Raw genomic sequence first — 72089 nt, 5'->3', positions numbered from 1 at the left:
TGTGTGAAGCACTTACCGCTTTGACAACACCTACAGCCTAAAAGCTTGTTTTGTCCAGTCTTCCTGTGTGAAGCACTTACGACAATAACACCTATAACCTAAAGCTTGTTTTGTCCAGTCTTCCTGTATTGAAGCACTTGCTTTGACAACACCTATAACCTAAAAGCTTGTTTTGTCCAGTCTTCCTGTGTGGAAGCACTTTACTTTGACAACACCTACAGCCTAAAAGCTTGTTTTGTCCAGTCTTCCTGTGTGAAGCACTTACTTTGACAACACCTACAGCCTAAAAGCTTGTTTTTGTCCAGTCTTCCTGTGTGAAGCACTTACTTTGACAACACCTACAGCCTAAAGCTTGTTTTTGTCCAGTCTTCCTGTGTGAAGCACTTACTTTGTAACACCTATAACCTAAAGCTTGTTTTGTCCAGTCTTACTGTGTGAAGCACTTACTTTGACAACACCTACAGCCTAAAGCTTGTTTTGTCCAGTCTTCCTGTGTGAAGCACTTACTTTGACAACACCTATAACCTAAAAGCTTGTTTTGTCCAGTCTTACTGTGTGAAGCACTTACTTTGACAACACCTACAGCCTAAAAGCTTGTTTGTCCAGTCTTCCTGTGTGAAGCACTTGCTTTGGACAACACCTACAGCCTAAAGCTTGTTTTGTCCAGTCTTACTGTGTGAAGCACTTACTTTGACAACACCTACAACCTAAAGTTTGTTTTGTCCAGTCTTCCTGTGTGAAGCACTTTGCTTTGACAACACCTACAGCCTAAAGCTTGTTTTTGTCCAGTCTTACTGTAAGTGACGCGCACCACTTTGACAACACCTACAGCCTAAAAGCTTGTTTTGTCCAGTCTTCCTCTGTATGAAGCACTTACTTTGACAACACCTACAGCCTAAAGCTTGTTTTGTCCAGTCTTACTGTGTGACGCACTTACTTTGACAACACCTACAGCCTAAAGCTTGTTTTGTCCAGTCTTCCTGTGTGAAGCACTTACTTTGACAACACCTACAGCCTAAAGCTTGTTTTGTCCAGTCTTCCTGTGTGAAGCACTTACTTTGACAACACCTATAACCTAAAGCTTGTTTTGTCCAGTCTTCCTGTGTGAAGCACTTACTTTGACAACACCTACAGCCTAAAGCTTGTTTTGTCCAGTCTTACTGTGTGACGCACTTGCTTTGACAACACCTACAGCCTAAAAGCTTGTTTTGTCCAGTCTTCCTGTGTGAAGCACTTGCTTTTGACAACACCTATAACCTAAAAGCTTGTTTTGTCCAGTCTTCCTGTGTGGAAGCACTTACTTTGACAACACCTACAGCTTAAAGCTTGTTTTTTGTCCAGTCTTACTGTGTGACGCACTTACTTTGACAACACCTACAGCCTAAAGCTTGTTTTGTCCAGTCTTCCTGTATGGAAGCACTTACTTTGACAACACCTACAGCCTAAAGCTTGTTTTGTCCAGTCTTACTGTGTGACGCACTTACTTTGACAACACCTATAGCCTAAAGCTTGTTTTGTCCAGTCTTACTGTGTGAAGCACTTACTTTGACAACACCTACAGCCTAAAGCTTGTTTTGTCCAGTCTTACTGTGTGACGCACTTACTTTGACAACACCTACAGCCTAAAAGCTTGTTTTGTCCAGTCTTCCTGTGTGAAGCACTTACTTTTTGACAACACCTACAGCCTAAAGCTTGTTTTGTCCAGTCTTCCTGTGTGAAGCACTTACTTTGACAACACCTACAGCCTAAAAGCTTGTTTTGTCCAGTCTTCCTGTGTGAAGCACTTACTTTGACAACACCTATAACCTAAAGCTTGTTTTGTCCAGTCTTCCTGTGTGAAGCACTTGCTTTGACAACACCTACAGCCTAAAGCTTGTTTTGTCCAGTCTTCCTGTGTGAAGCACTTGCTTTGACAACACCTATAACCTAAAGCTTGTTTTGTCCAGTCTTACTGTGTGAAGCACTTACTTTGACAACACCTATAACCTAAAGCTTGTTTTGTCCAGTCTTCCTGTGTGTTGAAGCACTTACTTTGACAACACCTATAACCTAAAGCTTGTTTTTGTCCAGTCTTACTGTGTGAAGCACTTACTTTGACAACACCTATAACCTAAAGCTTGTTTTGTCCAGTCTTCCTGTGTGAAGCACTTACTTTGACAACACCTACAGCCTAAAAGCTTGTTTTGTCCAGTCTTACTGTGTGACGCACTTACTTTGACAACACCTACAGCCTAAAGCTTGTTTTGTCCAGTCTTACTGTGTGACGCACTTACTTTGACAACACCTATAACCTAAAAGCTTGTTTTGTCCAGTCTTCCTGTGTGAAGCACTTGCTTTGACAACACCTACAGCCTAAAGCTTGTTTTTTGTCCAGTCTTACTGTGTGACGCACTTACTTTGACAACACCTATAACCTAAAGCTTGTTTTGTCCAGTCTTCCTGTGTGAAGCACTTACTTTGACAACACCTATAGCCTAAAGCTTGTTTTGTCCAGTCTTCCTGTGTGAAGCACTTACTTTGACAACACCTATAACCTAAAGCTTGTTTTTGTCCAGTCTTCCTGTGTGGAAACACCCCTTACTTTGACAACACCTATAACCTAAAGCTTGTTTTGTCCAGTCTTCCTGTGTGTGTGACGCACTTACTTTGACAACACCTACAGCCTAAAAGCTTGTTTTGTCCAGTCTTACTGTGTGAAGCACTTACTTTGACAACACCTATAACCTAAAGCTTGTTTTGTCCAGTCTTCCTGTGTGGAAGCACTTACTTTGACAACACCTATAACCTAAAGCTTGTTTTGTCCAGTCTTCCTGTGTGAAGCACTTACTTTGACAACACCTACAGCCTAAAAGCTTGTTTTGTCCAGTCTTCCTGTGTGAAGAAGCACTTGCTTTGACAACACCTACAGCCTAAAGCTTGTTTTGTCCAGTCTTCCTGTGTGAAGCACTTACTTTGACAACACCTACAGCCTAAAGCTTGTTTTGTCCAGTCTTCCTGTGTGAAGCACTTACTTTGACAACACCTATAACCTAAAGCTTGTTTTGTCCAGTCTTACTGTGTGAAGCACTTACTTTGACAACACCTACAGCCTAAAAGCTTGTTTTGTCCAGTCTTCCTGTGTGAAGCACTTACTTTGACAACACCTATAACCTAAAGCTTGTTTTGTCCAGTCTTCCTGTGTGAAGCACTTACTTTGACAACACCTACAGCCTAAAGCTTGTTTTGTCCAGTCTTACTGTGTGAAGCACTTACTTTGACAACACCTACAGCCTAAAGCTTGTTTTGTCCAGTCTTACTGTGTGAAGCACTTACTTTGACAACACCTACAACCTAAAGCTTGTTTTGTCCAGTCTTCCTGTGTGAAGCACTTACTTTGACAACACCTACAGCCTAAAGCTTGTTTTGTCCAGTCTTACTGTGTGACGCACTTACTTTGACAACACCTACAGCCTAAAGCTTGTTTTGTCCAGTCTTCCTGTATGAAGCACTTACTTTGACAACACCTACAGCCTAAAGCTTGTTTTGTCCAGTCTTACTGTGTGACGCACTTGCTTTGACAACACCTACAGCCTAAAAGCTTGTTTTGTCCAGTCTTCCTGTGTGAAGCACTTACTTTGACAACACCTACAGCCTAAAGCTTGTTTTGTCCAGTCTTCCTGTGTGAAGCACTTACTTTGACAACACCTATAACCTAAAGCTTGTTTTGTCCAGTCTTCCTGTGTGAAGCACTTACTTTGACAACACCTACAGCCTAAAGCTTGTTTTGTCCAGTCTTACTGTGTGACGCACTTACTTTGACAACACCTACAGCCTAAAGCTTGTTTTGTCCAGTCTTCCTGTGTGAAGCACTTACTTTGACAACACCTATAACCTAAAGCTTGTTTTGTCCAGTCTTCCTGTGTGAAGCACTTACTTTGACAACACCTACAGCCTAAAGCTTGTTTTGTCCAGTCTTACTGTGTGACGCACTTACTTTGACAACACCTACAGCCTAAAGCTTGTTTTGTCCAGTCTTCCTGTATGAAGCACTTACTTTGACAACACCTACAGCCTAAAGCTTGTTTTGTCCAGTCTTACTGTGTGACGCACTTACTTTGACAACACCTATAGCCTAAAGCTTGTTTTGTCCAGTCTTACTGTGTGAAGCACTTACTTTGACAACACCTACAGCCTAAAGCTTGTTTTGTCCAGTCTCTTACTGTGTGACGCACTTACTTTGACAACACCTACAGCCTAAAGCTTGTTTTGTCCAGTCTTCCTGTGTGAAGCACTTACTTTGACAACACCTACAGCCTAAAGCTTGTTTTGTCCAGTCTTCCTGTGTGAAGCACTTACTTTGACAACACCTATAACCTAAAGCTTGTTTTGTCCAGTCTTACTGTGTGAAGCACTTACTTTGACAACACCTATAACCTAAAGCTTGTTTTGTCCAGTCTTACTGTGTGAAGCACTTACTTTGACAACACCTATAACCTAAAGCTTGTTTTGTCCAGTCTTACTGTGTGAAGCACTTACTTTGACAACACCTATAACCTAAAGCTTGTTTTGTCCAGTCTTCCTGTGTGAAGCACTTACTTTGACAACACCTACAGCCTAAAGCTTGTTTTGTCCAGTCTTACTGTGTGACGCACTTACTTTGACAACACCTACAGCCTAAAGCTTGTTTTGTCCAGTCTTACTGTGTGACGCACTTACTTTGACAACACCTATAACCTAAAGCTTGTTTTGTCCAGTCTTCCTGTGTGAAGCACTTACTTTGACAACACCTACAGCCTAAAGCTTGTTTTGTCCAGTCTTACTGTGTGACGCACTTACTTTGACAACACCTATAACCTAAAGCTTGTTTTGTCCAGTCTTCCTGTGTGAAGCACTTACTTTGACAACACCTATAGCCTAAAGCTTGTTTTGTCCAGTCTTCCTGTGTGAAGCACTTCAACACCTACAGCCTAAAGCTTGAGTCTTCCTGTGTGAACACTTATTTGACAACACCTATAACCTAAAGCTTGTTTTGTCCAGTCTTCCTGTGTGAAGCACTTACTTTGACAACACCTATAACCTAAAGCTTGTTTTGTCCAGTCTTCCTGTGTGAAGCACTTACTTTGACAACACCTACAGCCTAAAGCTTGTTTTGTCCAGTCTTACTGTGTGAAGCACTTACTTTGACAACACCTATAACCTAAAGCTTGTTTTGTCCAGTCTTCCTGTGTGAAGCACTTACTTTGACAACACCTATAACCTAAAGCTTGTTTTGTCCAGTCTTCCTGTGTGAAGCACTTACTTTGACAACACCTACAGCCTAAAGCTTGTTTTGTCCAGTCTTCCTGTGTGAAGCACTTACTTTGACAACACCTACAGCCTAAAAGCTTTGTTTTGTCCAGTCTTCCTGTGTGAAGCACTTACTTTGACAACACCTACAGCCTAAAGCTTGTTTTGTCCAGTCTTCCTGTGTGAAGCACTTACTTTGACAACACCTATAACCTAAAGCTTGTTTTGTCCAGTCTTACTGTGTGAAGCACTTACTTTGACAACACCTACAGCCTAAAGCTTGTTTTGTCCAGTCTTCCTGTGTGAAGCACTTACTTTGACAACACCTATAACCTAAAGCTTGTTTTGTCCAGTCTTACTGTGTGAAGCACTTACTTTGACAACACCTACAGCCTAAAGCTTGTTTTGTCCAGTCTTGCTGTGTGAAGCACTTACTTTGACAACACCTATAACCTAAAGCTTGTTTTGTCCAGTCTTCCTGTGTGAAGCACTTACTTTGACAACACCTACAACCTAAAGCTTGTTTTGTCCAGTCTTCCTGTGTGAAGCACTTACTTTGACAACACCTACAGCCTAAAGCTTGTTTTGTCCAGTCTTCCTGTGTGAAGCACTTACTTTGACAACACCTACAGCCTAAAGCTTGTTTTGTCCAGTCTTCCTGTATGAAACACTTACTTTGATAAACTGATGTTTGTGTTTTGCAGTCTTCATATGTGAATATCTTATTGCCAACACCCACACCATAAAGCTTATTTTATGCAGTCTCCATGCTTGACAAACTGACGTTGACGAGGCAAGGTGTTCTTAACAACTGATATGTTTATTCCATCTAAATCTCCCTTCTACAATGGTAGTCACTATCGTATTCTGGTCAGCATACATTCACTACCGAGAAAGGTTCCCACATTGATATCAGCAATGTAGTCATGGTGGTTGTGAGAGGAAAGAAGGGATTGGATGTAAAGTTCATGTTCATGTTCACTTATATCACAGTATGCTAACTTAGTGTGGAAAGACTGACTGACTGACTGCGTTTGGTTTTACGCCGCTTTTAGCAATATTCCAGCAACATCACGGCGGGGGACACCAGAAATGGGCTTCACACATTGTACCCATGTGGGGATTCGAACTCGGGTCTTCGGCGTGACGAGCCAACGCTTTAACCACTAGGCTACCCCACCGCCCCTTAGTGTGGAAAGAAGGACGTCTGGGTCTTACATATTTTTGTGAAACCCATAAGCATGGGTATATTAGGGACAAACTGAGAATGTTAATATTGGATTCAAACCTACGATTAAAGGAATTGTAGCAACACAGATTAGACACAAAGTTATGTCATAATAACCTGCTATATGTGAGTGAGCTGATAAGATTATGTGTGCACACTGTAGCCTGGCAATACCCTGTAACCTGCCAAGTAATAGATAGAGGACGAGTGTTAGAACACTAGCAAGATCTTAACCTACTGCTACAGGAACAAACAGCAAAGCGAAACGTATAAAGTTCCTTCAGAAGTTCTTTATCTATCTTAGAGTAAAGGCAAATAATCAAATTGCACGAACCAGACACTGCCGATTGCCTCAACACAGCCCGCCAGTTACATTCAAACCAGATTACACGATTTCGTCTATAACTGTATATTATATCTGTAACTCATCACAGCGAGCCAGTTACATTCAAAGCAGATTACACGATGTCATCTATAACTGTATATTATATCTGTAACTCATCACAGCCAGCCAGTTACATTCAAAGCAGATTTCACGATTTCATCTATAACTGTATATTATATCTGTAACAAATCACAGCCAGCCACTTACATTCAAAGCAGATTACAAGATGTCATCTATAACTGTATATTATATCTGTAATTCATCACAGACAACCAGTAACATTCAAAGCAGATTACATGATTTCATCTATTACTGTACATTATATCTGTAACTACTCATCACAGACAACCAGTTACATTCAAAGCAGATTACACGATTTCATCTTTAACTGTGTATTATATCTGTAACTCATGAGGATCTCCTCCCCACTGACTACCTTCATGTTTACTGTGCAGCCAACGAGCGGACTGACAGTAAAAGGGAGAAGATCCTCCTTGAACTTCACATCAACTTTCCCTAAAACAACCGACCTGTCAATAAATCCTATTCTACCCCTCCCTACATCTAACACAACGCCATAGTGGAGGGTGGCCTGTGTGCCGGGTGTGGCATACATTGTGTTTCTGTAACACTTTCCTTCCTCCCCCGCCTGCCACACCCAGGAACAGAGACTCACCCGGTGTATGGCGAATTCATCCAAGAGCAGGTCGAAGAAAAAATGACGCCTACGACAGTGATCCGTACTGGGTCCTGGATCCTGACCTAGGTGAAGGGCAATTTAAAGATCTCGATGGGTCAGAGGTGACGTTTTGGAAAGAGCTGAATGAACAATACCCGTAACCTTTGGGAGAGAATAAAGAACAACAAGACAAGATAAAGAATGATCTGCTGGGGCTACGGGAAAAAACCTGTCTCTTTTTCTTTCTTATCAATGATCTTTTTATCATGTTAATCTTCACACTGCAAATGGTATCAAATTACACACCGAACTTAAAGATCCATTTACCATATACCATGTCCAGATCCCAGAATCCAAGGAGATCAGTTTGAACCAATTTCAATCACCTTCATGCTTGTGTTTGGACTGTTGTTGATCATCCAGTTCCTGTCCATGTTTGTCCATCGCTTGTCCATATCACTCCATATCACGTCCATCACAGACGTCCGGGGCATAGGGAAGACACTGAGGAAGACCAAAGAGAAACTAGTGTCTGACAAGGAGGTGAAGGGTGAGGAGTATGTTGAACTTACAAAGGATCTCCAGCGTTACCAAGAAGATGCAACTGAGCTGGAGATCGAGCAAACTTCCGACCCGTTTGAGAAGAACCAGAAAGTGAAGTGGGCCAAACTACAGAGTAGAAGGCACAGAAGACAGCAGGCAGAAGCAAATACACCAACGACCTTTGATGAAAGGTTCGTTTGAAATTTTGCCAAGCTTGCACAAGATGTTGAACTGTTCGGAGGCACGCTTCCCACAGATAGGCCGAAGACCTTTCGCCGCTATAAGAAAAAATCGGTTAAGGCTATAGCGAATCTAAGTGAATCTAGTCTACATTTCACTAAATCTCTCGTCCGGAAAGCAACACTCATGGCAATGAGAATGAAGGAGGAACAGCACCAGGCTGAACAGGGAGTCCCTGATGTACCAACAAGGAAACGAGCACCTGCTGAAAGGGTGCGGGACAAACACAGGAAGAGACAGGATCAATCCAAGACGGCGGCTGATACCGAAGATGCGGAACTGTATGAAAACGTAAAGGACAAGATGAGATAGAAGTGGACAACATCGGAGACGCAGGACACACCGTCATGTGAGATGCATGGCTCCATTTGAGAAGTATAATGAGACCAAATGTTAAAACATATCTGCTTTCAGTAGTATAAACATGCCAAAAGTGCCATAATTTGTTTCTTAATTTCTTTCCTTAGTATTATCTGAAGCTATTATATTATAAAATATGTACATATGCATAGATAAATGCTGCTACCAATTTTATCATATCATTTGCACAAAGAATGAAAGATATCTATTTCCAGTCTTGGTCGGAATCACTACTTCTATCCACAAAATGTTTATACTATAATCAATGGAAATCGGACATACGTTTTGAAGACTATTTAGCAAAAATCGGCGTAAAGAAGTTCCGTATAGCTCTATCTCGTTTTCGTTGCTCTTCCCATGAATTATTTATTGAAACTGGCAGGTATGCAGGTATACAAAGAGAAAACAGAATATGTCACTTATGTCATATGAGTACTGTTGAGGATGAACTACATTTCCTTCTAATCTGTCCTGTTTATACGACTCTACGAACGAACTACTTAAAGCCATACTATTATAAGCATCCAAGTGTAAGAACATTAATTTCACTATTAACAGATACTACCACATCAATATTACAGAATCTGGCAATGTACATCTATTTCGCTATGAGATTAAGAAAAAGTATTGTTGCAGAAAAGAATTTATAAATGACTTCTATCTACTCATGTAAACTCTAAATGTACTACAGGCCTGTGGCCTTTTTAAGTACTGAAATAAAGATTGATTGATTGAAATGTTGCTTTATCTATACTGAACAGCAAAAGAAACGTAAGTCTGGCTTTTTGTCACTTTACCATAAACATGAACGCTAACTTTTATGAGATTTCATTTTTTGAAACTTGCATTTCTTTTGCTGTTCAGTAACGTTGTGTATTAACATTAACGAAGCATACAATTTGGACAAATGGTGCATTTCTAATTACAGACAATATAAATTAATCATGTTTAAGGTCTCAAATTCAAAGGCATTCAGAGTAGCGATTGCAAAGGCAACTAGCATCTTCAATACCTTTTTGATGAACTTTTACAAACAATTGAACACTTGGTCCTCGGATGTCAAATGCTCTGTTGGAATTTAATCATTAATTATGTCAATGCTTTGACTCAAGGATGACATCTCTTTCCTTGGAATAGAGCTGTGTACAATATTGTATTCCTGTTATGCTGTACAGTTCTATGGTAATAAATATACCCTTTATACAACGTGATATTTGAGTTGAACTATCAACACGCCTATAGAGAAATAGACCTGTATTGCATTCATTCTGATTACAACCGAATCTATAGATAGCAACTTGACACAACTGGCCTAAGGGGCTAACGTTATCTTAGTTTTTTACACCGTCAGAGGGTAATCGTGGTCGTGGTCATTGAACTAGATTTCACAGCAACTGTTCTCTATTCTCTATGTGATTACATCACGTTTATGAGGTTGTAACACTGACTGACTGAGTTTAGTTTTACGCCGCGTTTAGCAATATTTCAGCAATATCACGGCGGTGGAAACCAGAAATGGGCTTCACACATTGTGCCCATGTGGGGAATCGAACCTGGGTCTTCGGCGTGACAAGCCAACGCTTTAACCACTAGGCTACCCCACCGCCCTGCGGCTGTATACACATTTCGTGCTCACATAAGTGTTGGGTCGATGTGATAGCCTAATGATTAGAGAGTCAGCTCGTCACGCTGATGTCCCAGGTTCGAATACCCACATAGGTATAATCTGTGAAGCCCATTTCTGGTGTCCCCCGCCATGATATTGCAACATCCTCAGAGTCAGGCACCTATCCCGCTGAGCCCCCTCGACTTCCACTAGTGGCTGAGCGGGTTAGGCGGCTGACTTTGTGTGCTAGCGATTAGATGCCTGACTCTGATGGTGTGGGTTCGAATCCCGGGCGGGACTCAACCCAACAAAACGTACTAGAATCTGTACTTTACTGAGAATCTGTAATCCCAATATCTAAGTCTGGACCAGGCGCTCCACTGATCAACAGCATGAGCATCGATCTACGCAACCGGGATACGATGACATGCGTTAACCAAGTCAGCAAGTCTGACCACCCGATCCCGTCAGTCACCTCTTCCGATAAGCGTGATTTACTGAAGACAAATATAAATTCTAACCGGGATCTTCACGGGATTCGTGGAGGTCAAATACATAACTTACTGAAAATATTTCAGCGTTGAAGAAGTTTGCTGCAGATGTTACTCACCCTCAGATGGGAACGACAATTAAGACATTTTGACACCGTCACTCCGTCGTTCAAATGACGTCAGGGACCGCAAGGTAGCCTGGTAGTAAAAGCATGTGCTCGTCATGCCGAATACATGGGTTCGATAGCGAAATTTTGTGAAGACCGTGTCTAATGTTCCCTGTCGTTGTAAGTCATGAGACCGCCTCCGAGGTGTAGTGGTTAGAGCGTCTGCCCGGAGAGCGGAAGGTCGCGGGTTCGATCCCCGACCGCGTCATACCAAAAGACGTTAAAATATGGTACTTGTTGGTCCCTGCCTGGCGCTTGGCATTAATGGGTACAACAAGGACTGGTCGGCTCGGAGTCAGTAGAATGTGTCTGAGTGGGGTATTCATGCTTCACTGCGGCATGGTATCTCAGTGGGCTAGCACTATAAAACCAGCTTAAGTCTGGGCTAGTACAAGCAGGCGCACATACACATACACACGCATGCACGTCGTCATATGAGCGAAATATTCTCAAGCACGACGTTAAACCTACTTTCAACTCACCTCACCTATAAGTCATGAATATTGCCAGAAGCGGTGTGAAAACAAACTCGCTCACTTTAATGGCGTTACGCTATGGCATTTTGCCGTCACTGACGTTGAGTGACGTTGTTTCATCTTATTCTCTACTGTTTCAGGTGAGCAGTGAAATACTGTGAAATGAGTATCCTGTAATCCCACTTGTGTAATATCCATCAATGAATTAAACATATTGTTAAGGTACTACTTTATTGAATTACTTTGGATTTACCCCACTTTTGTTAACATACCAGCAATATCACGTTGGGGGGACTCCAGAATGGGCTTCACACATTGTACCTATGTGGGGAATCGATCCTGGGTCTTTAGTTGCTAGGCTACCCCCACCGCACCCTTACACACTCATGTGTGGGTGGGGTGGGGGTGGGATAATATTTATCAGTATTTATCTATAACAATGTGTCATGTATTCAAGTTTCAATTCCTAAATGCCTTTCAAGGGAGAACATGTTTCTCTTTTATCCAATTAGCCAATGATTTATATCAATAATTTATATCTGTATCAAAACATTCCTGTGAACATTTTCCAATTATTCAGTTTATAAACAGTGTCACACCGAGAACTGGGTTATAAAACGACGCAATCTAATTAACACAAAAATTAACGAAAAACATTTTCAATCCCCTGGATTGCATGACGTCTAAACCATAAGACGGTAATGTCACTTTTTCCATTGAACTTCCGTTAACGATGAGGATCGATAATTGTGTCTGGTATATCAGAGTCCAAAATTATTAAAGTATAATCCTTTGTTTGCTATGGCAAACGAACTCATTTAACACGAGTCATAAAGAAATGCAATTAGCAAAATGAAGTGTTAAAAGGCGATTTATCTGCTGTCAACACACAAACCAACTCCAAGGGCTTAATCAACCGTGGGTAGCTAATTGCTTCCACAGTTTTATGTCATCGTCTACACTCATCAGGAGTGCTTCAGATACAAGCACAAACTACTCACGTGAATGAGGTTCTTCATCTATTTTATATTACGCGCAGAGACATCATGTTGCCTCCAACAGTGGCGCTGAGAGTTATGGTTTTGGCTTTTTCACTGATTGGTAATTTCACACCGTTTGTAGTTTTGTCCATGACGTCATATACATGTGAATCTGTAAGTATGGGAATGATGGTAGATGGTTGACTACACGGAATATGTCTTTGATTATCATTATTAATATTATTTTTTCAATGGGTAAAATCGTCTGACTCAGACCCTGTATTCGTGAAGATCCGGGTTAGAATTGATCTTCAGCAACCCATGTTTGTATCCCCGGAAGATCCCGATCCATGACGGAAGATTAGAATTTGTTTTCACCGACCCATGCGTCCCCAGAAGATCCGGGTTATTTGTTTTCACCGATCCATGTGTGTGTCCACGGATGATCCGGGTTACACCGATCCATGTGTGTGTCGACGGAAGATCCGGGTTAGAATTTGTTTTCACCGACCCATGCGTGGGTCCCCAGAAGATCCGGGTTAGAATTTGTTTTCACCGATCCATGTGTGTGTCCACGGATGATCCGGGTTAGAATTTGTTTTCACCGACCCATGTGTGTGTCCACGGAAGATCTGGGTTAGAATTTGTTTTCACCGATCCATGTGTGTGTCCAGAATTTGTTTTCACCACCGATCCATGTGTGTGTCCCCGGAAGATCCATGGTTAGATTTTGTTTTCACCGACCCATGCGTGTGTCACCGGAAGATCCGGGTTAGATTTTGTTTTCACCGAGTTTCCCCGGAAGAATTTGTTTTCACCGATCCATGCGTGGGTCCCCGGAAGATCCGGATTAGATTTTGTTTTCACCGATCCATGCGTGGGTCCCCGGAAGATCCAGTTTAGATTTTAGATTTTGTTTTCACCGATCCATGCGTGTGTCCCCGGAAGATCCGGTTTAGATTTTGTCTTCACCGATCCATGCGTGTGTCCCCGGAAGATCCGGTTTAGATTTTGTCTTCACCGATCCATGCGTGTGTCCCCGGAAGATCCGGTTTAGATTTTGTCTTCACCGATCCATGCGTGTGTCCCCGGAAGATCGGGATTAGAATTTGTTTTCACCGATCCATGCGTGGGTCCCCGGAAGATCCGGATTAGATTTTGTTTTCACCGATCCATGCGTGGGTCCCCGGAAGATCCGGATTAGATTTTGTCTTCACCGATCCAAGCGTGGGTCCCCGGAAGATCCGGTTTAGATTTTGTCTTCACCGATCAACGCTTGTGTCCCCGGAAGATCCGGTTTAGATTTTGTCTTCACCGATCCAAGCGTGTGTCCTCGGAAGATCCGGGTTAGAATTTGTCTTCAGCAACCCTATGAGACGACTAACGGGATCGGGTGGTCAGACTCGCTGACTTGGTTGACACATGTCATCCTATTCCAATTGCGTAGATCGATGCTCATGATGTTGATGGCTGGAGCGTCTGGCCCAAACTTGATTATTTACAGACCGTCGCCATATAGCTGGAATATTGCTGAGTACGGCGTAAAACTAAACTCACTCACTAGTGCTGAGGTCGTTTTGCGGAAGTTCTCAGTCCCAAAGGATTATTGTATTGACCGTCTATGTTATATCAAATGTACACTACTATTTCTGTGGCAAAAATGTGTTCATTTGTTGTACCGGACGACATACTTAATCAGCATCCGCCAGATTAATGAGGTTTTTAGGTTTAGCTTTTAAAAGTTCAAAAGGTAAGCTAATTGTTTACAGGAATTAATCTTAGGTTATTTTCGCGCAGTACAAACCCCCTTTCAATTATGCATATTCTTTATAAAGGCTTTGATTATTTTGAACCCATGTTTACCTCCGAATTGCAATTATCTTCATACAGGTATTCATCTAATAACGATGATGTTAAAACACTTCCGGATGAGTTTCAGAAAGGTGACAATTTTTTTTTTTAGCCGAGACGTTTCAGAAGGTGAACTGAAGTAGCATCCCATCAAACCTCTTCCTTCACCACCCCTTGACTCCACGAACTTCCGAAGTACCTGTTGTGAACAGTGTTGACATCCTCTGACAATCAGTCAATCTGTAGCTGTCGATATTTGCAAACCTTGTGTTTCCAGACCGAGTCGATAATGGTAATTTTGTTTACAGCCAGGATCGAAGTAGACGCGGAACTACATGGCGCGACTTTAAGCAGGAATGTACTAAAACCTCACAGTCGCGCTTTGGTAGCATATTCATTTGTGAGTTGAATTATCTCGTTATTTCAGTTATTTGTTATTTTTTTCAATATTGACAGTTTTTCTTCGTTGATTTTATTATATTTCCGTAATTTTGATAGTGTTTTCCATGTTTGAATTTAATTTGATTAAACTTGAAATAAAGTGAAAATACTCGTAGTAACGAAGGAAAACATTTAAGCGCCGCTGAGCAGCAAAAGGTTGAAGGAAGTCGTTATATAAAGCAGTAATTATCATTATTATTATTATTTATTTTTATTGGGACTTGCAGTGCCTTTGCTGCCAGCCTGGGCCCTCGCTGGGATTACATCACACTCTCAGGAGCTGGCGATGTTTTAGCAAATTAGTCATGTATTAAAATAACCAGCTATGTCTTGCGTGACTGTATTGATTTTTCCATTACAAGGGATGGACATTCCACAGTTACTACTAGACATAGCTGGTGATAGAGAAGTAATATGTGATCCGCTTGGATGTGTTCGGACGACTTGCTTTACCTCATCTACGCCTGAACTGTCTCTCCCCTCTACGTCTGAACTCCCCTGATCTATCTATGTCCCCTAACCTGATCTATGTCTGAACTGGATCTCCCCCTAACCTGATCTATGTCTGAACTGTCTCTCCCCTAACCTGATCTATGTCTGAACTGGATCTCCCCTAACCTGATCTATGTCTGAAATAGATCTCCCCTAACCTGATCTATGTCTGAACTGGATCTCCCCTAACCTGATCTATGTCTGAACTAGATCTCCCCTAACCTGATCTATGTCTGAACTGGATCTCCCTAACCTGATCTATGTCTGAACTAGATCTCGCCTAACCTGATCTATGTCTGAACTGTTTCTCCCCTAACCTGATCTATGTCTGAACTGTATCTCCCCTAACCTGATCTATGTCTGAACTGGATCTCCCCTTACCTGATCTATGTCTGAACTGTATCTCCCCTAACCTGATCTATGTCTGAACTGTATCTCCCCTAACCTGATCTATGTCTGAACTGTATCTCCACTAACCTGATCTACGCCTGAACTGGATCTCCCCTAACCTGATCTATGTCTGAACTGTCTCTCCCCTAACCTGATCTATGTCTGAACTGTTTCTCCACTAACCTGATCTATGTCTCAACTGGATCTCCCCTAACCTCGTCTGTGTCTGAACTGGATTTCCCTGAATCCATCTGTGTCTGAACGCGATCTCCCCTGACATCACCTATATCTCAACTGGACCTCATAACCTCATCTATGTCTGAACTGGATTTCCCCTGAATCCGTCTATGTCTGAACGCGATCTCCCCTGAGCTCACCTTTGTCTCAACTGGACCTCCATAACCTCATCTATGTCTGAACTCGATCTCTCCTTAATGCAAGGGGTCGGTTGGCTTTCCTGACGGAAAAATACTATGGTACCTGAAACCATAGATGCAATATTGCTGAGTGCGGCGTTAAACAAACAACAAACAAAACAATTGAAGCCGAGGTACCATCTTCCAACATCTCATCTGTCTGTATTAATATCTTGGTGTGACGCAACTGGGAATTTACTCACGACCCTTTGATCCTTAGCTCATGCTGTTGATCACTGGATTGTCTTGACCAGACTGGATTATTTACAGACTGCCGCCATATCGGAATATCGTTGAGTGAGGCGTTAAGCAACCAACGAAACAATTGATACCGAGATCCAGGAAGGGTAACAACAGGCACACAGGCACACAGGCACACACACACACACACACACACACACACACACACACACACACACACACACACACACACACACACACTGTATCTGTATTAATATCTTAGCTTGACGTTGCTTGGGATTCAATCACGACCTTTGCTCCATAGGCAGACGCTTTATCCACTAAGCCACGGCGGCGGTTGAAGGATGTGTATTTGACGATTAATGTAAATGTGTGTCCCAGGTTGGAAATTCTGCGCTAATTTGATTTCAGTACACGAGACAACGCTAACATACTGAACAGCAAAAGAAACGCAAATCTGGCCTTTTGTCAAGTTTTTAAATAGAAGACATAAACATGAACGCTTACTTTTATGAGATTTCAATTTTTCGAAACTTGCGTATCTTTCGCTGTTCAATATATATCCAACTGAAATCGAGCACTAATTTTTGTTCGTTAAAACCGTAGTACACTCATTTCGACTAAACGTTAAAGTAAGTGCCCAGACCCCTCAAAATAGTTCGTTATATCCATCAGGTCGGTATATGCGTGTTCGTTATAAACAGTCGTGGATGTTGTTGATAGTGCTTCAACCGCAACCAGCCACAATGTTAGTAGAAGAACGCTCCGTCATCACAGTGAGTGAGTTTAGTTTTACGTCGCACTCAGCAATATTCCAGCTTTATGGTGGCTGTCTGTAAATAATCGAGTCTGGACCAGACAATCCAGTGATCAACAGCATGAGCATCGATCTGCAACACGGCACCGTGAAGGTCAAGTTCAAGGGGAAGCCTAACTGTAACCTCTGGTAACCGCCACCTTGGTGTATTGGACAGAACGCATGCCCCTATTGCACCTCACCTGTCTGAGATCAAATATAACGTTGCATTTAGCGTTCTTGCCCTCAGTCAATAGATTGTCTGATACTGGAGTGTTTAGTTTGGTCTGGTTTGTTGTTTAACACGGCACTCAGCAATATTCAAGTTATATGGCGGCAGTCTGTAAATAACTGAGTCTTTGCCAGACAACAACATGAGCATCGATCTACGCAATTGGGAACCGATGACATGTGTCCTGCAAGTCAGCGAGCCTGACCAGCCGATCCCGTTAGTCGCCTCTTACGACAAGCATAGGTTACTGAAGACCAATTCTAACCCGAATCTTCACGGGTACCGTCATCACAGACAGACAGTGCGTGTCACTGCACCATCACCACCCCTGGTGTTGATCGGTGCTCATTATATCGATCACTGGTTTGTCTAGTCCAAACTCAGGTATTCACAGGTTGTCATCATACAATCGAGTTATCAAATAACAAACAAACAATTCACATTTATTTGATTTATTGTAGTAAAATTAACAAATAAAGCATTCATGACGTCTTGTCAGTAGAAAACATATATGATGGATGACAGTATATCATATTAAAACGCATTAAACAATATTCCACCAATAGCAAGGCTGGTGATACCAAACAGTTGCGAAAATGCTTGCATCGTATAACAGCAGAGTTGCTGGGTCCAGTGGCTTGACTTGAGTTGTTGGGCTGATTCCCTCCGTCCAAAGGTACAATCCACCCAGTTGTTGTGCTGACTCCCTCCGTCCAAAGGTACAATCCACCCAGTTGTTGAACTGATTTCGTCGGTTCAATGTTATAACCTGCCCACCTGTTGGACTGGTACTCACGGTTCAATGGCATGACTTGAGTTGTTGAGCTGATTCCCACCGTCCAAAGGTGTGATCCACACAGATGTTGAACTGATTTCATCGGTTCAGTATTATAACCTAACCGACCGTACGACTCATTCAGTCCGTTCAGTGTTATAACCTAACCGACCGTGGGACTGATTCTCTCGATTCAATGCTATAACCTAACCGACTGTAGGACTGATTCTCTCGGTTCAATGTTATAACCTAACCGACCGTAGGACTGATTCTCTCGGTTCATTGTATAACCTAACCGACTGTAGGACCGATTCTCTCGGTTCAATGTTATAACCTAACCGACTGTAGGACTGATTCTCTTGGTTCAATGTTATAACCTAAGCGACTGTAGGACTTATTCTCTCTGTTCAACGTTATAACCTAACCGACCGTAGGACTGATTCTCTCTGTTCAATGTTATAACCTAACCGACCATAGGGCTGATTCTCTCCGTTTAATGTTATAATATCACCGACTGTAGGACTGATTCTCTCGGTTCAATGTTATAACCTAACCGACCTTAAAACTGAGTCTCTCGGTTAAGTATTTTAACCTAACCGACTGTTGGACTGATTCCCTCGGTAAAAAATATCATAACCTCACTGCCTGTAGGACTGATTCCTGGGTTCAATGTTACAATCTAGCCGACCATAGGAATGATTCTCTCGTTTCAATGATATAACCTAACCGACTGTAGGACTGATTCTCCGTGTTCAATGTTATAACCTTACCGACCATACGACTGGGTCTCTCTGTTCAATGTTATAACTTAACCGACAGTAGGACTGATTCTGTCGGTTCAATGTTATCACCTAAGCGACCGTAGGACTGATTCTGTCGGTTCAATCTTATAACCTAACCGACTAGGACTGTTTCTGTCTGTTCAATGTTATAACCTAACCGACTGTAGGACCGATTCTCTTGGTTCAATGTTATAATATAACGACCATAGGACAGATTATGTCGTTCAATGTTATAACCTAACCGACTGTAGGACTGATTCTCTCCGTTCAATGTTATAACCTAACCTACTGTAGGACTGATTCCCTCGGTTCAATGTTATAACCTAACCGACCGTGGGACTGAAACTTCGGTTCAATGTTACAATCTAGCCGACCATAGGAATGATTCTCCGTGTTCAATGTTATAACCTAACCGACCATACGACTGAGTCTCTCTGTTCAATGTTATAACCTCACCGACCATACGACTGATTCCCTCGGTTCAATGTTATCACTTAACCGACCGTAGGACTGATTCTCTCGGTTCAATCTTATAACCTAACCGACTAGGACTGATTCTGTCAGTTCAATGTTATAACCCCCGACTGTAGGACCGATTCTCTCAGTTCAATGTTATAATATAACCAACCATAGGACAGATTCTGTCGTTCAATGTTATAACCTAACCGACCGTAGGACTGATTCTCTCGGTTCAATGTTATAACCTAACCGACCGTAGGACTGATTCGCTCCGTTCAATGTTATAACCTCAACGACTGTAGGACTGATTCTCTCGTTCAATGTTATAACCTAACCTACTGTAGGACTGATTCTCTCGGTTCAATGTTATTACCTAACCTACTGTAGGACTGATTCTCTTGGTTCAATGTTATAACCTAACCGACCATAGGAGTGATTCTCCCGGATCAATGTTATTACCTAACCGACTGAAGGAGGGATTCACTCGGTTCAATGTTATAACCTAACCTACTGTAGGACCGATTCTCTCTGTTCAATCTTATAACCTAACCGACCGTAGGACTGATTCTCTCGGTTCGATATTATAACCTAACCGACTGTAGGACTGATTCCCTACGTTCAATGTTATAACCTAACCGACCGTAGGACTGATTCTCTCTGTTCAATCTTATAACCTAATCGACTGTAGCACTGATTCTCTTGGTTCAATGTTATAACCTATTAGACTGTAGGACTGATTCTCTCTGTTCAATGTTATAACCTAACCGACTGTAGGACTGATTCTCTCGGTTCGATGTTATAACCTAACCGACTGTAGGACTGATTCTCTCGGTTCAATGTTATAACCTAACCGACCATAGGACTGATTCTCTCTGTTCAATCTTATAACCTAATCGACCGTAGGACTGATTCTCTCTGTTCAATCTTATAACCTAACCGACCGTAGCACTGATTCTCTCTGTTCAATGTTATAACCTAACCGACCGTAGGACTGATTCCTCTGTTCAATGTTACAATCTAGCCGACCATAGGATTGATTCTCCCGTTTCAATGATATAACCTAACCGACTGTAGGACTGACTCTCCGTGTTCAATTTTATAACCTAACCGGCCATACGACTGAGTCTCTCGGTTCAATCTTATAACCTAACCGACTGTAGGACTGATTCTGTCGGTTCAATCTTATAACCAAACCGACAATAGTACTGATTCTCTCGGTTCAATCTTATAACCTAACCGACTAGGACTGATTCTGTCGGTTCAATGTTATAACCTCAACGACTGTAGGACTGATTCTCTCGGTTCAATGTTATAACCTCAACGACTGTAGGACTGATTCTCTCCGTTCAATGTTATAACCTAACAGACTAGGACTGATTCTCTCCGTTCAATGTTATAACCTCAACGACTGTAGGACTGATTCTCTCGGTTCAATGTTATTACCTAACCTACTGTAGGACTGATTCTCTTGGTTCAATGTTATAACCTAACCGACTGTAGCACTGATTCTCTCGGTTCAATGTTCTAACCTAACCTGACTGTAGGACTGATTCTCTTGGTTCAATGTTATAACCTAACCGACCATAGGACTGATTCTCTCGGTTCAATGTTATAACCTAACCGACTGTAGGACTGATTCTCTCTGTTCAATGTTATAACCTAACCGACCATAGGACTGATTCTCTCGGTTCAATGTTATAACCTAACCGACCGTAGGACTGATTCTCTCCGTTCAATGTTATAACCTCAACGACTGTAGGACTGATTCTCTCGTTCAATGTTATAACCTAACCTACTGTAGGACTGATTCTCTCGGTTCAATGTTATTACCTAACCTACTGTAGGACTGATTCTCTTGGTTCAATGTTATAACCTAACCGACCATAGGAGTGATTCTCCCGGATCAATGTTATTACCTAACCGACTGAAGGAGGGATTCACTCGGTTCAATGTTATAACCTAACCTACTGTAGGACCGATTCTCTCTGTTCAATCTTATAACCTAATCGACTGTAGCACTGATTCTCTCGGTTCAATGTTATAACATAACCTACTGTAGGACTGATTCTCTCCGTTCAATGTTATAACCTAACCGACCATAGGACTGATTCTCTCGGTTCAATGTTATAACTTAACCTACTGTAGGACTGATTCTCTCTGTTCAATCTTATAACCTAACCGACCGTAGGACTGATTCTCTCGGTTCGATATTATAACCTAACCGACTGTAGGACTGATTCCCTCGGTTCAATGTTATAACCTAACCGACCGTAGGACTGATTCTCTCTGTTCAATCTTATAACCTAATCGACTGTAGCACTGATTCTCTTGGTTCAATGTTATAACATGTATTAGACTGTAGGACTGATTCTCTCTGTTCAATGTTATAACCTAACCGACCGTAGGACTGATTCTCTCGGTTCGATGTTATAACCTAAGCGACTGTAGGACTGATTCTCTCGGTTCAATGTTATAACCTAACCGACCGTAGGACTGATTCTCTCTGTTCAATCTTATAACCCTAATCGACCGTAGGACTGATTCTCTCTGTTCAATCTTATAACCTAACCGACCGTAGCGCTGATTCTCTCTGTTCAATGTTACAATCTAGCCGACCATAGGATTGATTCTCCCGTTTCAATGATATAACCTAACCGACTGTAGGACTGACTCTCCGTGTTCAATGTTATAACCTAACCGGCCATACGACTGAGTCTCTCCGTTCAATGTTATAACCTAACCGACTGTAGGACTGATTCTGTCGGTTCAATCTTATAACCAAACCGACAATAGTACTGATTCTCTCGGTTCAATCTTATAACCTAACCGACTAGGACTGATTCTGTCGGTTCAATGTTATAACCTCAACGACTGTAGGACTGATTCTCTCGGTTCAATGTTATAACCTCAACGACTGTAGGACTGATTCTCTCCGTTCAATGTTATAACCTAACAGACTAGGACTGATTCTCTCCGTTCAATGTTATAACCTCAACGACTGTAGGACTGATTCTCTCGGTTCAATGTTATAACCTAACCGACCATAGGAGTGATTCTCCCGGATCAATGTTATAACTTACCCAATGACTGTAGGACTGATTCTCTCTGTTCAATGTTATAACCTAACCGACCATAGGAGTGATTCACTCGGTTTAATGTAATAACTTAACCGACCGTAGGACTGATTCTCTCTGTTCAATGTTATAACCTAACCGACCGTAGGACTGATTCCCTCGGTTCGATGTTAAAACCCTTACCGACTGTAGGACTGATTCTCTCGGCTCAATGTTATAACCTAACCGACCGTAGGACTGATTCTCTCTGTTCAATGTTATAACCTAACCTACTGTAGGACTGATTCTCTTGGTTCAATGTTATAACCCTAACCGACCATAGGAGTGATTCTCCCGGATCAATGTTATTACCTAACCGACTGAAGGGAGGGATTCACTCGGTTCAATGTTATAATCTAACCTACTGTAGGACCGATTCTCTCTGTTCAATCTTATAACCTAACCTACTGTAGGACTGATTCTCTCCGTTCAATGTTATAACCTAACCGACCATAGGACTGATTCTCTCGGTTCGATATTATAACCTAACCGACTGTAGGACTGATTCCCTCGGTTCAATGTTATAACCTAACCGACCGTAGGACTGATTCTCCCTGTTCAATCTTATAACCTAATCGACTGTAGCACTGATTCTCTCGGTTCAATGTTATACCCTAACCTACTGTAGGACTGATTCTCTTGGTTCAATGTTATAACCTATCCGACCGTAGGACTGATTCACTCGGTTCAATGTTATAACCTAACCTACTGTAGGACCGATTCTCTCTGTTCAATCTTATAACCTAACCGACCGTAGGACTGATTCTCTCGGTTCGATTTTATAACCTAAGCGACTGTAGGACTGATTCTCTCGGTTCAATGTTATAACCTAACCGACCGTAGGACTGATTCTCTCTGTTCAATCTTATAACCTAATCGACCGTAGGACTGATTCTCTCTGTTCAATCTTATAACCTAACCGACCGTAGCACTGATTCTCTCTGTTCAATCTTATAACCTAACCGACCGTAGGACTGATTCTCTCTGTTCAATCTTATAACCTAACCGACCGTAGCACTGATTCTCTCTGTTCAATCTTATAACCCTAACCGACTGTAGGACTGATTCCTCTGTTCAATGTTACAATCTAGCCGACCATAGGATTGATTCTCCCGTTTCAATGATATAACCTAACCGACTGTAGGACTGACTCTCCGTGTTCAATGTTATAACCTAACCGGCCATACGACTGAGTCTCTCGGTTCAATGTTATAACCTAACCGACTGTAGGACTGATTCTGTCGGTTCAATCTTATAACCAAACCGACAATAGTACTGATTCTGTCGGTTCAATGTTATAACCTCAACGACTGTAGGACTGATTCTCTCGGTTCAATGTTATAACCTCAACGACTGTAGGACTGATTCTCTCCGTTCAATGTTATAACCTAACAGACTAGGACTGATTCTCTCCGTTCAATGTTATAACCTCAACGACTGTAGGACTGATTCTCTCGGTTCAATGTTATTACCTAACCTACTGTAGGACTGATTCTCTTGGTTCAATGTTATAACCTAACCGACCATTGGAGTGATTCTCCCGGATCAATGTTATAACTTACCCGACTGTAGGACTGATTCTCTCTGTTCAATGTTATAACCTAACCGACCATAGGAGTGATTCACTCTGTTTAATGTTATAACCTAACCGACCGTAGGACTGATTCTCTCTGTTCAATGTTATAACCTAACCGACCGTAGGACTGATTCCCTCGGTTCGATGTTATAACCTAACCGACAGTAGGACTGATTCTCTCGGCTCAATGTTATAACCTAACCGACCGTAGGACTGATTCTCTCTGTTCAATCTTATAACCTAATCGACCGTAGGACTGATTCTCTCGGTTCAATGTTATAACCTAACCGACCGTAGGAATGATTTTCTCGGTTCAATGTTATAACCTAACCAACTGTAGGACTGATTCTCTCGGTTCAGTGTCACCTGCCGACCCCGCCCTGTTGTAAGTGCAACATGATAGATCTTGGCACAAGTTGTTACTCGTTTGTCATATTGAAAAGCATCATTAGGAAAAATATATACAGCGTTTGCTCTGTCCGTGTCAAGTGTACTAAAGAACAGTTTTCCTTCAAGTGTCATAGTTAAAGCACGAGCACGCTTGAGATCACGGAAAGGTAACTGAACAGCTTCGTGACCACTTGTAACTACTCGCCTCTTTCCGTGACCTACAAGAAGACGCCATCCGGCTTGCCGGAATGACACGAGTAGCTACGAATGCTTCGTGTGGTCAACCAAGGGTACATTTTTGCAGTATAAAGATCAGGCAAGAGCGTTTGATCTCTAGCAGCGTCTCAGAAGGATAAATAAATCACTTGACGAACAATATTAATTTTATAGACCTGCCATTATACTGTTAATGACACAAACAATACCATATTTTGGTAACATTAATGGACTGTGACGTCATGGAACACAAGTCGGTATGTAGAAGTCATGATCTCCAGATTCGGTCAACATGTCTGTATCCGTGCATGTCAGCAATTGGCAATTGTTCAAGATGTCTGCTTCCCGCGCCATATTGAAATTCGTGCATCCTTCAGTCGAACGGCAGTGAACAGCGCAAACAATAGGTGACTCCGCAAAGGTTGTCATGACGACGGGGCACCCACTGATTCGATAAGACTGTCGCTCGTAAAGATTCATGGGACACTCCTTCCTAGGGGCTGTAACTTTTAAATAGAATAAAATAAATCAGAATTTAGACCTGAAAGCGCAGTTTTATAAAAGTGGTAAATCAGTGATACAAATCATGAAAATATAGTAACACTGAAGTAAGTTTATATTGGATTAAATATAGTGTTTGAGATCAGGCTAGCTTATTAAGATATTTCCATCTTTATACCAGGGTATTCCCCCCGATAATGGTCCTGGATATTACAGTACTATTCCATAATTGGGTACATCCCGCTGAAACTGTTGCTGGTCGCAAAAGGCGATCAGTGGATCACTGTTCGGGCCCCGAGACTTTGCTGACTCTATGTTCGAATCCTCACGTTTGGTATTTACAGGTCAAAATATACTAGGCGTCAGTAATAAAGGGTCAAATGGTCTACAGCACATGTAAAGAAAAGTTTCTCAGAAATAATAGAACTAAAAGTGTCATCATAATGTTTAATGTGTGGACAAACGTGACACACCGTGACATGCAGACAAAAAGTTCAAACATTACTAGCAAACATCAGTTGTATAGACCAAATGAAAATGGCAAACATGAAGCTCTCGAACATGAAGCAAAGATTCAAAATCTTGTGTACCCTCCTCGCGGGTCCAAGACACAGGTGCACCGTGTTCTCATGCTCCTAATCAAGTTTATAAAGAAAGCTTGCGGAATCGCATTCCATTCTTCTACTAGAGCTCTACGGAGTAATGGAGAGATCCACTGGTGCTGGGTGACGTGTCTCTACATCCTGCTGCCTAAGGAATTTCGTGACAATCCTGGCCCTATTAGGCCAAGCGTTCTCGCCTTGCGGTAAAGAGGGTCGACCATAAAAACCATGCATAGCTTGCAGGAATGGTATTGCTATAGGAACCAGAAACTCGTCCCAATAGCACTGAACGGTACGATTACCATCGACCACGTGCAGTGGAGTACGTCCAGTAGGAGTTATCCCTGGCCAAACCGTGACCGATCGGTTATGCATAAATCTGTTATGCATGGCGACAGTTGCATCTGTAATTCGCTCTCCATTGCGACGATAAATCCTCTGCCGACCATCATGGAAGGACAAATAGAATCTACTTCCATCTGTGAAGAGCACACGAGCCCAGTGACGTTGATTCTAGCGGCTATGATGTCTACTCCATCTTAAACGCTCCTGCTTGTGACGTGGTGTTGGACGAACTGCAGGCTGGATATCATTACATTGTTAACATTAAAAGGTTTTGTCTTTATAAGTTGAATTTGCATTTTTGACAATTTGTTTCGGTATGTCCATACCGAAAGGTATCAGAATCTGCAAAGGTGTGTTTTACGTTGCATGTGACCTTTAAAGAACGTAATAATGACATTTCAACAGCCTGATGTGTTTTTTTTCCATACTGTTAACTTTGTAAAAGATTCAGCTGTGTATATTTCAAACAAAATGAAGATTTTAAGAAATATTGTTACCAATAGTTTGACCCTTCATTAATGACGCCGAGTATACATATATGCAGCAAAGGCGTTCGGACACGAGTGAGTGAGTTCAGTTTTACGCTGCTTTTAGCAATATTCCAGCAATATCACGGTGGGGAACACAAGAAATGGGCGTCACGGATTGTACCCATTTGGGAATCTAATCCGGGTCTTCGGCGTGACGAACGAACGCTTTAACCACTAGACTACCCCACCGTCCCGTGGCCGGACACAGTCAGGCTGGTAAGGTTCATCATCAGCTCAGGCCACACGCGGACCAGACTGGGAATGGGACTTCTCACAGGAAGCGCTACCTGGTCGAACCCACCTAGACATTTACGGAGAATATGGAGATTGTTATGGTTATTATCATTATCATTCTTACCCTGTGGGGTTTGATCGATGCACGTGTTCGTCGATAGGTCACAGATCTGACTCCCCTGACATGGCGTCATGCTACACTTGTCACCTGGAAATACAACACTTGACTATGAACTTTTGTTTCTCGAAAAGAAATGCCCAAGCAGATCTCGTATTCATTGGTCTTCAAATTAAACTTAACTAAATAATTCTGTGTGAATATCTAATATAAACTTAATGACCGTTAACAACAAAAACGTTAACTCTCATGTGACGCTCTCATAATCCGCCAAAGAGAAGCCTTGAACTCCACTTTCACCATCTGACATCTGTTGATCGCATATACAGAGCTTCGCCTCACACCTGAGAGCGCGAGTGCGTGAGTGCGTGCGATTCAACGCCGCTTTTAGTAATATTCCAGCAATGTCACAGGGGGACACAAACATTTTACGCATGTGGGAATCTAACCCGGCATGACGAATGCTGTAAGCAAGAGGCTACCCCACCACCCCATATGTTATAAGTGTCATGTGTATTAAATGAGTGAGTAATAGACCACTAAACATCAAACTGGAGCCCTACACATCGAGAGTGAGTGAGTGGGTTTAGTTTTACGCCGCACTCAGCAATATTCCAGCTATATTGCGGCGGTTTGTAAATAATCGAGTCTGGACCAGACAATCCAGTGATCAACAGCTGCGCAATTGGGAGCCGATGACATGTGTCAACCAAGTCAGCGAGCCAGACCACCAGATCCCGTTAGTCGCCTCTTAAGACAGGCATATGTTACTGAAGGTTCATTCTTACGCGGACCTTCACGGGTATACACATCGAGAGTTTGGCAACTTAAAAAAACTGAAGTATGACATTTTGACGTACATGCAATCTGTGCAAGTTCCGGAACCAGGGTCCCAAGGTCGGAATAAGTGTCAGAGAAGAACACGTGATCGGATGATGGAAGGCTTGCAAACTGATTCAGCTGAGAAACATTCGCATTCTTCACTCCGAGACAAAACCATTCCACCTTCTTGTCCTCTTTCAAATCGTTGCTTTTCGAAACATCCTCATCCGTTACGTACAGCTCATTGCCGGCGAATAGAAGAACCACATTAGACGCATCAGCTCGATCTCCTCCTCCAAACACATAAAATCTTGCCATATCAATTGCATTCTTTGGGGATAAGGGAGGATTTTGTGATTTTAGGGCAAGATTCAAAATACCTTGCTTTAATTCTGATTTGTTATTCAGGTACGAAGTCCATAGGAGGAATACTACGTCAGGATACGTGGTAACACTAACCCGGAAGTTATCGGGGCTGATCGTGAAGGTATCAACTATATCAGCCAACGCCTGTTTCAAGAGGGCGAACTCCGATCTGTTCATGCTTGTATTGTCGACCATGAAAAGGACATCCCGCTTATGAGATCCACAATCTGGAATTAGAACCGTCATAGTTCAACAACTGAAACATATTTTGAAGGCCACAGCGGCATGCACAAAGGGAAAAACGTTCGATTGAAGCAATTAACTTCACAGGTTTTTAACACTGCCTGTCTTCGTCTACCGTGAATACACATTGTAGCAATTTTAACCAGTAGATGGTTCCATCGCGCGAAAAACCAAGAGGACATTTGTATCCCCTAGAGGACTATATTTCTCATACATTACGTGCCAGCGTTGTGGTTTCTACTCAACAATTGACTCCCTATCCAGCAGCATGGACTTGGCATAGATTTGACGCCTTCAGAAACGGAGTCATTTCACTGGGTGACGAACACTAGATACACTTCACTCTAACACGCTATTCATACCCAGTACGTTTGTTTGCTTGTTGTTTAACGCCGCACTCAGCAATATTCCAGCTGTATGGCGGCGGTCTGTAAATAATTGAGTCTCGACCAGACAATCTAGGGATCAACAGCATGAACTTCGATCTACGTAATTGGGATACGATGACATGTGTCAACCAGGCCAGCGAGCCTTACCACCCGATCCCGTTAGTTGCAAGGAAGCAACATTATTTAAGACAGAATCCCCAGGCGGGTGTCAACAATGAACGTTGCAATGTTGTGCAGGACACGTACCTGTGGCCGCCCCCGCCATCAACGTTCTTCCTGTCATGGAGCTGAGGAATGAAAGAAGCAGAGGTAAAGTATTTGAATATCATGAACTCCAAAGTACTGGTGGTGCTTGAGTACTAGAATGAATTACAACAGTGAGTTAACAATGTTTGATGCTGTTTTGACCAATGTTTGACTATAATATAAAGCGTCTTAGGTTGGTGTGGGAGAGAAAACTCTAAGCGATGCAGGCCTTAGACGTTTATAAGTTTGGCGAAAGCTAGGAGCACGCATATGTGAGTGAGTGTAGTTTTAAGTCACTTTTCAATATTCTCGCAGTATTACGGCAGGAGTACACGGCTTCACATGGGAATCGAATCCGAGTGTGCGTCGTTACGAGCAAACACCTTAACCACTCCCTCCCTCCCTACCTCCCTCCCTCCCTCCCTACCTACCTACCCTCCCTACCCCCTCCCTACCTGCCTACCTACCTACCTGCCTCCGTCCCTCCCTCTCCTCCCTACCCCTCCCTACCTACCTACCTACCTCCCTCCCTCCCTCCCTGCCTGCCTGCCTGCCTGCCTACATCCATCCATCCATCCATCCATCCATCCATACATACATACATACATACATACATACATACATACATACATACATACATACATACATACATACATACATACATACATACATACATACATACATACATACATACATACATACATACATACATACATACATACATACATACATACATACATACATACATAAAAATACATACGGACTAAGATCCACACCATCGGTTAACAGTGATCGGAAATATATCACATCTTACCTTAGAAAAAACGACGCTGCCAACAATGGAATCATGGTGCCAATAATGGTTTGGAAGCTCGTCCACTGTAGAACTTCACATGCTGGTTGTCAATGTCGTATTGCCTGGCTGGGGACAGGCCTTGAATTATAAACCCAGCTTTGATGATTGCACAATCAATGTTACTGCCGTGGCGGTCTCCTTCTGGTTGTATAACAATCAATATCTGTGGATGTCCAATGATCATCGCGTGACCAATATTTCCTGCATAGTGATGTAACTGATGCGAGTGTCCATGTTTGATGAAGTTTGCTTTAGAAAGTGTTATTCATCCTGCAATTATATACTTATACTTACTGTCATCTTTTGTGCATTTACGGACTTTGAGAAAACTTTTGATAATGTTTGGTGATTTGGATTGTAAACAAACTCACTGAAGTTGACAATTAGTGGTAAATGTTACAGGATTATTCAATCTTTGTATAACAGCATCAAATCAAAGGCTATGCCCCACAATATATCTATTATCTTAAAGGTGTAAGACAAGGAGATAATATATCCCCGCTACTTTTTCTATATTTCTTAATGATCTTGAATGATATTTTACATGTGAAGGAGTGATTGTAAATGATGAAGAGTTATGTATGTATTTGAATTTATTTGCATTATCACACACCCTCACATTAGCTACAAGTAAAGATGATCTACAGAAACACTTCGGTGAATATTGAAGTCATGGAAAAATAGTATAAATGTTGAAAACTGTAGTTTCTTATATTTAATGTACATGTACAAGAATAAAGATTTGTAGCCTCAGTTATACATGTCTCTACATCTCTACAATCCAAGATGGCGGTCAAATGTGAATAACGAACAACGGATATAGCGAACTAAATTTCTTGGTCCCTTGGAGTTCGTTATATCCGTGTTCTACTGTATATCAATATATCAATGAACAGGTATCATATTTAGTAGGAGTCTCAAAGCAAATAATTTTATCCGAACAATTTCCTGTCAACCGAACTATTTGATGCAATTGTTAACCCATTTGTAAAGTATGGCTCTGAAATATATTGCTTTTTATACTTTTAAAACCATAAAAGCATAATTCCAAATATGTATCTAACGTTCCTAAGGAAATTGATCCATGTTACACCATTCTATATATTCTGTCAGCTGAGACTGGACATAAATTTCTTTGTGTTGATGTGTATTTAAATGATGTTTCAGCTGTTGTTTTGTTTGTTTCATTGATCATCAGTAACCCTTGCTTGTTGTAAAAGGCGACTAACGGGATCGGGTGGTCAGGCTCTCTGACTTGGTTGACACACGTCACAGTATCCCAATTGTGTAGATTGATGATCATGCTGTTGATCACTGGATTGTCTGGTCCAGATTCGGTTATTCACAGACCGCAGCCAGATAGCTGGAATATCGTTGTGTGGCATAAAACTAAACTCACTAACTCACTCACTCCAGCATTATCACGGATGAGAAACCAGAAATAGGCTTCACATAGTGTATATTGTGGGGAGTCGAACCTGGGTCTTCGCCGTGACAAGCGAACGCTTTAACCACTATGCTACCCCACCGCCCCTGAAAACAGAGAATTTAGAGATTTACGGTAATGTTAAGTATAGTATTAATGATCATTCGTCTGCTGGTGGATATTTTGTACCCGAGACTTATCCCGAACTTGGTAACATTGTACAAAAAAATGTTGACTAAACAAACCAGAAACTGTTTGGGCCGAGGCAGAAAACATCGTGTCATACAAAAAACGTTATTGTGAATTGATTAATGTTGGAAGGACAAAAACAGAAACTACTAGTATCCACACGAACCAGTCAGCAAAGATCAGGCTTCAATAGAAATGTTTCCAATTGTGTCTACCAACAATTATATTCTTTACACTGTTATTCAAACTCATTCATGTTACGTTGTGTGCTTCTTCAGTCACATATTCTTTCACGTCCATGTTAGTCTCTCGTTATCCAAGAAGATAATAATGATTCAATTTGCTATCCACTGTTTAATGATGTATTTGATTTGCTCTGTAATGACTTTGATGCAATTAGTGACACGTCTTGTATGTAATTAGCCATTAACAGAAAGTGGTTGTGTTTGCCTACACTGAGGCATACCTCCTGTGGCATCAGTGTCGCAGGGTTATACTCACACTTTACTATATTGTTGAAAATTGCAACATGATTACTTTATCATTACTTCACTGGTAATTAGGCATTTTGTGTTAGCATAACTGTCGCATTCTGTTACACTATTCTGATATTTACATCATCAGAAGAGATGCATCCAGTTAGTGCCAGGTGCTTGAATCGAGGAATGGTTGAATGCCCATACCTTCAATGAGTAGTCATTAGGAGGATATGTGGAGGGGTGTGTTATGAATATGAGAAATGAGTTTATTTACCATAATTATTTGCCAACAATCGCCAGCATCTAAAGGGATGGCGTAGACCATGCTCGAGAACCTTGCAGACTGCAGAGGTACTGGCGTCCCCAAATATATGTCATCTGTCTTTCAGATGTTGTATTTGGGAATTATGGGGAAAAACAACATTTGTATCCCCTGAAACGCGCTTTGCGACGGGTATTATTTTGGAGCGTCCGTGCGTCCGTCCGTCCGAGCAAATTCGTCTTTTTAGGAGCAGAACATAAAAACCGTTAAATATTTCTTCACCAAACTTGCACATAACAGGGTCCACTGGGGAACTGGTGTCTTTTGGTATTTTGAATTTCTGAATAAAATATTTTTTGCTTTGACTGAAGTTGGTGGTAGTGCTCCTTTACTGGGTCTACATTTTCGAAGCTCTCTTATCGCTAAGACAGTCGTAAGTTACTGTTAATGTATGGCATTTATGACAATCTTAGCGGTAAGAGAGCTTCGAAAATCTAGGCCTAGAATTTAAAAAACTTTCAATACTCTAATTTCACTTTTAATACTCTAATTCAAGAACATAATGTCATAGTCATAATTAGTTGACATAGTCATGAAGAGTATTTTACCACTGCAGGGGATATTGTTGACTTTGTCTTCTTGTTAATTCCGAAAATCGCTCCTCCATCCCGTGTATGACAATTGGGATATTAGGAAAAATATACCACCATTCTAATAGCCTTCAATGCAGTCAATCTTTTGAACTAATGGGATCGGGTGGTCAGGCTCGCTGACTTGGTTGACACATGTCATGGTATCGATGTTCATGTTGTTGATCACTGGATTGTCTTGACCAGACTCGATTATTTTCAGACTGCCGCCATAGAGCCGGAATATTGTTGAGTGAGGCGTTAAACAAGGAACGGACGAAACAATTGATACCGAGATCCAGGAAGGGTAACAACCTACCTAACAACAGGCACCCCACCACCAAACCACCAAACCACCGGGTCACGGGCAAACTTGGAAGGATACCCTAGTCGCCTGGACAAAATCTCCAGAAAGGCTCAACCATCACATTCCTCAAGTCAATACAAATGTCCACTGAATACAAATTGAAACAATTTGCAGCCGGAGGCAAACCACCCTCAAAGAGAAGGAATACGTCCGATTGGGATGAGACCCTTTTAGCCCTGAAACGGCGTCTACAGAATGACGAAATCACCCTCATTGACCATTCAGATTCTGCTTTCAACCTTACGTTGTGCTTGCTTCCATTTGCTATGTAACATCTGAATTGCACAGAGATGTATATATGTAAATAAATGTATAAAAATATATATCTCTATATTAAACCGTAGTACATTACACTCATTTCGACTAAAAGATACAGTAAGTGCCCGGACCCCTCAAAACAGATCGTTACATCCATCAGGTCGGTATAAACGTGTTCGTTATTAACAGTCGTGGATGTTGTTGGTAGTGCTTCAACCACAACCAGCCACAATGTTAGTAGAAGAACGCTTCGTCATCACAGTAAGTGAGTGAGTTTAGTTTTACGTCGCACTCAGCAATATTCCAGCTATATGGTGACGGTCTGGAAATAATCGAGTCTGGATCAGACAATCCAGGGATCAACAGCATGAACATCGATCTACGATGACATGTGTCCACCAAGCCAGCGAGCCTGACCACCTGATCCCGTTAGTCGCCTCTTACACCAAGCATAGGTTGATGAAGACCAATTCTAACCCGAATCTTCACGGGTACCGTCATCACAGACAGACAGTGCGTGTCATTGCACCATCACCACCCCTGGTGTTGATCGATGCTCATTATATCGATCACTGGTTTGTCTGCTACAAACTCAGGTATTTACAGATTGTCATCATACAGTTCACATTTATTTGATTTATTGTAGCAAAAGTAACCAAAGAAACAATCATGACGTATTGTCAGTAGAAAACATATATGATGGATGACAGTATATCATTTTAAAACACAGTAAACAATAATCCACCAATAACAAGGCTGGTGATACCAAACATTTGCTAAAATGCTTGCATCATATAACGGCACAGTTGCTGGGTCAAGTGGTATGACTTGAGTTGTTGGACTCATTCCCTCCGTCCAAAGGTATCACCCACCCACTTGTTGAACTGATTTCGTTCGTTCAATGGTATAACATGCACATCTGTTCGACTGGTAATTGCAGTTCAGTGGCATGACTTGTTCAGTGGTTGGGCTGATTCCCTCCGTCCAAAGGTATCATCCACCCAGTTGTTAAACTGATTTCGTTGGCTCAATGTTAATACCTGTCCACCTGTTGAACTGGTACTCGCAGTCCAATGGCATGACTCCAGTTGTTGAGCTGACTCTCACCGTCCAAAGGTGTGATCAATCCAGATGTTGAGCTGATTTCGTCGGTTAAATATCATAACCTAACCGAGTTTAGGACTGATTCTCTCGGTTCAATGTCACCTACCGATGCTGCCCTGATGTTAGTGCGACATAATAGTTCTTGGCACAAGCTGTTACTCGTTTGTCATATTGAAAAGCATCTGATTCATATGGAGAAAATCTATATCAGACAGACAGACAGACAGGTTTATTTCATAGATGTGGCCATGAGGCCAATAGTACAAAATGACAACTTAGATTAAATTTTACAGAGCGCATGGACATGATTTTGTTTACAAAAATTGCTAGACGGAGTATTATGTTATGGTTCTTAGTATTTAGAAGATGTACAAAGTTTTGTTTATTTGGGTTCAAAATATAGATACTTGGTATGTAGTGAGTTCTTACCGCTGCATATAAAGGACATTTCATTAACACATGATACTCATCTTCCGGTACATTTTTACAATGATCATACATAGCTACACTAATGTCATTGTCTTTAGATCTTCTATACGAAACTATTTTTAAATTGGTGGAGCCGCATCTGAATTTTGTTAAGACTCAGCGCAGATGTAACGAAGAGAGTTCGATCAAATACAATTCCGGAACAATATCAGATTTAAAGGCAGAATACATATGCAGTGATTTTGAGTTACTTATATCTTGTGTCCATTCTTGATAGTACATGTCTTTACAACGTTGTTTGAAAAGATTTAAAAACAATTCCCAGTTTCCAACATTTTGATATATCCATACATAAGCAAATCCATGTTGAAATAATATTGATCGTACTGCCGAAGTTAATATCTCCATTGTCGTCTAAACGTTTCAACATATCATAGGAGCGACGTGGGTAACGTGTGTCTGGTTGCCGAAGCAGACGTCTCCAGAACGAAACAACTCGTGTCATATAATTTACATGTAAAGGGTATCTTCCATATTCGGCTAAAACTGCCTTGTTCGATGTGCGATAGCCAACGTTTAGAACGTTTTTACAAAATTTCTATTCCATGGCGGATAACATATCCCCAAATTTCTTCTCCATATAATAATATAGGTTGGATTTTACAGTCAAAGATTTTGAAAAATATATCGAACGGAATTGTTTTATATCTGTACATGAATTTCTTAATGGGAAATATGGCTTTCTCTGCTTGCTTACACAAAACACCACAAGCTTTTGTGAATACATTTCTACAAGATAACGTTAATCCCAGATACTTATAACAGGAGACAGTTTCTAGTTTCTCTGTTCCAAATGACCATTTTTCTCTTTCTGCTATTCTACCATCTTTTATAAAAACTATGACCTTTGTCTTATTTGTATTTATTGACAATCCCAATTTCGTACAATACTGTTCTAAGATATCTATCTTTTTCTGTGGGTTCACAACGTTCCCCTATAGCGACATCATCCGCAAACAGAAGAATTGACAGTGCATTTATAGTCTCATAATAAAATCTATATCATGTCCGTATGAAGTGTACTAAAGTATAGTTTTCCCCTGAACTAATATAGTTAAAGCATGAGGACGCTTGAAGATCACGGGAAGGTAATTGAGCAGCTTCGTGACGTCAACCAATTAGGACGTAACTACAAAAAGGGTACATTTTTTTAAGTATAAAGTACAGACAGAGCGTTTGATCTTTACCGAAGCATCTCAGAAGGATAAATAAATCACTTGACGAACAATATTAATTTTATAGACCTGCCATTATACTGTTAATGACACAAACAATACCATATTTTAGTAACATTAATGTGACGTGACTGTGACGTTATGGAACACAAGTTGGTGTGTAGAAGTCATGATGTTCAGATTCCGACAACATGTCTGTATCCGTGCATGTCAGCAATTGGCAATTGTTCAAGATGTCTGCTTCCCGCGCCATATTGAAATTCGTACATCCTTCAGTCGAACAGCAGTGAACAGCGCAAACAATAGGTGACTCCGCAAAGGTTGTCATGACGATGGGGCACCCACTGATTCGATAAGACTGTCGCTCGTAAAGATTCATGGGACACTCCTTCCTAGGGGCTGTAACTTTTAAATAGAACAAAATAAAGCAGAATTTAGACCTATTAAAACAAAGTTTTACAATTCGTGGTAAATCAGTGATACAAATTATGAATATATAATAACACTGAAGTAAGTTGATATTGGATTAAATATAGTGTTTGAGATCAGGCTAGCTTATTAAAATATTTCCATCTTTATTCCAGGGGTCCCTATAAATAATATTCGATTCCAATATTCGCCTCGATAATAGTCCTGAATTTGACAGTACTATTCCCGAACTGGTACATCCCGCTGAAACTGTTGCTGGTCACATGAGGCGGTCAGTGGATCACTGTTCGGGCCCCGAGACTTAGTGGACTCCTCACGAGTGGTATTTACAGGTTCAAATACATAAATGCAGCGAAGGGTGGTCGGACACGAACGGCGAGGGAGTACGGTTTTAAGCCGCTTTTAGCAATATTCCAGCAATACCACGGCGGGGGACACCAGAAATGGACGTCACGCATTGTACCCATGTGGGGAATCTAACCCGGGTCTTCGGCGTGACGAGCGAACGCTTTACCTCTAGGCTACCCCACCGGCCCCTGGTCGGACAAAGTCAGGCTGGTAAGGCTCATCATCAGCTCAGGTACTCTTACCCCTACACGCAGGCCAGACTGGGAATGGGACTTCTCACAGGAAGCGCTACCTGGTCGAACCCACCAGGAAATTTACGGATGATATGGAAATCGTTATGGTTATTATTATCATTCTTACCCAGTGGGGTTTGATCAATGCACGTGTTCGTCGATAGGTCACAGATCTGACTCCCCTGACATGGCGTCATGCTACAGTTGGCACCTGGAAGTACAATAATCTGTCTCATATTTCTACGTGACTGTGAACTTTTGATTATCGAGAGGACATACCGAAGGAGATCTCGTATTCACTGGTATTGTAATTAAACTTAACTGAAATAATTCTATGTGAATATGTAATATAAACTTAATGACCGTTAACAACAAAAACGTTAACTCTCAGGCGACGCCTCAGGGCGTTCTTTTAGTCTCTGTAGTTATAATCCGACAAAAACAAGCCATGGACTCCACTTTCACCATCTGACATCTGTTGATCGCATATACAGAGCTTCGCCACACCACGCATGTGGGAATCGAACCCGGGTCTTCTGCATGACGAATGCTGTAAGCAAGAGGCTACCCCGCCACCCCATATGTTATAAGTGTCATGTGTATTAAATGAGTGAGTAATAGGCCACTAAACAACAAACAAATAGGTTAATTAGTCAAAATGGAGCCCTACACATCGGGAGTTTAGCAACTTAAAACAACTGAAGTATGACATTTTGACGTACATGCAATCTGTGCAAGTTCCGGAACCAAGGTCGCAAGGTTGGAATAAGTGTCAGAGAAGAACACGTGATCGGATGATGGAAGGCTTGCAAATTGATTCAGCTGAGAAACATATGCATTCTTCACTCCAAGACAAAACAATTCCACCTTCTTGTTCTCTTTCAAATGGTCGCTTTTCGAGACATCCTCTTCCGTTAAGTACAGCTTACTGCCGGCGAATAGAAGAGCAACATTAGACGCATCAGCCCGATCTCCTCCTCCAAACGCATTATATCTTCCCACATCAATTGCTTTCGTAGGGGATAAGGGTTGATTTTTGGAGTTTGGGTCAAGGTTCAAAATTCTGTCTTTTAATCTTGATTTGTCAGTCTGGAACGAAAGCCATAGGAGCATCACTACGTCAGGGTACGTGGTTACAGTAACCTGGATGTTATCGGGGCTGATCGTGAAGGTATCAACTATATCAACCAACGCCTGTTTCAGGATGGCGAACTCCGATCTGTTCATGCTTGTATTGTCGACCATGAAAAGGACATCCCTCTTATGAGATCCACAATCTGGAATTAGAACCGACACAGTTCAATATCTAAAAACATTTTAAGGCCACAACATAGGGGAAAGAACATAGGGAAAATCGTTCGATCTGCAGAGCAATTAAAAATGGGGTTTCTGCTACCCTGGGCTGTAGCCCCAGTTTTTAACAGGGGTTTCTGAAATAAAAAGATAATTAAAAATACAAAACTTTACGGGTTTGTAACACTGCTTCCGTGATATATACACATAGTAGCAATTTTAACCAGTAGATGGTTCCATCGCGAGGAAAATCAAAGTGGACATTGCACCAATAGAAGACTGTATTTCTCATGCATTATGTGTCAGCGTTGTTGTATCTACTCAAAAACAATGATTCCCCATCAAGCAGCATGGTCTAGGCATAGATTTGACGCCTTCAGGAACGGAGTCATTTCATTTGGTGACGAACACTAGATACACTTCACTCTAACACTCTATTCATAACCAGTACGTTTGTTTGCTTGTTGTTTTACGCCGCACACAGCAATATTCCAGCTATATGACGGCGGTCTGTAAATAATCCAGTCTGGACCAGACCAGATCGAGTCCAGTGATCAACATAATGAGCATCGGGAAGCAACCTTGTTTAAGACAGAATCCCCAGGCGGGTGTCAACAATGAACGTTGCAATGTTGTGCAGGACACGTACCTGTGGCCGCCCCTGCCATCAACGTTCTTCCTATCATGGAGCTGAGGAATGAAAGAAGCAGAGGTAAAGTATTTGAATATCATGAACTCCAAAGTACTGGTGGTGCTTGAGTACTAGAGTGAATTACAACAGTGAGTTAACAATGTTTTATGCTGTTTTGAACAATGTTTGACTATAATATAAAGCGTCTTAGGTTGGTGTTGGAGAGAAAACTCTAAGCTATGCAGGCCTTAGACGTTTACCAGTTTGGCGAAAGCTACGAGCACGCATATGTGAGTGAGTGTAGTTTTACGCCAATTTTCAATATTCTCGCAGCGTTACGGCAGGAGTACACGGCTTCACATGGGAATCGAACACGAGTGTGCGGCGTTTCGAGCAAACACCTCAACCACTGAGCCACGCATATGCGTTGACAGGATCTAAAAACTTGGAGGCCGATATCATTATTAACTGTCGTCTATAAGATAGCTCCTTCAACAGATTTAAAACAGTATTACCCGACATAATAAACGAAGGCCAGAAAGGTTTCATACATACATACATAAACACATACATACAAACACACACACATACACACACATACAGTATTGCATACATACATACATACATTGATACATACACATACATACATACACATACATACATACACACACACACACATACATACATACATACATACATACATACATACATACATACATACATACATACATACATACATACATACATACATACATACATACATACATACATACATACACACATACATACATACATACATACACACATACATACATACATACATACATACATACATACATACATACATACATACATACATACATACATACATACATACATACATACATACATACATACATACACATATACATACATACATACATACACACATCTATGTACATACATACATACATGCATACATACATACATACATACATACATACATGCATACATACATACATACATACATACATACATACATACATGCATACATACACACATACATACATACATACATACACACACATACATACATACACACATACATACATACATACATACATACATACATACATACATACATACATACATACATACATACATACATACACACATACACACATACACACACACATACATACATACATACATACATACATACATACATACATACATACATACATACATACATACATACATACATACATACATACATACATACATACACATACATACATACATACACATACATACATACATACATACATACATACATACATACATACATGCACAGATGCAAACATACACACATACATACGTACATACATTCATACATACACACATACATACATTACATACATACACACATACATACATACACACATACATACATACATACATACATACATACATACATACATACATACATACATACATACATACGTACATACATACATACACACATACATACATACATACATACATACACACATACATACATACATACATACATACATACATACACACATACATACATACATACATACATACATACATACATACATACATACATACATACATACATACATACATACATACATACATACACAGATACATACATACATACATACATACACAGATACATACATACATACATACATACGTACGTACGTACATACGTACCTACGTACGTACATACATACGGTCCAAAATCCACACCAACGGGTACAGTGACACCTCCATCGGAAGAATATGACATCTTACCTAAGTATAACCGACGCTGCCAACAGTGGAATCATGGTGCCAATAATGGACTGGAAGCTCGTCCACTGTAGAACTTCATATGCTGGTTGTCAATGTCGTATTGCCTGGCTGGGGATAGGCCTTGAATTATAAACCCAGCTTTGATGATTGCACAATCAATGTAACTGCCGTGGCTGTCTCCTTCTGGGTGTACAACAATCAATTTCTGTGCATGTCCAATGACACTTCCAACACTCTCAGTTGGTATGAAGGGAACGTGTGTGTGACTGAACCTGATTGGTTTAAAAGTTTTGATAAATAACTTCCGAAGTCTGGGAAGTTTCTTTAGGATTCACTGAGTATGACCACTTTTCTTTTCTTAATTAGTACATTTCTCGTGTTTACAATTGGAGTTGCTAATAGTATATATCATGGTGTTATCAATATTTCCTGCTCAGTGATGTAACAGATGGGAGTGCCTGTGATTAATGAAGCTTGTTTTAAAAATGTCAAAACGACAATACATACATGTATATTCACGGTTTTTTTATAAAATGAAATACTGCCATAACCAACTGAAGTGCTCGTGACTACTTTTGTCTGACTGGTGTATTGTGTGTTCGCAAGGTAACATACATCATAACTTGGACGAGTCTTTTTGGAGATTACGGAAAGGAGCCAATGGTGAAGAGTAATGGGGACGAGTCTCGGAGGTCACCGAAAGGGGCGAGTGGTGACGAATTACTCTCAAAGTGACACTGTAACCAATATAGATCTCACAAGACCTTCTAGAAACAAGTGTCGAGAGCTCGGGAAAGATTTTTCCTGCGTGTGTGCGTGCGTGCGTGCGTGCGTGTGTGTGTTAGGTTAGCCAGTAACCGTTTCCGAGTAGAGGAAGTTGAACACACCAATCCCAGTTCCGCACCAAATGTCATCTACTCGAAAATACACATTCAGCATAAGTCATTGGTGTTACAATTAAATTTTGAAAAGTAAGGTCAGTTTTAATTGACAGATGAATTAAATTTAAAACATAAAAATCCTTCATAAAATCATTTAATCACAGCTGTCAGATGATTCTGTGAGCACTGAAAGCTTGTTAAACTACGGAATCTGATTTGGTGTAGAGTAACATATATATATACTGAACCACAAAATAAACGTCGCATTTCAAAACCAAATGCAAAATTTTGTTCTTACAAGGTGGTGTTTTTATTATGATTGTACCATTTTGTTAACATGTTTTTCAATCCAAATTGACAGTTTTTACCAACATCAGTGTGTTTTCTGATGAAAAAGCATATCGACCAAGCGCACGGAAAAAGGCAGACATGGTAAAAGGTTCCGTATGACATTCGTGACAATGAAAATGCACGTGCATGTCGTGACAACCCTACCAATGAAAACGAGTCCCAAACTCTCCTGAAATAATTTTTTGGGGACACAATCACCATGCCACGACTTTACGAGAAATCCGAGGAAATAAGTCTTTGGGCGATTGCAAGTTGTTCAGACTGCCAATCATTTTAATGTTCATGTTAGGACAATCTACCGACTGCAGGAGTGGTATCAGGTCACTAACAGCATCCAAGACCGTCCACGCAGTGGGCGACCTTCAGTAACATCACAATGTCAAGACCGACAGATTGTGCGTAACCATCTGCAGGATCGCTTCCCCCAGAGCCACGGAAATAGCACGCCAGACCATTGGGACTCACAACAGACCCATCAGTGCCGATATAGTGCGTCGACGTTTGCGTGGAAGGAACCTCTGCTGTCACAGACCATATCGTAGTCCTGTCCTCACCGCTCATCACCGCCAAAACCAACTGCAATGGGAAAGTCAGCATCGAAATTGGCGTTATCGACAATGGAGAACTGTGCTTTTATCTCATGAAAGCCGATGTTGTGTTTCGACAGTCGATGGCAGAGTGAGAGTATGGAGAAGGCAAGGGGTGTATTGTTGAAATAGACTCGTGGGGTAGTCCAAACATCATGGTGTGGGGTGCAATCGGTCTGAACCAGTTAGTTGACACCCTGGTGTTCCAGAATCTTGGTCCAGGATGAAGAAATGAAGTGACAGCTGCTCGCTATATTGACCAAGTCATAGGACCCCACGTTGTAACACTACTTGGATACTACAGAAATCACATCTTTGAGCAAGACAACGCTCGTGCCCACACTGCCAGAGCAACATTTGACTTCCTAAGAGATCATTGCATCCAAACCACACAATAGCCTGCACTTAGTCCAGATTTAAGTCCAATAGAACACCTTTGGGACGAGATTCAAAGAAGACTGAATGTCCCCTCCAACCAAGGCCGACAACTGCGGCTGGACTCGATCAGGCATTTCGCAGAGTATGGAGCCAAGAGCCTATGGCCTTCATCGACCGGCCGATTCATTCCATGTACAGACGATGCAATGCTGTCATCGATGTCCACAGATTCCACACACAATACTGACTTTGGGGTATCTTAATGGTACCATTTTGGGTGATTTTGTTTTGTGAACTCTACATGTGATTCCCGAAAATGTGTTAACCAGAATTGTCAAGTTTGAACTCAATCCTTCGTTTTGATTGTTAATTAGAGTGCATTAAAGTGCGACATTTCTTTTGTGGTGCAGTATAGTATACAATGGCGACAGTATTTATCCTTGGGAGCGACAAAATGTAACAATGGGAGCGACAAGAGGTAGACATTCTCTTAAAATATATTCTTAGTGTGAAATATACAAATCATTTTCGATACACATGGACAATAAGTAAAAACACTGCCGTTATTTGTTCTTCGTAAATCATTAAAATACCAACAGTTAAAGAAATAATTATATTCATCTGCAATGTCATTTAACACACATAATTTGCACTTTCTCTGAAATATGTCCTGGAGTTTATCAATTTCTATTCTATGTCATATCAATTTCTGTACATGATATAAGTATAGGCCAACATTGTATATGACAGCATCATTTTTGTTTTGCAAAAGATTTACGACAGAGTAATGAGTAAGTGGTTCTTTAGTGAACTTTGTCATATATCCAGTTCTAAGTATATCATAGGCATTACAAATAAATAGTACATGATATTCATTTTCTATATAATTCTGGCGTCTGGTTTACACAAAAGTGCATAGTCTTTCGTTATATTCAGTTCCATTATACCTGCCACATTTAACAGCCGTATTGAAATTACTGCATCTAAAACTTGATATAGCAATTCTTAAATGCATTTGGACATCACAACACAAATATTTTTTAACATTTAACAAAGTTTGGAACACCTTGTAAAATATACATTTAGGAGATTCACTAATTGATGAGAACCAAGATTGTTTTAAGTTATCATCTAGCCTTATTAAAACAGATCAAAATCAGTTTGAAACAAAAACATTTTCGAGTACGTCAGTAATGTTGGAAATACTGTTGGAATTAAACAGACATAGAGTTATCGTTCTTGTTTGAAGTAGTCCTTCCAGAGTTGCACGAGTTTCGTGATATCCGGCTTGTCCAACAGGTGCGGGTCACAAAAGACAGAGAGGGATATGTCGGGTGTCGTCTCACGACGCCGACCTTTCGATTGTCCACTAGTCTCAGGTCGTGCAGCTTGTGATTGTCGTTTGGAACATCCCAAGTTAACCTTTTCGAGGTTGCATGATCAGAAAACACATTCAAGTTTTCAATTACAATCTGACAAGTTACATTTAAACTGATTGCTCTAGCTCAGTATTGTATCAGTCATATGATGGCGGTCTGTTAATAATCACGTCCGGACCAGACTATATATAGTGACTGACATCGACCCCACCTTTTCACCACATCCCCCACCTACCCAACTTTTGAAAGTGACTAAAGATCACACTGAAGTTAACCCCTGAACCCCCACACACAATAATCGAACGAACCCTCCCCGAACTCCCTTTGAAAATACCTGATCCGCCTATGAACATGGATCGTATTTAAAGTGCAGCTGAAAATATCCAATCCATTTTACAATCTTCCATTCTACTTCCATTCTTTAATATTTTCTGTTCTTCCCCATTAATGAATGCTGCTCTCATGCCTAAGGAATTAATAATGATACAGCAATAATGCACAAAACGCACTTCCTTAGGTAAACATTTGTACAAGACGAATCAATACTTGAGTCTGGCAATACCTTCCTAAACACAAAAGACTAAAAGCATTTATTATCTGTTTGTTTTTCATTTGTGATAACAAGCGATGACATATGGATTTCAGCTTCTTTATTCTTACAATGAATAATTTCGGTAGACATACAAAGACTTCTATTTGTACCGAAGCGTCTCATAAAAACTACTAAAAAGTTTGAAACATATCCGACATCTCTGTCCTTTATGATCGCGCAGCTTCTAAAATGCTGCTTACAATTTTAGTTACATGTGAACAAAAAACTTTTGGTCATATGAATGAATAATTGATATGCAGAAGAGACATTACCGTTAAGAAGACTATTTGAATTCGCCGGATCATGTCAGGTGAAGATATGATTATCATGGACAAAAATGCAGAGAAGAATAGATCCAACCATGCATGTCGAAAACGGATCGCGGGAACAGTGTGGGATTGTTCTGGTTGCAAGTCACCGGCTCTAATGCTCTCTCATTAAAATCACTTTGTTAATTATGATAACATCCCTCTCCGCGTGATGATCCACTTCCAGAGGGCGGTGGGGTAGCCTAGTGGTTAAAGCGTTCGCTCGTCACGCTGAAGACCCGGGTTCAATTCCCCACATGGGTACAATGTGTGAAGCCCATTTCTTGTGTCCCCTGTCATGATATTAATGGAATATTGCTAAAAGCGACGTAAAACTAACTAGTGGTTAAAACGTTCGCTGGTCACGCTGAAGACCCTGGTTCGATTCCCCACATGGGTACAATGTCCGAAGCCCATTTCTGGTGTCCCTCACCGTGGTATTGCTGGAATATTGCTAAAGAACTCGCTTAATCCAGAGAGGGTTCGGGCTGTCCCTCTGAGACGTTTGTCAGCTTTATGAAATTGAAGGATGCGTAAATAGCAACGTTAATTGAAAAAAAATCCTCTCCTTGGTGATTATTGATAAGACCGTCTACACAAGCAGAGGGATAATACTCTCCCCCGTTCGTCACCACACGCATCTCCAAGGAGCTGTTCGGCTTGTCCCGGAATAACACGAATGAGGGGCACGAGTCGGTATTCGGGAAAACACGAGGTGGTCACGAATGACTCCATTCGTCACCACTCGCCCCTTTCCGTAACCCCAAGAAGAATCGTCCCCCTCTCGATGCTTGTTATGTGCGAAAATACGACAAACCAAGCAGAACGCGCGTAATGGTTGCGGTGCTTTGATAAAAATAATCCCGACTACTTAAATCGTTTATGGCATTATGTTATTGTTTTAAAAATGACGAAAAATACTTATCGTCATGTTGAAAGTATTAAGAACGTAGCTAACAGAATTGTGCTGTCTACTGTGAAGTTTTTGATAAGAATCATACGATTGACGGTGAGTGATTCAAATACACGCACGTGCGTTTGTTGACATAACGACTCTCATGGGTTCAACTGAGTGTATTTCTGGCGATCTTGCGGGTTTGTTGTCGTGATTGTACGTGCGCTTTCAACAGTTAATGTAAATATAACTCGCTACGAGTTTCAAAACAATAATATTATACCTGTATGTAACTAATCAACTTTAATCTTTAACATTGGGCATATATTTCTTATCTCTGGGAATATGAAGTCTGACCGTATTTAGGTCATTCATATATTTTTCAGCGAATTCATTTACAATTCCACTTGGGGTATGACAGCAAGGTTACACGTATGTTCAGTTTGAGAAATATTCTAAACTCATTTTTGATTTTCTGCTTTGGGATTTAATGTAGCTGAGTTTTTATATAAATTGTATTTGCGTATTTAATAAAACAAATCCCATTTGTGGTTATTAAACTCTTTTCAGAAATATAATTTAAAATATATGGTGAACATCTGGTAATAATTATGTCAGAATATGTCTTTAACAAATATGTTTTTCCTTCTTTTAGATGTATCAAGGAGGTTTAATTCTTTAGAATAAATAAGCAAAAACCAAAACAGTACTTCGGTGATATTAAGTACCATTGACATCAAACAGGAATAGAGTTATCGTTCCTGTTTAAAGAAGTTCTGATGTTCATGCGCCAATATGAAATCCTTCCAGAGGGCAAGAGTCGCTATTCGGTTTGTCCTGAATAACACGAGTTGGTCACGAATGGAAAGACTCTTCCTGGGTGTTTGTTGACCGGGGATAGAAGCATTCGTGGCGAACTCAGTGGTATTTCGGGACACACCAAATGGTCTCTTTGGAGGTAACGGAAGGGGCGCAGGGAGACGAATTGGGTAGAATCGTCTACACACTAGAAATCTTGGTCCAATTCCAGGAATGTCCTGGGACAAAGTTGATCTGACCGATCCAATGCCAAGAATGAATCTGATGTGGGCGGTCCAATACAATTATAGCTGGAATACTGCGAAGTGCGGCGTTAAACAACAAACCAACCGACCAACCTTACTGATCATAGAATTGGTAATGCTTATCAAGCACAATAGACACATTGGGTGTACGTATTCATTGTAGAGGGTAAAACAATAGACGATTGACATGTAAGGTACATATATTTTTAATACGTTATTCTTTCACGAGCTGTATATTTTATATAAAACACAATTACACTATTTTCAAATATATTATTCAACTATGTTACAATTGTAACAAACGGGAGGCTACCTTGCCTTAGTCGGATTATTTGAGCATGTGTTTATATGTGCTATATTTAACTATAGCGATCCTCACCGATCAACTGATGTTACTGTATCGTATTAAGTCCATCACATTGCAGAATTGTTTCGTCAATCGTTTTACGTGTTGTACATTTTCTTTCTTTTTTCTACACACACCTCTTATTGTGAAACAAATATATCGGCATTCGAGAGTATCAATGAAGCTTCGACCATCCATACTGGACCATGTTCACAGCCAGAGACATACCACTGGGAAGCTACAGCTGTAAACAGCTGTGACAGATGTAATTATATACAACTGTGGTGGCCAGAGAATCGTTCGCTCACGCGTCAACGTGCCGAAGCGCCTGTAAAATATCTCAATCTTTGAGCAGCTTCCGAGGACAAGATGGAAGCCAAATCCTACTTAATCTTCTTCTTATTCAGTTTTAAAGGGGTGAGCCTGTTCCTAGTTATGAAATCGAATCTGACTGACATCAGTTGGTGGCTAGATCTAATTTTTAGCTTCGATTCACATTACTTTACTTTTTTTTTCATTTTTATTTACGTATTTATAAATATTATGTTGTTGTTTTGGATTGGGTTTTTTTAAGTTGTTTATCTAAACTCGGATGATACTGGTGCATCGTGTAAGCATGCACAATCCAGAGTGCAAATTAACAACTTGGGCATTTGGACTCATACTAAGAACGCCATTTCCAAAGCTATTGATGAATGTGAAATTCAGTGTACATGTATATGGATATGGATTTAGCAATATTCCTAGGACACGAAGCATTGGCTGCACGCAGTGTTCCGGTGCCAAAGATTGAACCCAGGTCTTTCGTGTGTCATGTGTCTTGAGGTAGTCTTGTGAATAAAGCGTTCGCTCGTCACGCTGAAGACCCGGGTTCGATTCCCCACATGTGTACAGTATGTGAAGCCCATTTCTGGTGTCCCCCGCCGTGATATTGCTGGAATATTGCGAAAAGCGGCGTAAAAAAAACATAATCACTCACTCACTCACTTGATTGACACGAATCATATGGGCTCCACGCAGTGTGCCAGTGCCAAAGACTGACCCCAGGTCTTTCGTGTTCCTACGCCATGAAGTTCCGGATGTTAAACCATAATGACGACGTCGTGCTGATGCTCCTGCAGCTGATGCTGAGCCAGGTCACTGAGCAAAATTGTAAATAAATGAACCCATGAAGACCCGGGTTAGAATTGATTGGTAGTCAGACTTGCTGACTTGGCTGATGTGATTGCATCCGAATTTCGTAGATTGATGCTCATATTGTTGATCACTGGTTTGTCTGGTCAAGACTCGATTGTTTGCAGACAGCCGTCATATAGTTGTAATATTGCTGAGTGCGGCGGTAAACAAAAAACAAACATGATACATGCACGTGTGTGTGTTCTTCAAATGCTTTATTATGAAGGGATTTGTTTTAAATGGATAAAAGCACACATCATGGGGAAATAAATATGATTAATACTTCAATTATTACTGTGATAAAAATTTAATGTGTTTACTCGAGATCTTAATCACAACCTATATCACAGTGAGGATTCCGGAGGGGTGGGGCGATACTGAATGTATCGATGGTCGAGATTTGTGGGACGGTGGGGTAGCCTAGTGGTTAAAGCGTTCGCTCGTCACGCCGAAGACCGGTTTCCATTCCCTACATTGGTACAATGTGTGAAGCCCATTTCTGGTCTCCCCCGCCGTGATATTGCTGGAATATTGCTAAAAGCGGCGTAAAACTAAATTCACTCTCTCGAGATTTGTTAACTGTTTGCATACCAGCACACCTCAGATTCGTGGGCTTTAGCCGCATTAGTGCTGAGTCACAGTCTCAACCAACCTGACCTATGAATATCAGAGTTAGAACTGGTCTTCAGCAACCTATGTTTGTCGTAAGATGCGACTAACGGGATCGGGTGGTCAGGCTCGCGGACTTGATTGACACATGTCATCGTATTCCAGTTGCCTAGATCGATGCTCATGTTATTGAACACTGGATTGTCTGGTCCAGACTCGATTATTTACAGACCGCCGCCATATATAGCTGTAATATACAATACAATAATACCACCAAACATTATTTACAGAAAATCTTCATATAGATGCGTGAGTCGTAATACAACAAACAAATACAACCTACAACTCAATACAACGTTAAAACGTCACTTCCGTTGTATCAAAGCATAGCAGGTTTCCAAACAGTCATTAATACACGAAGCTCTGTCCACAACCATATCCCGACACCTTCTCGGAGAAACACAAAATGTAGAGAGGCAGAAGTCTGTGGAAGCTTCAGTAGTTGCTGGGGCCCGAACCTGCTGCAGAGAGATGCGATTTGATTGGATGACTTCCCCGGACAAGGTCAGGCCAAGCGGAAGTACTTCGCCCAGGCGACTGCGCAGAAGTTTCATATTGCGGTTTAACAGGGCTGACTGGGCACTGGCTGCAACAACAAGCACGACCAGTGCTAGGCGCATGAATGATTCCTGTCTTCCGATCTGAAAGTCAGATGACAGTCAATAGAATTAAAAGCACAATGACAGAATTTCATATTAGTATCAAATTAACTGTATTTCCTAAAAAGAAAAAAATAGGAGGATCAGTCATTAATTTTTATCATTTGACGCGGGGCGGTGGGGTAGCTCAGTGGTTAATGCGTTCGCTCGTCACGCTGAAGACCGGGTTCGATTCCCCGCCATGGGTATAATGTGTGAAGCCCATTTCTCGTGTTCCCCGCCGTGGTATTTCTGGAATATTGCTAAAAGCGGCGTAAAACTAAACTCACTCACTCACTTATTTGACGCAATCACAAATCTAAGTTCACCCGATTTTCCGGACAAAAAAGCATCGAGTTAGGATAGAAAAAATAAGACATCTTAGGAAAGATTAATTCTTTGGTGGTTTGTGTGGTTACATTATGAATGAAATAGCCAAAACCATTGGGCCTGAACATGTTTACAAACAGCGAGTGAGTTAACGTCTTTTAATCATTATTCTAGAAGCGTGTATGCTTAATGGAGGAAGAAACCCCGAAGTTATGCGAGTTTTAGACCTTTTGGCCCTGGGGAAACCTACGAGCAATGATGTGGTGCTGATAAACCTGGAAACATAATCAGATGAAACTGGGATGCGAACCCATAATTACAGGCATGTGCAAGAGACGGAACTCTGTAGAGCGAATTGCAGCCCCTTGACAACTAAAGTACTGTCGGAAATGCTAGAAAATGCTTTTGACTTATATTTAAAATTCAAATTACAGCTTGATCACTTTGCCATCTACCTAATGTAGACCGAGGGAAAAAATTTTGAGACATGCCCTATAATGCGTTTTTACTGATGAAAATACCAAAAACTTATAAAAATAAGGGGTAGTGGGACGTTATTTGATACAAACATTAACTGCCTGTGTTACGTCATCAGCATGCACGGTATCGACAGGTGAAATTGACACCTGAGCACACGCTCGGGCGAGGGGTCATCTTAATAGATGTTTTCTTCAAAATGTTGAATATGTGTACGTATAGTATACGTATTGGTTATGTAAGGGATCATTTGTGTATGTGTGTTTGTTGTGAAATAAACATACGAATTACTGTACATTGGAAAGAATCCTATCACTTGTGTTATCTTATCGATTGATTGTAGAAATGTGCAACGTTTAAATAAATGTTTTGCATGTCAACAGTATATTACATTGCAAAAATATGGATGTAATTCGGTCAGTTTAATCTAGTTGTGAACATTGGCCAAAAATTTAACGAAGTCGCTGGTGTAGCTTCTTTAGAATATATATATTCTTCTTCTCCTAAAGTTTGTAGACCGCCCGTCTAAGTACTCCCTTGTCAAAGTTCTCAAGGATGGTTTTACGTCCCGGTTTTGCTTTTGAGACGGTCCCTGTCTTGTCTGATTTGTTCACAATATTGTAAACTTGTTGGTAAGACATACCAACAACTCTACAAGTTCTGAAATAAACCATTTCTATACTAATGAAAGGTTTACCTCTGTCTTTTTTCAAGAACAAAAAACGTATAAACCTTTGCAACAATCGTTTGCAAATAGTTGGCTATAGTGGACGCTGTGATAAAGATGTGCTTGCATGACGGAAACGTATTTATCAAGACTTAACATTTATATTAATATTTATTCAATAAAGAAACGATAATTATGTAAAGTAACACAGCATTCAACATTTATTTGTTGAAAAACGTTAATTTATATTTTTACACCACCTGTATTATTAGCATAAATGTAAAGACTATTTCAGATTTCTGTTGTTGAACTCTGAAAAAATCTTAAGTTGTTGTTTGGGTACCAAATTCTCTCCTGTAAACTGCCCTTTAAATGCATGGGAATGTTAAATCAATTGAAATAAAAATTAGGTACACAAAAGGTGAGTTGATATATTCACAACATAATACATTTATCACCTTTCTAAAGATATTAAGGCTAAAAAGCATTTTTCTAGCATTTCCGACAGTACTTTTAGGCTACTAGTCCGTCTCACAGTCCCTGAACCAAATTATTTCCCCTACTGCCTAGCCCTACCTGCAATGCTAAAACCCTACATGAAACAAGTCTAGATTTCCCCTGGCTGCTGAATCTCTGGTCTCCCTGGGGCCCCTTTTTAATTTAAATGGGTTTATTTGTCACTATCAAAATTATATATACTCAGAGACTAAGCATTTGTCTACTAGGCTACATGCGCCCCATTCTGTCGTTATATTGTAGGCAATTAGGGAATGAGTACCCGGCTATCAAAGGCGACCGTCATTATATTAACAATCATTAATGATAATTTAACTTTATGCAATATTAGAGAAATATACACTTACCATTTCCATTGACGTTGATGAATGTCCACCAGATTTACTTTACATCACCATAGGCAGAATATACATACACAGAGAAATCGTTATATTTAAAGAAACGAAAGGGATGGGCTGACGTCATAAAGCTGTTGACACACGTGTTTGAAGAATTGACCAATCAGAGCACGGAATCGCGGTTGTTTTTCATCGCCTTCCGCGTCAGAGCAATCTATCAGAAGAACGTCTCTGTCACAAAGGGAAGGGGTTGTAAGTGGTCAAGGATGTTAAGCACTCAATGAAGCGGCGCTCTACCCCATGGTGCTCTTACATATATACATACTACGTATTCATTGCGTTTGACAATAAAGTGTGTGCCCTATAGTCGTTCCGGTGAGGAATATCCGGGTCGAGGTGTTTACTTCTACGATGTGTACGGTATGGGAACAACTGTACTCTTAATCCCATTGATGATACGACTGAAGTTGTTGTTGATGATGATGACGGCAACGGTGACGATGATGATGATGATTTCTTGTCTACCACTACAACTGCTGCTGTTCTACTACTACTACTTTTCTACTACTACTTCTACCTCAGCTTCTACTACTACTACGACTGCAACTACTACTACTACTACTACTACTACTACTACTACTACTACTAATAATAATAATAATAATAATAATAATACTAATACTACTAATGCTAATACTAATACTGACCCGTGAAGATCCGGGGTAGAATAGGTCTTCATGATCAGCATCCCATGCTTGCCACAAATGGCGACTATGCTTGTCGTAAGAGGCGACTAACGGGATCGGGTGGTCAGGCTCGCTGACTTGGTTGACACATGTCATCGGTTCCCAATTGCGTAGGTCGATGCCCATGCTGTTGATCACTGGATTGTTTGGTCCAGACTCGATTATTTACAGACCGCCGCCATATAGCTGCAATATTGCTGAGTGCGGCGTAAAACTAAACTCACTCACTTATTCACAACTACTACTACTACTACTACTACTACTACTACTACTACTACTACTACTACTACCACCACCACAACTACTGCTACCACAACCCAAGTTACTAATTCTGATGAAAATAACTGAAATTATTATATTTTGTTTTTGAATGGAATTTCGAAGTTATCATTTATTATATTGTCAAATCTCAATCAAATGTGACTGGGTTAGTCACTTGTCGTGACACCCCTTTTCGCGTTTTTAACTTGCGATACGGACGACCGTAACCAATCAGTCGCCATTACGTGTCAGTTTATCTTGCCTCGACAGTCAAGGCTGACAAGACGCTTGTGTTTTTGTATTTAATACCCATTTTATTTTTCATCGAAATTCTCCAACCTGAAAAAGAGACAAGAAACCCTTTCCAAGTCGCAATGAAATCCAGGACCGACGAGCAGGTGATTGGATAAAGACAAAAGGACTTCCTAATGGGCACGTGCGCACTGCACGTGTTTTGCGGTATATCCGCTTCAGAAACACGGATAACAGCGTACCACCCGTTATGCGGCGTCGGGATAACAGTATTGCGGTAGTCATCAAAGGAATCATGTCGCAGATAGAATGTACTAAACGGAATAAGCAGAGTGCTGACGTCATTGAATATTTCCGGACGCTACAACGAGATTCATTGACGCTGAGCTGATATTTTCACAGAACGTCACTCAGTTGTTCCGTGGCTTTGACTGGTTTGCCTGCAAATGAGCACTAGCGCTCCTCTCCATACTGTTATGATGCGAAGCCGGAAGCATGATAGACTGGCAGAACCAGGCTGAATGGAATGGTGAGTTGTTATCTGTGCTGACATACAGGAAACTACGCTTATATCGAACTCAAAGGAACCTCTAACCTCGTTTCGTTCAGGGGCGGTGGGGTAGCCTAGTGGGTAAAGCGGTCGCTCGTGACGTCGAAGACCCGGGTTCGATTCCCCACACGGGTACAATATGTAAAGCCCATTTCTTGTGTCCCCCGCCGCGATATTGCTGGAATATTGCTAAGAGTGGCGTTAAACCATAGTCACGTGGTCATGTATTTGTGTACTTTTCCCCGAAAAACAAAATTCCTGAGGAGCATTTCCCCCTAACCTTTGGACTTGATGATATATGTACACCCTACTTCTCCTTGATCTGGGACCGCCTCCGTGGTGTAGTGGTTAGAGCGTCCGCCCGGAGAGCGGAAGGTCGCGGGTTCGATCACCGACCGCTTCATACCAAAAGACGTTAAAATATGGTACTTGTTGGTCCCTGCCTGGCGCTCGACATTAATGGGTACAACGACTGGTCGGCTCGGAGTCAGTATAATGTGTCTGAGTGGGGTATTCATGCTTCACTGGGGCATGGTATCTCAGTGGGCTAGCACTATATGAGCGAAATATTCACAAGCACGACTATAAAACCAGCTTCAGTCTGGGCTAGTACAAGCTGCCGCACATAGACATACACACGCATACGCGTCGTCATATGAGCGAAATATTCACAAGCACGACGTTAAACCCAATTTCACCTCACCTCCTTGATCTGGCCCTGTGTAGTCATGTGGTCATATGGCCATGTATTCGTGTTGTCACGTGGTCACGTGGCCATGTAATCGTGTATTCATGTGGTCACATGACCATGTATTCGTGTTGTCACGTGGTCATGTATTCGTGTAGTCATGTGGTCATGAGATCATCGCCCTGAATAGAGTACAACAATAAAAAATACGGTAATATATTTTACCTGTTTATTAATATCACAAGTAGAAATCCATCTCAAATGCCCATTACTTCTATAGCATCCGTTGACAACTGTACATGTAAACCTACTGCCAAGTTACCAGTTGTCGCCTTATGTGATTTGCTGTTCTGTGACGAGGTGGTTAGGTATGAAGAACGAGTTTACTTTTGAAATTAATTAACGAGAAGCCGAGAATTAGGGTCGGGGGATAAATAGGTTAAGTTTCATCCCGTTTCCAGAGCGAGACAATACTTCTGAGCCAGCGTAATGTTAAACCGTTGCTGTACCTCAATTACGTTTTAGATGAATTTGAATATATTTGAAGTCATAATCAAATATAACAAAGTGCCTAATAGTATATGTTTGCCACACACCAAAACCACTAACATTAGTAGCTGGAAACTTTACTAATACAAGAAAAATGGCAATGGTTTTAATTAATTTTATTTTAGTCTTCTTTTAAGCAATAAATTTGTAAACACATTTTAAACCTATTATACTATTTTTAAAAAGAAACGCATAACCCAGACATCTGTTGCGAAATGTAGTAAATTTAGTACCGGATGTATCTTGGGCTGCAGTGGTGACGTCATTGAATATTTGCGGACGCTACAACGAGATTCGGGAATTCATTGACGCTGAGCTGATATTTTCACAGAACGTCACTCAGTTGTTCCGTTTCTTTGACTAGTTTGCCTGCAAATTAGCGCTAGCGCTCCTCTCCATACTGTTATGATGCGTAGCCGGAAGCATGATAGACTGGCAGAACCAGGCTGAATGGAATGGTGAGTTGTTATCTGTGCTGACATACAGGAATCAAACCGAAACATGAGTTTCATTAACCTATTCAGACAATGATCTACTTTTCAGTCGATCCAAATGTTTTCGTGTGAAAGTGAAAAGAGACAACACAAACAACTATGGTTACACTGAATTCCAGTTCCTTGTTTCATAAGAAAATGATATTTACAAATGAATTTTAATTTTATTCTTAATAACATCGTATTTCTATATGTTATGGCGAGGTGTAGGCAGCATGACCTTAACTTAGACGTCACAGACTGCCCCTGTTTGATGAGGTCGTAAAATGATTCACAATTCATCTGGCTCACTGGTTACACCTGTTGTGTGTTTTTGGCGCTTATTCAATGTAGTTTTGTAACGCACAATGTGATTGCTACAATATCAAGTCCGTACCAGACCGCCAAACTTTTCTAGCGACAGAGCCTCGTTTTGAGATTTCCAGATTTTCGTTTGTCAGAGTACGTTGTGCGACAAATCACGCTGTTCGACGTGTTTGCGTGGATAAGAAGGAGCGTGTAGTTGCAACATACAAGTGCTTAGATGTATCAAATAATACTGATAAATATTTATGTATCCAGTTGAATGAATTTGTTTCAAAATTCTGGACTGGTTATTGTACTAACTTGCGTAATAGGACGGAACCCAGTCAGCAGGAAACGAGACTATTGTGTTATCAATGTTTTGACTTGTACTCTTATATCGAACTGAAAGGGACCTCTAACCTAATAATCAAATATAACCAAGTGCCTAATAGTATATATTTGCTACACACCCAAAACCACTAACATTAGCAGCTGGAAACTCTATGACAAGACAGATGGCAATGGTTTTAATTCATTTTATTTTAGTCTACTTTTAAGCAATAAAATGCATTTTAAACCTAACATACTATTAAAAAAGAAACGCATAACCCAGACATCTGTTGCGAAATGTAGTAAATGTAGTACCCGGATGTACCGATCTTGGGCTACAGTGGTGACTCGAGGTCTGCCTGTACGGGGACGGTTATTTGTTATACCTGTTTGGTTGTAATGAGCTGCAAGCCGTGATATCGTGCTCAGACTAACATATCTTGACGATTGTTTGAACACAATAAGTAATTAATAGATTTAAAAATACAAAACGGCTATGCGTTTCTTTTTTTTTGGATTGTATAATTTTAAGATAAATATGAACAAACCACGGTTGGGGAGATAAGTTTGTCACTGCTGCATACGGAAACCAAGCCAAATCCTGGACGACCGAAGTAAACAGTAAACATGCATATTCAGAAACGTAATTGAGCCATTACGCCAACCAATCATATTCTGTCTCGTTCCCGAAATCAGAGCACACCTTCCTTCTTCAGTGTCCCGGATCCAACTTGGTTTGACCCTGTTTATCAATTTATGCAGACAGCTCGACGATGTGAAGCTAGGGCGTCAATCAATTTTTTTATTGAAATTTAATTGATAATTTATGTATGAAATTTAATTGATTGGTTCTGGCATTTAAAAAGCCATGGGGTTAGGTACCTGGGAGAGGTGAAACCCCGCCGAAGGCCCGAGGGTATTCTCGACAGCCAAGGGAAAGGATTTTATTCATCCTATAAAGAAAGAAAAACTATTCGACGGCAGCGTGAAGGGCCACGTTTAGCATGCAGACAATAGAACATCTTTCCATAAACCCATCCCTACTGTTTAATTTTAACCAAACCCATGGATTTTAATCTGTCATCAGTTGAAAGGAAAATCCGGGGAAACACATAAGGGAAGCATTTTTAATTTATTTCCACCATGTTCTAAAGTTTGGTCGGCCGGTGGGGCCAAAATTTTAAAATAGTATTCAAGAATGTTGATTTGTTCATATCTACACATCAGAAAACACACAAACGTTTGCAACTAATTCTGCTTTAGTTTGCCTGTTTAGTAGTGCTTGGAAAAAAGAAAAAAAGACCTGTCTTAACACTAATTTATTCTGTTTCCAGGAAATAATAAAAATATACAGCAAAATTATTTGCACGCAAATTCGCATATTGTGGTACTATAACACTGATTGCACCAAGCAAAAGCAGCAGAGAACATATAGTGTGTACATGTAAGTGAATTAAAATTATACGTCACATCGGCAATATTTCACCCACACGGTGAGTGAGTGAGTGAGTATGTTGAGTTTTACGCCACTTATAGCATTATTACAGCAATACCACATCGGGAAATCACCAGAAATGGGCTTCACACACTGTACCAATGTGGGGTGTCGAATCCGGGTCTTCGGCGTGACGAGCGAACGCTTTATCCACTAGGCTACCCCACCGACCCTCAGCCATATAGCGACGAGACCAACTCTCAACATATACACAAGTCCATTCCAATTACAAAGTTTAAAAAACATATGATGTTACTGCTCCAAAGTTAGACACATCAGTCATTAAAAGGCTTGTTTAATATATAGTAATAGTGAAAAAATAAATTAAATGTAGAGGAAGAAGATTGTTAATACCTAATGCTTAGCTTTCTTTAGACTAACGAATATATATAATTTTGATAGTACCAAATGAACCCATTTAAATTGAAAAGGTGGCCCAGGGAGACCAGAGATTCAGGCCTGAACCTGAGGAAATCTATAGACTTGCTTTATTTAGGGATTTAGCACTGCAGGGAGCGCTAGGCTGTTGGGAAAATAATGTGGTTCAGGGACTTTGAGACAGCCTTCAGCCTTCATCCCAGCCCTGACAGTGAGTGAGTGAGTTTAGTTTTACGCCGCAATCAGCAATATTCCAGCTATATGGCGGTGGTTTATAAATAATCGAGTCTGGACCAGGCAATCCAGTGACCAACAGCATGAACATCAATCTGCGCAATTGGGAACCGATGACATGTCAAACCGAAACATGAGTTTCATTAACCTATTCAGACAATGACCTACTTTTCAGCCGATCCGAATTTTCTAGTGTGAAAGTGAAAATAGACATCACAAACAACTATGGTTACACTGAATTCCAATTCCTTGTTTCATAAGAAAATGGTATTTACAAATGAATTTTAAGTTTGAACTTTAATAACATCGTATTTCTATATTTTATGGCGAGGTGTAGGCAGCATGACCTTAACTAAGACGTCACAGACTGCCCCTGTTTGATGAGGTCGTAAAATGATTCACAATGCATCTGGCTCACTGGTTATACCTGTTATGTGTTTTTTGCGCTTATTCAGAGTAGTTTTGTAACGCACAATGTGATTGATATAATATCAAGTCCGTACCAGACCGCCAAACTTTTCTAGCTACAGAACCTCGTTTTGACATTTCCACGATTTCCAGGTTTCCGTTTGTCAGAGCTCGCTGAACGACAAAGCACGGTGCACGACGTGTTTGCAAGGATTAGAAGGAGCGTGTAGTTTTGCAATATACAAGTGCTTAGATGTATCATATAACACTGATTAATATTTATGTATCCAGTTGAATGAATTGGTCTCAAAATTCTGTACTGGTTATTGTACTAAGTTGGGCAATAGGGCGGGACTCAGTCAACAGGAAACGAGACTCTTGTGTACTCAATGTTTTGACTTGGTCAACCAAGCCAGCGAGCTTGACCACCCAAATCCCGTTAGTCCCGACAAATATGGGATACTGAAGGCCAATTCTAACCCGGTTCTTCACGGGTCGGTTCTTACGACAAACATGGGTTAATGAAGACCAATTTTAACCCGGGTCTTCACGGGTCGCCTCTTACGACAAACATGGGTTACAGAAGACCATTTCTAACCCTGATCTTCACGGGTCGCCTCTTACGACAACATGGGTTACTGAGGACTATTTCTAACTCTGATCTTCACGGGTCGCCTCTTACAAACATGGGTTACTGAAGGTCAATTCCAACCCTGATCTTCACGGGTTTGGGAATAAAGGTAAGAATCAGGTGAATGATCAGTAATACCAGGTATATCACAGCGTGACTGCTTTGTGTTGGAGAAGAAGTTCCAAAGTAATGCAGCTACTCTGGTGAAATCACAAATCTGGCTTGGTGCTGACACACCTGTAAAAAATAATAGGGACCAATCGGGATTCGAACCCTACGATCGTAAGTTTCTGGCGTTGCCAGTTTCTGAACAACGATGTGAATTCGTTTAGTCTACTTCTGGGTAGCCTAGTGGTTGAACCGACGTCGAAGACCAGGGTTCGATTCCTCAATTGAGTACAATGTGAAAAGCACGTTTCTGGTGCCCCCAGCCGTGATATTGCTTGAATATTGCAACAAGCGGCGTAAAACCCAACTCACTCACTAGTTTCATTCCGATTAAGGACCGCCTCCGTGGTGTAGTGGTTAGAGGTCGCGGGTTCGATCCCAGGCCGCGTCATACCAAAATACGTTAAAATATGGTACTTGTTGGTTTGTCGCTCGGCATTAATAGGTACAACAAGGACTGGTCGGCTCGGAGTCAGTATAATGTGTCTGAGTTGGGTATTCATGCTTAACTGCGGCATGATAGCCATATCATATCTTCCTACGAACCTCTGTTCTAATACGACCCTTTCATAGTGCGAGTGTTCAGGATTCGTGATTGGTTGCAATCAGATTTAGTTGTGCAATCAGGGATGTTGTTTCAAAAGTGATTATTCGCTAGGCCTCGGTAATTTCCGTATGTTTCGGGAAAACTAAAACCTCTTCCCTTGCGCGATGCGCAAACGTTTCTTCTAGACAGAACTCAGTCATGTAATGGCGAATCAATGGCGTCCCCATCGCCCTCGTTGACAACAGCTGGCCATTAAATGTCTTGTGTGTCACAGCAACACAAGTCCCCGGCTGAGGAGGGATATTTGTGGCCCCACATTTGCTTGCATTAGTTGGATCTAAGTCGATGTAACATGTGTTCTGATTGGATAAAAAGAAGGGAGATAATTCGTGTTGCGATGTTTTGCCGCTAGGGGATTTTAAGAGAACCGGGAAACATGGCCGTATTAGAACAGAGGTTCGTAGGAAGATATGACAAGTAACCTCTGTTGGAAGAGAATGCATGATAGCAAGCACTGTAAAACAGCTTAAGTCTTGGCTAATACAAGCAGCCACACATACACACGCATGTACGTCGACATATGAACGAATAGTTTCTTAAATACGACGTTAAACCCCATTTCACCTCACCCCACCTTCCGATAAATGCGAGTGACGATGATTTTGTTAATGTAATATACTACTAAAAAAAACTTGAGGAACATTCGATTTGTTCATATATTAAATCCATGTATAATATATCTGTCATGGCGGCCAGGTCTTCCAACGCAGCCCTCCATTGTCGGCGTTCCTTACCTTGCTTTGAGTAGTATATCATTTATCTACAATTTTACACAATGACCAGTATTTGAGTTACATTTACTTGCACACGATCCACGTCCGGAGTGGAAATGAATTCCAATCATCAGAATCAACTTCACGAACAATAGTATGACGTCATTTAGTGACGTCATAGTTTCATATAAGAAAAAAAACAGTACTGTGTTCCATTGTGTCGACTCATGCACTACAACAACCAAGATCACATGACAATATTTAATTTCAAAAGAACATTACATACACACATTAAATTCACGCAATAAATTCTTTTCAAGCACGTAGCATACAGAAGACATTTAGTAAGAGTAGATCTGTGAAGTCTTACTTGGGCAAACATCGGGATGAATGTACATGGTTTATATGAAATGAACAACAATATAACTGACATGAAGCACAGTGCCCATTGTGGAGGCAACAAGGGCCGATGTAATGCGTGACTCTCACTCGTGCAATACACAATGAAATAAGGTTGATGAAAACAATTACGGGGATGCACAGCATATTCCCGTGAGATCATGTATGTTTATACTGCAACCTTTGCTTTTGTTGTTGGGTTGCATAAAGAAAATACATATCCTCGGCCTTTTCAATTTTGGCGACTTCGGGGTACCGTAATTCCCAACAAAAGCGCACTTGTGGTAATTTGACGATCAGATACGCCTTTTGTGTAAACAGCTGTTATTTTTGCGGCGTAAATATTTTGTTTATTTGGAAGGGGATATTCTCCTTTTAGGGGCAATGTAAATAATTTTAGAATCCTTCATGAAATGTTCTTCATGGAACGCGCGATATGTGGGAGTGAGTGAGTTTAGTTTTACGCCGCACTCAGCAATCTTCCAGCTATATGGCGGCGGTCTGTAAATAATCGAGTTTGGACCAGACAATCCAGTGATCAACAGCATGCGCATCGATCTGCGCGATCGGGAACCGATGACATGTGTCAACCAAGTCAGCGAGCCTGACCACCCGATCCCGTTAGTCGCCTCTTACGACAAGCATGGGTTACTGAAGATCAATATTCTAACCCGGACCTTCACGGGTCGACCTAGATGGAGAATCAAAATATATTTAGGTATTTATTATTCTAAATGGCATGTTAGATAAATATGGAAAAGAAGTATATCGATACTCATATCGTAGAGATTTTCAAAACCAACATGGTGCAGGTGGACTGTGAGGTCAAAAGTGTCGGGTCATTTATCATAGTGAGTGAGTGAGTGAGTTTAATGCTGCACTGAGCAATATTCCAGCTATATGGCGGCGGTCTGTAAATACTCGAGCCTGGGGTGCGAAAATTCCTGGTTCTCCGAACTATGGTTTGAGTGTGTGATGGAGGTGGTGTGTGTGTGTGTGTGCGTGTGTGTGTGTGTGTGTGTGTGTGTGTGTGTGTGTGTGTGTGTGTGTGTGTGTGTGTGTGTGTGTGTGTGTGTGTGTGCGCGCGCGTGCGCGTGTGTGTGTGCGTGGGTATGTGCGTGGGTATGTAAATCATGTGCCCTCGTATGTATGTCACTTTGTGACTGCATCTACCACTGGCCTACTGGCACTGCCATGTCGTATTTGGAAAATATTGTAAATTATTATACATGGAATTAAACAAAGTACAAAAGATACATGATATATACAATGTGTTATTCTTTGGCTACGCCAGTCACCGAGATATACGTCACTGATTTTATGTAGTGTTTGAGCAACTTAAAGGTAAAACAATCTCAAAGGTAAAGTATTGTGACAAAAGCACCCCACTGCAAGTTTACAAACACGATCATTGGATCCTGGCGCTTCTAAGGGAAGCAACTCTTCGGAATAAATTCCGGCGCCTCAGAGGACTGTGTTTGCCTGGAGCACATAGTTCAGGGCCCCGTTCCTCAACGCGATCGTAACCCTAAGATGATCGTAACTCCCATACTTTAACATAGACTTACGACAGTCGTAACCCTAAGATGATCGTAGCTCCCATACTTAACATAGACTTAAGACAGTCGTAACCCTAAGATGATCGTAACTCTCATACTTTAACATAGACTTACGACAGTCGTAACCCTAAGATGATCGTAACTCCCATACTTAACATAGACTAACGACAGTCATAACCCTAAGATGATCGTAGCTCCCATACTTAACATAGACTTAAGACAGTCGTAACCCTAAGATGATCGTAACTCTCATACTTTAACATAGACTTACGACAGTCGTAACCCTAAGATGATCGTAACTCCCATACTTAACATAGACTAACGACAGTCATAACCCTAAGATGATCGTAACTCCCATACTTAACATAGACTTACGACAGTCGTAACCCTAAGATGATCGTTACTCTTATACTTAACATAGACTTACGACAGTCGTAACCCTAAGATGATCGTAGCTCCCATACTTAACATAGACTTACGACAGTCGTAACCCTAAGATGATCGTAGCTCCCATACTTCACATAGACTTACGACAGTCGTAACCCTAAGATGATCGTAACTCCCATACTTTAACATAGACTTACGACAGTCGTAACCCTAAGATGATCGTAACTCCCATACTTAACATAGACTTACGACAGTCGTAACCCTAAGATGATCGTAGCTCCCATACTTAACATAGACTTACGACAGTCGTAACCCTAAGATGATCGTAACTCTCATACTTTAACATAGACTTACGACAGTCGTAACCCTAAGATGAACGTAACTCCCATACTTAACATAGACTTACGACAGTCGTAACCCTAAGATGATCGTAACTCCCATACTTAACATAGACTTACGACAGTCGTAACCCTAAGATGATCGTAACTCCCATACTTAACATAGACTTACGACAGTCGTAACCCTAAGATGATCGTAACTCCCATACTAAACATAGACTTACGACAGTCGTAACCCTAAGATGATCGTAACTCTCATACTTAAACATACACTTACGACAGTCGTAACCCTAAGATGATCGTAACTCCCATACTTAACATAGACTTACCACTGTCGAAGCGCTAAGATGATCGTAACTCCCATACTTTAACATAGACTTACGACAGTCGTAACCCTAAGATGATCGTAACTCCCATACTTAACATAGACTTAGCACTACAATCGCTTTGAGGAACGAGGCCCTAAACAATCAAGAGGTCAACTCAAATGTATAGCAATATCTAGGAAATGCCATGTATGTAGCCTTCCTCAACATACGCCATATGTATCATGGCGTCTTTGGGTATTCACGATGCATCGAAAGAGAAAAGGGTGACTGAATTTACCTCGCTGTCTGAGAGGGAACATATGGGATGATATTCGAGGATCACTAAGGGTTATACGAAATCCTAACCATCACTACGATCAAGTCATTATAACTAAGGGTTATACGAAATCCTAATCATCACTACGATCAAGTCATTATTGCTACATAAACATTGATACATATGAATTTGTTGAAATGATGACTTCCAGTATAAGCGTGGCAATAGTTTTTAAATACAGTGAAATACGTTTGTAACGAACGCATTAATAACTATTAGGGTCTCGGCCACTTGGTGTATATTGTAGTCGAAGTGCATATAACTAACTAAAATAAAGTACTAAAATTAGCTGTACCTTTGAGTACGTTATGACCGTATATCACTACAGTATGTCCTTTGTTTCCTACAGAACGTGAGAGAGTTTTACGCCTCATTTTGCAATATTCAAGCAACATCACGGCGAGGGACACCAGAAATGGGCTTCACACATTGTACCCAAGTGGGGAATCGAACAAGGGCCTTCGGCGTGACGAGCGGACGCTTTAACCACTAGGCTACCCTACCGCCCCGTTATCCTCTACACGTCCCATATGATTCTGTAGTGCCCTTAAATTAGGCCTGGGTTGGATTTCCCACATTGGTTCTATGGGTGAAACTCATTTTGGTGTCACCTGCCATAATATTGCTTGAAAAAATAAGTGTTAGCCCACAATCACTTACTTTCATATGATAAATAAGTAATCAATGGTTATTTTACGATAATCAATCGATGGCCATTATAACGAAGATAGACAGTTTTGACGAAGACTGTCACTTGGTTCTGATAATACATTTTTAAACTCTTAAGGAACCGACCATTTGATATTCAGTAGGGTTGGTGGAAGAGGTTAGGAGCAGGGGGCGATTTTTGCTGGATTCTTATTTGAGATAGTACGGTTTCAGTATTGTTGCATAAACCTATATTAGCGCTACGACTATCTTAAGGCTGTGTTAGAATAGGGGATATCATCGAAGCGCCAAGATCGCTTTGTAAAAATGGGAATGAGGGTATATCGCTTTTTTTGTTTTGACAATTTACCTTTTTGTAAACAAACTATGTCTGTTACCGTTCAAATGATCGGTTCGTTAGAGGGGGTTCTTCGTCTAACAGTTCCAGGACCCAGTGGATTAGATTGTTTAAAAAACATGGATTAGTGTCTTATTGAAGATTTCGGAAAGGTCGAGTGGTCATGAAAGGTCAGACCACAGACTATCCGCAACCCTTAAAACAGCAGGCAAGGGTTTTTTTTATTGATAACGAACCCATATTATACGGTCAACCTCTCCTGGATGTCAAACATCGATCCTTCAGCAGATTCACTTTGGAGGATAATATTTTCAGGGGATGCTTATGTGCTAATGTCCATTCGATGCCTGTCGGGTCTAAGTGTTCACTGTACACAACAGTTTACCTATTGCACATTTCACACAATGATTATTTGATATAAAAACAGTCACGTTTAAGCACACGGGTCAAAATTCCATTTGGCCTTGACTGACCTATTGACCTTGAACTTCAATTTCAGGGTCATCTTTATATGAACTTATGACCTCCATTGCAGTACCTTCTTCAGTGAGTTCCCCGTTCTGCCTACTCTCTGAAAGAGAACCATTGTTTTTATACTGGCGGTACCGATACTGTCTTCTGACTACCATACAAATCTTTTTTCGGAACTTGATGAAAAGCGCACAGCACATGAGTAAAATGCTTGTGATGCCTGCAGCAACTGCAGCGACCTTGACCCGACTCAGAACGTCATGGGTATAAGGTTTAGCAATGTCACAGTTGAAGGTTGAATTGGAAAGCGAGAATAAATTTTTACCTCTGTATGAATCCGGAGCTGTGCAGGAAAGATTTGACGCATATGTTTTTGTCATCGGATTATTGGCGTTCTTCAGAGTTGTAAACATCCACACAATATTACAGTCACAGAACAGTTGGTTATTTCTCATATCAACAGTCGCATTTTTATCCCATGGAACCATGTTTCGATAAAATGTGTGAATGGAATTGGAACTTAAATCAAGAACCACAAGAGTTCCCCCGGTGGGAAAAGCCCTCTCTCCAATCGCCGTAAGAGCTTTATTGTTTCTTATGATGACTTCCGTTAAATTCGACATAAATTCAAATGTTCCATTTTCAATGGTTGTCAAGTATCTAGAGGATGTGACTGTCAGTTTCCGAAGACTTCTCAACCCATTAAAAGACCCCCTCTTGAAAATTTTGAATTTATTTTTACTGATGTCTAGTATTTCAAGACTTGTAAGACTTTGAAACGCTGGAGTTGGGACATCGTTCAAGTCTGTTCCTTTTATGGAGAGTTCCACTAAAGAGGTTCCAGAACCTGCCTTCAGCACGGCAAACGCTGATGGTTCTAAGCTTGCTAGATGGTTCCCATTCAAGCTCAAAAACTTCAGATTCCGAAGACCTGCAAATGCAAATCTGGGTATGCTCTTCAACCTGTTGTCATCCAAGACGAGACGGGTAACGGATGTCAGTTTTGAGAGAGCGGTTGTAGGATACACTTGAAGAAGGTTTCTTGTTAGATTCAAAACTTTCAAAGACTCCAAGCCATCAAAAGCATCGTCTTCGATGAATGAAATGTTATTTTTCATCAAATCTAATTGCTGCAAGTTTTTCAAGTCTCGGAAAGCACCGTTGGGTAAGGTTTTCAAGACATTGTATCCCAAGTCCAAGGTCTTGAGCGCGCGGAGACCTTGAAAGGTCTCGTTCGTCAACTTTACCAGATAATTCCGACGAAGAATCAGATTGTCCAGATTCTCTATGCCACTGAAAGCTCCGTCGCTGATGCTACTGATGTTATTGGATGCAACATCAACTCGTTCGAGTGCTGGGTAAGACTTAAGTTCAACTCCAATCTGCTTTATCCGGTTGCCCGAAACAAGTAACCTCTCAATCGTATCGGCAAGAGGAAGTGTGGAAGGAAGTGACGTCAGGTTGCTATGACGACAGTCTATAATGGTGGCGGAGCATGTACAACCATGTGGACAGCCGCCTTCGTCTGACGACGCACTATGTGCTATGAACAGAACGATGACGAGCGTTATCCCCCAGACGTGACGACACAGGGGACGATACCATCGTCACTGGATGAATCTAGAAAAAGAAAGAATTATTTAAAATGAGTAAAATTAGCAACATAAGTTATAAAAGCATGTTTTCTTTGTTTGTTTGTTTGTTTGTTTGTTTGTTTGTTTGTTTTTTGTTGAACGCCGCACTTTGCAATAGTTCAGCCATATGCCGGCGGTCTGTAAATAATAGAGTGTGGACCAGACAATCCACTGATCAACATCATGAGCATCGATCTACACAATTGGGATACGATGACGCGTCAACAAAGTGAGCGAGCCTGACCACCCGATCCCGTTAGTCGCCTCTTACGACAAGCATGGGTTGTTGAAGGCTAATTCTAACCACGGGTCACAAAACCATGTTAAAACGTCCTTTTATAATACCCGATTTTATTTAGAGCAGTGAATTCCGCAGATCACACATCACAGAGATATTTTTGACAAGCATTTTTTGGCTTAAAGGCCCACTTAAAGGTCCTGTAAAATAGAAAAAGAAATATGCATTGTTTTCACTTTTGTCATTCTCCTGTACAAGCGTCAGAGAGATTAAAGACAATGGAGACACAAACAACATGAATACGAATTTTCGAATATGCAATAATAATGGCTGACGGTTATAGCTACACTTTCATATGGATGTTTTTTATCTCTCCTCGAAACACGTAACTGATTCTCACAATATATCATATACCTTTTAATAGTGACATATCTCATCATCCCTATCATAAGTTGAGTGGTACATTTTACACTTGCATGACAGTTTTGTGCCTGAAGGTCGTTAAGCGCGTGACGTTAATGTGTTGAAAGTAAACCTTTTTACGACACACATTTGAATAACTGTCATCTCAGCTCCGTTAAAAATACATAATAACAACAGCACCGTCCACAGGTAACGGGCCATTCAATTCCATTCATGAGCCCCGATTGAGGACAGGCCCGATAGGGATGCTAGTTTCAATGCTCTCTCCAAACCTTGGACGGGAGAGGGCAAGGCAGTCATGAGCCCAAAATCGGGATTTCAATTTCGAATTCAGGTCGCGTTTTGACGATTATATATCATCACAGATGTCGTGCCCCGTGTCACTACTCTCGCTGACACTGCTGCCCCTCGTGTACGCGTCGTCTCAGTAACACAGTATCTAATATGGCAGCTGCCACGTCTAACACGAAAAGAGGTAACACTAGTACTGAACCTTGGCTACGCCCTACGCTGGAGACAGTGCACACATATTGAAATGAAGCTCTTTTGGCCCGATACATGTTACTGTCAGTGGAGGTGACATGTCCACGTTGGGTTTATTGGTTTAGAATCGGAGAAGTAAGCCATTGTTTACACTGTTAGGGAAAGTGTATATACTCAACATCAGAAAAAAACGCAACGTAATGGTTAGATTCGTATGAAATTGATTTGTAATAAATGATACATTTAATGTTGGAATGAGTGTTTTTTGGTTTCATGCTGATGTCAGCAATATTCCAGCAACATCGCCATGGTGTCACTGTACCCATGCGGGGTATCGAACCTGGGTATACTGCATGACAAGCGAGCGCTTTAACCACTCGGCTAGCCCATGTCCCCCAATTAGCAGTACAACCATGTAATCTTCTGAGGTTCTGTCGAGCTAAATATTGTTATAATATTGTTTGAATGAGACGCTTCTTTACAGTCAAGCTGTATATACTGAAAACAAAAATAAACGAAACATATAAGGATGGTTCTGTTGACCTTTGGTTTTGGTAAAAATAATACGTTATTTAGTAAACGGAAGAAATCAATTCATGTTAATCACGATAACGGTATTTGAATATGACAAAACATATGTCTTCTTTGTGAAAAATAATATTTCTCCACTGGGTAAAAGAGATGCAGTTCGCGGGTTCGACCCCCGGACGCGTCATATCAAAGACGGTACCATAAGGTACTTGTTGCTCCCTTCCAGCTGGCGCTCGGCATTAATAGGTACAACAAGGACTGGTTGACTCGGAGTCAGTATAATGTGTCTGAGTGGGGTATTCTAAGGGCATGGTATCTCAGTGAGCTAGCACTATAAAACCAGCTTAAGTCTGGGACGCATGCATGTCGTCATATGAGCGAAATATTCTCAAGTACAAAGCCATTTCACCATGCATCAACTTATAATGATATAAATATGTTATGATAATGGTGTTTTTGTCATAAGGTTTGCTATACCGAATTAATTATCTTCATACAAGCAGTTTGCCAAAATTAGTTCTTCGGGCAAACAGTACTACACATAAGCACATAAATGCACGATATGTTATTTTACATTCTAAATGATCATTATAATTAGATTAATGTGAAAATAATAATTGAGATCATAAAAATAACGTTCTCGCATACTCACCTATTCAAATATTTCACCCGTAAGCAATACATGTACTTCAACTGTTTTTACTCCCAACATGGTTGAAATATATGGTTCCAAACGCCATAAACAACATCACACTTTACAAACATACGGTGTTTGTTCAGGTTACTTATCAGGTACAGCCGGTAGTCGATACTAGTTGTTGTTGTTTTGTTGTTTAACGCTGCCCTCAGCAATTTTCCAACTATAGGCGGCGGTCTGTCATTAATCGAGTCTAAACCGGACAATCCAGTGATCAAAAGCATGAGCATCGATCTGCGCAATTGGGATATGATGACATGTCAGCGAGCCTGCGATATTTGTCAAAAGCTGCCATTTCAAACATATATACTCAACAAAAACGGTTAAGGACCATACCAATATTCAATATTCAAGCATGATATGCATCATAATATGTACTACTAAATCCACTAATATTGAAAATCGGGGTGGCTACCTTTTTTTTTGTTGTTGAGTATACATATTACGTTAAAAAGTCTCCTTCAACAAAAACGTTTAAGATCAGTAAGGATTCAATGTCCAAATTCCGCAAATGTTTCGTAATGGGTTTTTATAATCTCGTAAAGCTTATGTGTTTACCTTCTCGCTTGACAACAGTAAACAACAACAATTGTCCCACAACTTCATCTGTTAACGGTTTTGTTCCTCTGTTGTGTTTGTGGGGCCATGCTGAAGCTCGTGACTACCAGAGCAGGTGACAGACTGTTTTATCTGCCAACATGTCTGATTGTATTACCTATGTAGAGAAAAGCCCGGTAGATATGTGTGCAGATACTGCATTGTCTATATCAATGAATGTAGGTCATTGTCTGACCTACTTAAACTCGGTTGAAATACATAAAGTATCGTCTCGCTTGACACTCGGCTCTCCTGAAAGTGGGTCAGTCGCGACTTTACAAATTTCATTTTGTTTGTGATTTAATATCCATTTAACAATACACAAAAGTAAGGAGGCATCGATAGTTTGGGCGAGGCAATCCAGTGATTGGCGTTATGAACATCGATTTATGTCACTGAGATGCGATGACATGTGTCAACCAAGTGAGCGAGCCTGACCACCCGATCCCGTTAGTCGCCTATTACGATAAGCATGGGGTGCTGAAGACCAATTCTAACCCTGATCTTCACGGGCACTTCGGAGCGTATCACTCACGATAAGCTGCCGGATCTGCAAATTATGATTTCATTACAGGCTTCACGGTGACAAGTTACTAGTATGTTCGTACGGTTCGTGTGCAAATATTAAGTAGGTGTCGTTTCAATCCGATCCGACACACATGGAGATGTGCAATTTAGGAGATGGTACGTTCACTTCGAGACTTCAGAGAAAATCGGGAATTTCCATTTCAGCGAAAAACTGATCTGACATACTCACCGATATTGTAAGTATAGTATACTACTCACACTTTGATAAGGATCACAAAAATTCACAACTTTACTTAAACGTAGATTTATAATATGAAATTGTATCCATTTAAAACTGGATAAATACTAATATGGTAACCCCTCTTTAGGCAGACAGCCACTTTATTCTAACCTTATGCACTTGATACATGAGTCACCGTAAAAATAGTTTCATGGCACCAATCAACTATTTTGCAAATCATGAAACGAGTCATTGACAAATAAACAACACCTGTCAATAGCAGGTATGGGATCCACACGATGCAATGACATACTGAAACCTAGAAACCATGCTTACAATAAGCTTAAATGTATGAACCAATTGGACCCGACATCATAGTTTTCTATTTGATCCTCAGCAAAGTGTGAATAGTGGCCGTGTGATGTAATTCCAACCATAGAACGTCGGGGATACGCAGAGACACCAGTACAGGGCGACCCGTGGAGATCTGGGTTAGAATTGGTCTTCAGTAACCCATGCTTGTCGAAAGTGAGTTTAGTTTTACGCCGCATCCAGCAATATTCCAGCCATATTGCGAGCTTGTCGTAAGTGGCAACTGACGGGATCGAGTGGACAGACTCGCTGACTTGGTTGAA

General features: G+C 41.0%; 4 protein-coding genes across 4 annotated transcripts; all 4 read right to left on the bottom strand.

Annotated features, from left to right (window-relative positions):
* Positions 1–24142: 24142 nt before the first annotated feature.
* Positions 24143–29898, bottom strand: LOC124261106 (collagen alpha-1(XIV) chain-like). The gene is made up of 5 exons (XM_046695424.1): positions 29761–29898; positions 28947–28987; positions 27741–28295; positions 26887–26970; positions 24143–25056 (listed from the first exon to the last, which is right to left on the bottom strand). Exons 1-5 carry the CDS (start codon positions 29793–29795, stop codon positions 24791–24793), a joined length of 981 nt encoding a protein of 326 aa, XP_046551380.1. The 5' UTR covers positions 29796–29898; the 3' UTR covers positions 24143–24790.
* A 6033-nt stretch (positions 29899–35931) lies between these two features.
* Positions 35932–41043, bottom strand: LOC124261105 (collagen alpha-1(XIV) chain-like). Its single transcript, XM_046695423.1, has 5 exons — positions 40918–41043; positions 39133–39173; positions 37913–38467; positions 37318–37401; positions 35932–36585 (listed from the first exon to the last, which is right to left on the bottom strand). Exons 1-5 carry the CDS (start codon positions 40950–40952, stop codon positions 36320–36322), a joined length of 981 nt encoding a protein of 326 aa, XP_046551379.1. The 5' UTR covers positions 40953–41043; the 3' UTR covers positions 35932–36319.
* Positions 41044–49704: 8661 nt separating this feature from the next.
* Positions 49705–52605, bottom strand: LOC124261107. The gene is made up of 2 exons (XM_046695425.1): positions 52519–52605; positions 49705–50184 (listed from the first exon to the last, which is right to left on the bottom strand). Exons 1-2 carry the CDS (start codon positions 52525–52527, stop codon positions 49849–49851), a joined length of 345 nt encoding a protein of 114 aa, XP_046551381.1. The 5' UTR covers positions 52528–52605; the 3' UTR covers positions 49705–49848.
* Positions 52606–62962: 10357 nt separating this feature from the next.
* On the bottom strand, positions 62963–67710 carry LOC124261097 (leucine-rich repeat and immunoglobulin-like domain-containing nogo receptor-interacting protein 2; the record flags this gene model as incomplete). Its single annotated transcript, XM_046695417.1, has 3 exons — positions 62963–63269; positions 64588–64595; positions 66114–67710. Coding segments are annotated over 3 exons (1713 nt in total), but the record flags the coding sequence as incomplete, so codon positions are not given.
* Positions 67711–72089: the final 4379 nt, after the last annotated feature.

The sequence above is a fragment of the Haliotis rubra genome, unplaced genomic scaffold (assembly GCF_003918875.1).
Source record: "Haliotis rubra isolate DU_JTF1 unplaced genomic scaffold, ASM391887v1 Scf789, whole genome shotgun sequence".
Lineage (NCBI taxonomy): Eukaryota > Metazoa > Mollusca > Gastropoda > Lepetellida > Haliotidae > Haliotis > Haliotis rubra.
Note: the sequence above shows the minus strand (reverse complement) of the source record. Positions and strands in the feature narration are given on the sequence as shown.

Bases quoted from the DNA above. Each gene is read 5' to 3' on its own strand.
- LOC124261105 (XM_046695423.1), bottom strand. From the start codon at position 40,952: ATGATTCCACTGTTGGCAGCGTCGGTTATACTTAG. The intron at 37,402-37,912 runs GTACGTCAAAAT...TTGTACTTCCAG, and splicing joins GGAACTTGCACAGATTGCAT to GTGCCAACTGTAGCATGACG. The intron at 36,586-37,317 runs GTAAGAATGATA...TCTATTTAAAAG, and splicing joins CATTGATCAAACCCCACTGG to TTACAGCCCCTAGGAAGGAG.
- LOC124261106 (XM_046695424.1), bottom strand. From the start codon at position 29,795: ATGATTCCATTGTTGGCAGCGTCGTTTTTTCTAAG. The intron at 28,296-28,946 runs GTACGTGTCCTG...TTCTAATTCCAG, and splicing joins GATGGCGGGGGCGGCCACAG to ATTGTGGATCTCATAAGCGG. The intron at 25,057-26,886 runs GTAAGAATGATA...TCTATTTAAAAG, and splicing joins CATCGATCAAACCCCACAGG to TTACAGCCCCTAGGAAGGAG.